The sequence below is a fragment of the Vulpes vulpes genome, chromosome 8, assembly GCF_048418805.1.
Source record: "Vulpes vulpes isolate BD-2025 chromosome 8, VulVul3, whole genome shotgun sequence".
Classification (NCBI taxonomy): Eukaryota; Metazoa; Chordata; class Mammalia; order Carnivora; family Canidae; genus Vulpes; species Vulpes vulpes.
Genome location: NC_132787.1, coordinates 111,416,845 through 111,486,102, shown reverse-complemented (window position 1 = coordinate 111,486,102; position 69,258 = coordinate 111,416,845). Strand labels below are relative to the sequence as shown.

The following is a 69,258-nucleotide window of genomic DNA, read 5'->3' as shown; positions in this document are numbered from 1 at the left end:
GCCCAGGAAAGCTGCAGGTTTATGGGGCGCGGTCTCTGGTGTCTTGAGCTTCGGGGTGGTCCCCACCGAGGCTGGGGGCAGGCCCGTGTCCCCTCTGCCGTCACTGCTGTCGCCGGTGGGCAGGCCGCCCCTGCAGGAAGGGTAACCGGGGGCGGCCAGCTTCCTTCACATCGGTGGTTTCTCAAGAATCTCCGGCCGCCGGGGGCCCAGCGACACCCGCGTCTGTCACGAGTCCCATCGGGGGGACATGCAGCGGCCTCTGCTTCCTTGCCGCCCGGTCACAGCCCCTGTCACAGCCGCTGTGGGCACCTGTGACCACCTGTTTCTGAGCCTGTGTTCACATGAGCTACTCTGACGACCGATCCGTTTGAATTTGCTTATTCCACACGAAAATAGTCGTGTCCCAGGTAGAGTCAGGGTCAACCTAACTCCGGGATTCTTCAATGTAGAGTTAACTGACCCCGATCAGGTGCAGAGCAAGGAGGGGTCGCTGGTTGTGTGCATTTCCTCAGGGGTCCCGCGGACCTCGGTGGGGTCGCGCGGCGCCTCTTCTATCCTGGTCTTACGGGGACGTCAAGCAGCGCCCCCGGCGCGGCATCCAGGGCAACGATCACAGTTTAGGCGACGTGGTTTGGTGTGGGAGCAGGAAAGTGGGAGCACCTTTTTACGGGTGTGACCCACACAGGCTTTTTGCTTCCTTGACCCAGTTTTCGTGTGTATGACCTGGAGCAGAGGACTTTGATAAAATATCACAGAAGAAACGGAATTCCAACATTGTTCAACCAAAATTCTACTCTTGCAGGTAAGGAAACAGGCTCACAAGGAAAAGTGACCTCTCAGGGAAAGAGTCGTATAGAACACCCTTGACCCGAAGCAAGACATTCGGCCTCCCAAACGCCATCGAAGCGGCCTCTAAAAATCTCATAACTGTGAGGATGTGAAATCACATACGTGAAAGCATTTCGTGACTTCTCGACTGTTCCTCGCGGACGAGGCGCTTTGTTATCCCGCTCTTCCCACTCTGGCAGGGGCGGCAGGCGTTGTACTCCCGGGATCCACTCTTTTTCCGATCTTGCTGTGATAAAGAACATTATTTTTTTGGCTTTCAGCCTGACATAAAGGAAGAGACCAGTCCCGGCAGGCGGCTGTCCTGTCCCTGGTGCCTGTCCCCGCGTTGTCAGCGCAGGGACCGCCCGAGCCAGGACCCGAGCCAGGAAGGCAATATCAGCCGCCGGGTGCTGGGGGCAGGAGAAGCGGCCCTGTGAGGTGCACATTCCCAGCGGCCCGGTTTCTCCCTCTGGTACGTGGCTCACATTTCCAATTTTGCCCATTTATGTTAATTCTGCTTTACTGACTCTGGCAGAGTGTTGGTATCGAGCTCAGAAATAGAACAGTAAAGATTGTAAAATGAAGCAAATGTTTTTGTATTTTCTAGGCATGCCTGGGGTGTGGAGATGTTATGATTCCAACTGGATTGTCCGCTGAGATACCGGAGGTCGTATTCCAAGTCGCAAATTCCCGGTTGAGGAGCCCTGTGACATCTCAGAGTCCTGTGGAGGCCAGGAGCACGGAGGAGGTGACCGCCGTCAGCACCACGTCACACAAGCTGCCAGAGACCACACACGGCCCTGGACGATCCCGCCTTGAGCTCTGACTCCGAAACACCGGTGTGATGGACACGGTTCCCGGCATTGGTGTTTGCGAGTTTATCTCGCTTACTTCCCCCCGTCTCAGCAGATTCGCCGCCGTGGGCCGGGCGTGGGTCTGCTGAGGATGGCCGGGCCTAGTCGCATGCGTCTTTCCTGGAAAGTCGTCTAGCAGAACGGGGTACGCAGCACAGACAACGATGGTGCAGAGCAAATGTCCAAAAGGACCCTCACGCCGGGTGATTTAACCGTATGTTTTGTTTTGAATCCCGGTTGCAGGAATTCCATTATTGATCCTGTTGGTATTGATCGTGGATTACTCCCGACAATCCTGTTAGATACAAGGATTTACTAAAAAGTTAATGAACTAACAGAAGTTGGTATCTATTACGTGTAAAGATACTCTGCAAATTATTAAGGAAACAACATAATGGAAAGATGCAGATTATGATGTGGTGATTCTCAGGGGGAGAGTTGAGTCTCGAAGATAATGGTCAGCAAGTGGCGGTGGGCCGCGAGCCTGGGGTGCTCATTAACGGCTGGGTCAGAGGAAGAACGGTCCACGGCCGCCAAGGGGGACGGGCGCTGACTGTGAGCTCTGGCTCCGCGAGCCCGGGACTTGCATCCGTGGTGACCTCTGTGGGCCATTCTGATGTATGGGCAGGACTGGGACTGGCGACTGTCACCTCATGTAGCTGGACACGGGCAAGTTTGGAAATGCCAATAAAACGGATTACTTTATGAAAAAGTACGGTTGGCCAAAACTCATTTAAGTTAAAAAGAAATGTGACTCTCTAGTCAATACGGAAATGTTTAAAATAATGAACGCTCCCCGTCGTGGTTCTGGAATCGGAAGGTTAGGCCCACGAGTTCTCTCTGGCAGCTTGTGTGAATTGGTGTTGAGTCTGTCCCAGAGTCTGTTCTGGGCTGGAGAACTACCCAGTTCATCCTAAGAACTGACCAAAGCTTGCACAGAAGGACGGTGCGGGCCCGGCCCACCTGCAGCACCCGCGGGAACCCCGAGCAGCGAGACGTCTCCCGTGTCTAAGACGCACTTGCTCAGATGAGGAGGCTTGATATCCGGAGGCTGAGTATTGTGCTTTATTATGTTGTTCAGGCGAGTGGGGGAATGTATTTGATTGAGTCCAAAAAAGAAATAAAAATAAAGTCTTGTACCCATTCTGGATAAAAAGGTATCAAAACAACCGTAGAAATCATATTAATGGGTAATCCCGTTAATAAATATAAGCAGGACAAGGATTCCAACAACCTCAGTTACCTTTAAAACATGATTCTGGGGGTTCTCATCAGTCTAATTAAGATTAAAATAGACTTTTAAAAAAATACAACTCTTTCAAAATTATTTCTATGCAATAGACATTCAATAAATACGTGAAGTAAGTGAGCAATTGAGTAGATGAAAGCGTGCGTCATTTTAAATGAGATTCTCTGCGTCCAGCAGGTGATCCAGCCGCACTTTGTGCCTGGAGCTTGGGAACCCGGGCAGCCGCGGTGGGCCACATGGTGGTGGCCCCTCCTGAGACGATGGCCCTGCTGGGACCCCCGTCTGTCCTCCCCCCCCCGGTGAGGCACCCAGAGTCCCTGCAGTTGGAGAACCCCGGGGACCTGGGGACCAGATCCCGCCAGGGCGCAACCATGGAGCTGTGACTGGGCACAGCAGCTCGTGACCACCCCACTCACCTCCGGGACCGCAAGAGCCCGACCCCGAGGCCGCAGCGGGGACAGGGATGAGGGAACGGGCAGGGGCCTCACCACGGCCACGCTTCAGAGCAGGTCACGTTCCTCCGTTGGGCAGCGCGGCGCCCACGGCACCACCGTGCTTCCCCGAGAGGCGCGTCGCTGCACCGAGGCAGCAGGAGTCAGAATAGATGCTCGAAGGGCTCTTGAAGCCGCAGGGCAATGATGGGGGCGTCGTTCAAGTGAACCAACCCTGAGATGGAAAGACGCAAATACACTCTTAAATTACATTAAAATGGGGCAGCCCGGGTGGCTCAGCGGTTTAGCGCCGCCTTCAGCCCAGGGGGTGATCCTGGGGCCCTGGGATCGAGTCCCGTCCCACGTCGGGCTCCCTGCATGGAGCCTGCTTCTCCCTCTGCCTGTGTCTCTGCCTCTCTCTCTGTTTCTCATGAACAAATAAATTTAAAAAAAAAATCTTTAAAATAAATTACATTAAAATGTAATTTATGTGCAAATTTTCAAAAAATTCTAATCTCCCAAGGTGACAAAAACCGTGTAATTTCAAAGCTGTTGGAATTTGCATATTGCGAACAATTTCACGTATCAGAAAATATATATCCTGTGGTCCACATCTTAATTACTGCAAAGCAGAGGACGGGGAGAGCGTCTAATACTTCATAGCGTGGCGTTCCCGGCGAGACCCTCAGGGTGATGTGAAACATGAGGTTATATATGAAGGGTGTCTTTTAGCGAAATATTTACCAATTATTTCATGCCTTAAATAAAGTAAAATATATTAAAGCTGTAATAATTATTAATGCTTCAGTTTGTAGCTAACTTGAAAATTCCGTGAACTATGCCACACGGTGTATCTTCATCTATCATGCATGTTCCCTGTGTGTGCTTTTCCTGCATATGGTCATGTCTCGATCATATTTTGACGCAGCCACAATCCAACCTCTCCATTCCCCTTAGCAATGAACTTCCCTAAAAAGTGCTTACCTCCCACTTATGCTTTTAAAACACTCTTATGAACAATTTACGACTTGCAGAGTTGGCACGAAGCAACACCCAGTTCCTCTCCACCAGTGGCACCGTGTCCGCTTGACAAAAAGCAGATGGTTTTCAACATACCTCTATTAAAAAAAAAAGTCTCCATTAGAGTCAGGAAATAAATAATAATAATAATAATAATAATAATAATAACCAGAAAAGAAATGAAAGCAGTGAAAAGTTCCTTTCTCTGAATGTCGTATGTTTAACTAAGACACTACAATCATTTTTAATTAAGAAATAATACGGGGCATCTGAGGGAGGAGGTAACACGGGAACTGTTTTGCTCTGAGGTCGCGCTGGCCGCCGCCAGGGCGAGCCGCTGGCCTGCAGGTTCTGCTTTGGAGGGCGGATGCCGTGGACGCTCGGTCACAGCTGCCCGTGGTCGCAGCGTGTGGCCGTGTAGCCGACAGCTGCCAGTCTTTCCACGGAGATGGAAAAGCACATTTCAGACATTTTCATCTGGAATTTTTTGTGTGAAGCAACAGATACATGTGCTCATAGGAAACCTCTCAGGCCTTAAGATAATTTTGGTCATTGGGACGCCCGGGGGCTCAGCGGCTGAGCGTCTGCCGTGGGCTCAGGGCGTGATCCCGGGTGGAGCCTGCTTCTCCCTCTGCCTGGGTCTCTGCCTCTCTCTGTGTGTGTTTCTCATGGATAAATAAGTAAAATCTTTTAAAAAAAGATAATTTTGGTCACGACTTATAAGCATCCTGTTCCACAGCAAACCCCAGAAACGGCAATGCCATCCGTGTCCGTGATTCTTCACGGTCAAGTCAAGATGCTCTCCAGCGTCCCCCGCGTCCATATGCTCCTGCGAGGACACCTCCAACAGAGAACGCCGGAATTTCCTGACACGTCCAGTAACGCTGCCCGGTTCTCGCCTCCTCCTAAATCGAGACCATGTCTGGGTGACGCTGCCTGAGCCAGTGCCTGGAGGGGCGCCCACCCCAGGGGTCTGCGGGGGCCCTGCCCTCGGCACCTTCCCCTGGGCTCTCGCCGCCTGTCCCCTCGCTCAGAGCTGGACTCAGCCTTTCCCTCGGCCCGCCGTCCGCCGTCACGTCCTGTCGCAAATGCGCCCCTGAAATGCAGTCACCTCGTAACTCCGGAGACGCGGTGGCAGGAGTCCCTGGAGCCCCGGGCGCCGAGATCCATGAAACATTAGTACCGGGCACAGCTTATTAGCACCTGGGTCGTGTCGAATTGCAGGCTGGAGAAAAGCAGCCGCTTATGGTGACTCGTATCATTGTTTCGCTTTTTTTAAGACTTACTTTTTAAGTAATGTCTACACCATCGTGGGTCTGGAACCCACCGGAGATCGAGAGCCACACGCTCCGCCCGCTGAGCCGGCTGGCCACCCCTTACTACAGTTTTTAAACTCTGGACAGACCTCCCCGTGGCCCTGCACGCTCCCAGCTCTGTACCCACCACAGGGATCCGATAGCGCAGGAGAGACGACCGTGAGCCCCCCTGTCGGCCCTCGGCGGGCTCGGACCCCCGTAGCACCGGGACTACTCACGCCGCCTCTGGGAGTCTCATATCTTGGTTCAGGGCTGCTCGTGCGATGCTCCCGTGCTAACGTGGTAGTAGGGGGTCCGTTCCGTCACGAGCGCGTACTTCCCTGCCGTGGGCCCGCACAGTCAGCGGCGGGCAGAGTGCTTGCACCCCTGAACTTGCAGGCTCCTAGGACGACAGACCGTCAATGATCCAACACAACGTGTCCAGGTGCCACCACACAAAATAATATTTATACGGATAATTAAAACCATATTTATCATCAGCCCATTCGGGATGCTCCCACTAAAAGCAGGTACGTAAAAAAAAAAAAAAAAGGTGTTTGTTTGTTTTTTTTTAAAGATGCCGTATAATTGGAACAGCACTACATCGACTCTAAGATGTGGAGAAATGCTAGCTAGAGAATGAGCACAAACCATATCGGTACAAATCAGTAAAACCTGACAAAAGAGAAAAACATGCGATGCTTAGGAGAAAAGTGCAGGAGGGGAACCACCTGGGTGTGGAAGCTGGCGAGGGGACTCAGGGCGAGGCGCAGGGGGTTTGCCTGAAGGGTTTTTACATCTTTTGTTTTCCCGACTAGGGAGTGGAGAAAGCCCTTTATTGTGGAAGAAGACGTGACCCATGAAGATGGGAATCACACAGTTTAATGTCGAGGGGACGTCGCTTGGATGTCCAGGCTCCTTCCATGAAGAATTTATGCCAACAAACCTGTTGAACCAGCAGGTCCAGGATCACGAACACCGATTTGCAAATCCCCTGATATTATCTCCAAGTAGGCAGCCTGCATTTTAAGGGGCTAACATTTTCTCTCTTCTTCATTTTATAAGGATAGAATGTGTGTGTGTGTGTGAGAGAGAGAGAGAGAGACGGGGCTGGGGAGGAGGGGAGAGAACAGAAAGTCCCTTTATTTAAGAGGAAAAAGCTTGAAACAAATAGTTTTATTAGGAACAGAATTCGAAATTATGATAATTCGATATCTTGAAATCATGAGGAATCCAATTAAGATAACTTCGTTTCTTTAAGAAAGGGCACCACCTAACTGGAAATCAGATATTACGACTTTCTGCAATGATCTAATGCGATGTAGTTTTCCATTATCCTGTAACGGTCACTGACATTTCCAGTGTTTCTCTCTTACAAATAAAGTGGCCGTAAAGATGGTTGTAGGTCTCCTTGGGACACGGGTGATGGATCCCCAGGGTGCAGAGGCAGGAGGAGAATCACTACACGTACAAATCTCCCCCTGAACTCAGTTTTTAAGGGGCCACTGCAGGGGGATGAGCCCCTGGCACGTCGCACATCCAGGCTTGGGGTCTCACGTGACCTCAGATGTGGTATTTTGGGACCTGCACGTTGTTAACCACCTGATGAGCGTCTGATGGCATCTCACTGGACTTTCATTTGTACCACCCGGATTACTGGCATGGTTTCCCGTATTTTTCAATATACTTATGATGATCATTGAGGATTTCTCTTCTGTGAACAGACTTCTTGTGTGTTTTGCCCACTATATTGGGTTTCAGCATTTTTGTATTATTTTATCGACATTACCCATTCTGTAGAAGCTAATTCTTTCTTTTTTCTTTTTTTTCAGAAGTGTGTTCTGAAACAGATAGGGGCAGGCGTTTATCCAGTCCCCACAACAAGCCTCTGAGGCAGGGGTCACTAGGGCATGATGACCCTTTATAAAGGTTCTGTAACAAGTAGCCTATTGGAGCAGAACAGAGAAATAGTAACAGGAATCCCATGTTTCAAACCAGGGGGGAATTCTGAATCTGTCTTGCCTTTGTTTTGATTAAGTTCTCTGAGCCTTATCTTCGTTGAAGATCTCTACTATAATTCTATCAAGATCTCCACTATAATTCTTCTATCAAGAATAAAGACTGTATCAAAATAAAGTCTCTTGCTTTGCCAAAAAGCAAAATGAGTCCCAGCAAGTACCACTTATAAATAGGGATCCCAGGGGAGGAAGGATATCAAGGGCCAGGGGACGCAGGTGGGGAGACACTGGGGCTGACCCAGCCCCGGGCTCTGCTGGCATTCTGGGGCTTTTGGGGTCTGAATGTGGTAAAAGGTAGCTCAGGAGATGGAGGGCTGGTATCCTTTGAAGGCTGGGCCAAGCCCAAGAAGGCTAAGCGTTGGGCAGGAGGAGGAGAAAAGTAGGCCTCTGCTCTTCCGAGTAGCGCTCCTGTGGAGTCACGGCTTCCCGGTATGTCCAATCACGCCCATGGAAAGTAAAGCCTTCAAGGAGGGTGATTCAATCAGCAATTAGGTACACAGTCCAGGGGCTTCGTGGGTGGCAGATCTGGCACCTCTATTCCCGGCAGCAGCATCACTCCTCTGGTGGCACACCAGCCCCCATATCTGGGGTGTATGCACACTCCTGGGTCCCCCAGGGGTCAGCCTCCACATCCTCTCGTTGGTAGTAGTCAGCAGCTCCTGCCACATGGGCTGCAGTCTGGGCCAGAATCTTGGGGTGCCGATTAGGGCGTACCCCGTAGTCAGCGATGACTCCTATTTCAACTCCGGGAGGTTCTCTCTAGCGCGGCCCAGGTGGTAGGCCACGCACTGGTCCACGGGTCAGTCAGTTGTCGGAGGTGGCAGCTCTGAAGGAAGGGTGTGAAGGCTCGGCCAAACGTGGCAGGTGTGCCGAGCACCAGAAAGGCCAGGGTAGGTCCTGGCAGGGGTAGGTGGAAGGCTGGAGGCAAGAGTGCATTATACCATGCCACCCGAAAGGGGGAAACCTCGAAGCCAAAAGGGCACAACGTGTCCTCGATCTTCTGCTTCAGTTCTGCGACTTGTGGCTCCATAGCACACGCACGCTAATTCTTTTTAGACCACGTGAGCTCCCTACACCTTTTTTTTTTTTAATTAATTAATTTAATTTTTTACCTTTCTAATATATATACATACACATTTTTGGAAAAGTCATCATGCCATTTTTTTTCCAAAATTGCCTGTTTACATAAATTTTGAAATAACATTTTCAAGATCCATGTAAGAACCTGTTGAGATTTTCACTAGAACTACCGAGAATTTATAGAGTCATCAGGGAGTGGGTGACATCTTTCTGATAATGAGTGTGCCTGTCCATGAATATGGTATGTAGGTTCATTGATTATTCTTTAATTTTGTTTAATAAAAAGTGATAGTTTTCCTCATTATATTCTCTTGGTTTTGCTAAATAAGCAATCATCCTCAAATAAAAATAGAGCTTTTTCCTTTTTTTTTTTTTTTTTTTTTAGTCTTTATAGCTTTTTGTTATCTTTTAGTTTACAGAATGATGGATTATCACTCAAAGTGTGATGTTGAGTAGAAGTGCTATTAGTGGCCATCTCTATCTCTGGCTGTCTTCAAACCAAGTATGATGCTTACTCCATTTTCTGGTAAATAGCCTTCACGACTTTTATAAAATGTTTAGTTCTTTTGGTTTCCTAAGAGTTATTTTTTTAAAAAATCATAAATGGGTGTTTAATTTGCTCAAATGCTGTTTTTTCTATATCTAGTAGGAAGCCCATGTGGTTTTTATGTTTAGCTTGATAGCAATTTCTCATCACATTAATATATTTGTAATATTAAAACCATCTAGTCCTTTCTGGGATATCCTAAATTTGTCTTGATACGTTGTTTTTGCTTTGTTGTGTACGTAGTGTCTATGGTTTGCTACAGATGCCTTGAGCAACAAAATTAACAATCTTAACTCAACAGATATAAAAATCCACACCCAAGACTTGAGTATATTTTCCTCAAGCACATGCAGAACATTTAAGAACTGACCACGTACCAGCCGTAAACAAGCTGAGGTCATTACAATAATTCAGTGTAAGAAATAGAACTTTCCTGACCATGGCACCGTTGTTAGAAATAAGAAGTCGAATGTCATTTTAACATACAATGGCATAGGTTTATAAAGTAAATTAAATACATATATCACTCACGGATGAAAGAAATACCAAAGAAAGTTAGGAAATATGTGCAGATGACTAACAAAAATACTACGTATTAAACTTTTTGAGACAGGGAAACCAGTGTACAGAGGACAATTTATGGCCATTGGTGCTCACAGCACAGATACTTTTTTTAAAGGCTGAAAAATAATGATTTAAGAATATAATGAAATGCATATGCCATTAAACTAATTAAAGAACTGGTTTAAAGCCTCCTTACAAAAATACTAACAGGCTCAAAGGTTTTATATGAATCACATCAATGCATTGAAGTAGGGATAATCCTAAACTTTTACAAACTATTTAGAGAATAAATATGAGGGAATATTTTTTAAATGCCTTAAAAAATGTTTTTTGATGAGTCTCTTATAGGTGAATTTGACTATCTGTATCCTTTTTGTTTTTTTGGGGGGAAGGTTTGTTTTATTTTGTTTTTTTGTATATATTTTATCTTTATCTTTTTTGTATTTGGCTGAACAACCACTTGAATCTGACCTTGCACGTTTCATCTGTGTGCACGTACTTTGATGGGAGATGTATTTGCACGTACAACCACCTTGTCTCGTGGCTATGTGACCCAGGTATTGATAGTTTTCTATTTCCTACTCTCCTAACTGCTTTTGAATCGATTGATTCATTTCATATTTTTCGCTCTTTGTAATTACAAAGCTATTTGTTGATTTCCTATTCTCTTTTTAGTGACCATTTTTGAAATGTTGACATGTATCCAAACATTCTCCAAAGGTAATAAGTCCCAAAGTGCTGTTTTGATGGGAAATTGGTAGGTCCATTTTAGTAAGTCATACTTGTCTAAGAAATATTAATTTATTGCAACACTTTGTTAATAGTATTATTTTATTAGATTTTGTTTAATCTGCAGTTTATATAATTAGATGTCCTTTTTATTCTTGATATTGGCAACTCTGAATTGGCTTCTGTAGGCTCTGTAGAGACTTGTCAATATTAATAGTGTTTTTATAGATCTATTCTTTGGCTTTAGGCTTTCTATCGCATGAGGTTTCTATTTCACTAATTACCCCTCTTATCTGGTTGATATTTTTCTAACTTCTTGAGATGATGACTTAATGTTCAGCCTTCCTCCTTTTCTTTTTTTTCCCTCCTTTTCTAACATATCCGGTGACTCTGCAGCTCCTACGTGGCCCCCACGTTTGGCAGGTGGTGCTACGAGCGCTCTGCGCCGGCGGCTCCGGGTCTGGTGCTGCCCCACAGTCTGCTCTGGATGCAGTGACCCTTGGCAACAGAGGTTGCCTTGTGAGGTCCCTGCTCCCCGTGGGCCCCCTCCAATGCACCCCAATCCACTTCCTGGGGGCCCCGGACCACCCTTCGCCCTCCTCTCCAGCTTCATCGAAAGCCGTGCAGCCTGGTGACTACGGTTCTGCCCGGGGTCGCCTGCGGGGCACACCTTCCGCGTGGCCCTCCCGCTCCGGGCTTCCTCATCGTCCCTGCTCCCACCCTGTCTCGGGAGCCTCTGCATCGAGGCCGGGCTGTTTTCCACGCTGTTGTCAGCATCAGAAGTGTCCGGCTTCGTCGTCTGTTTCTTCCTTTAGGTCCTTCATTGAGCAGGTCTGCTCAGGGGGCAGGAAACCTATTTTCTCACCCATCTCTCTGTCAAGTACTTGCTGCTTGAGAGGTGTCCAGCCGGTGTTTGCTGACTGACTAAACGCATGAATGCAAAGGTGAGCACAGTGTGGGTGCAGACAAGGTCCCTGAGCCGTTTGTGAGGGGCGGGAGCCAAGGACCCTCAGCCCACGTCCTGATGCAGCCCTTGCACCCTTCACAGCTCCCATTTCCCGCCTGCCAATGTGACCTTTAAAAGGGTGTTTGCCAATCACATCACCAGACAGAGAAGAACTCCACCTGGGCCGTCACCAGGACTGGAGGTGTGCTCACCGGGCGCCCGGGTCTTCAGGGATTTCGGGGGCCTGTCTCTGAGCCTCAGGAGCTTCCAGACTCGTGTGCCCCCAGGAAGCCGCACGCAGTGCTGCGGGCATGTCAGATGTGGGAAAGGCCTGCGGGGCCTGGGGCCTCGGGTGGGATGTAAGGCTGCATCTCCAGGACCACTTGGCTGGGTACACGGAGCCGTATCTACGCAGTCACTGATGTGTGTATTTCTGTATTTCTTCATTATCTGCTTTAAAGGCCAAAAAATCTGAACGTGAAGGTTTCCTGGCCAAGAGGTCCCACCAGCCTCCCTAACCACCCGGTCCTCGCGTGGCTGACCATGGCTGACCGTGTCAGTGGGTAAAACTCCTCAGGGAGAGAGGAGGGAGCGAGCCGAGGGCAGGCGAGGGGAGGACGGAGGGCAGCACGGGAGGGAGTCCGGGCAGGGAGCCGCACCCAGGCCTTGGCCCGTCACCCGTCCTTCCGTCCACGTCCTCTGCTCCCTCCGTGCTGACCTGGGGCCAGCTGTAGGACCTCAGTGTCCTGCTCGCATTGTCTCCCGCATCGTAGTTCACACTGACAGCCTCAAAATATCTTAATTCTGTTCACTTATTTTGATTCTTTTCTGCTGAGTGTGGTTCAGCTCAAGATCGTATTTCCCCCCACTTCCCAGTTTGGAGCCTTTCCGTTTGTTTCCAGCAGCATCTTTAGAACCTACTGGATTAGATGCCGAGCTCTTGCCTCTGTCTCGCTCAGGCTTGCGGGAAGGAAGAGCGAGGCGAGGGCTCCGTCCCGGCTTAATTAACGGTGACGACAGCCTGTGGCCGAGGGCCCATGCGAGCCGCGCTCCTCGTAGCGTTTGCGCTTTCCGCCACCTCCCGGGAAGGGCCTCCCCTGGCGGAACACAGGAGGTGGGACGATAAATAAGGTTTCACTGCAACGAGAGCGAAGCACACATTATACGCCCCATTCTTTACAGCAACTGCCGGGGACTGAGGTCGCCTGTTTAAAAGTACAGCAAAACGCTAAAATTCAGGGGATTGTGTCTGTTTCGCTAAGACTTTAAATCCGCTGTCTTTGAAAACATCACTTTGCATTTCATATATTATTTTCCAATGACCACAATTCCTTTTATACTAGGACTTTATTTCATGAACAAAAGGAGCTTTAAGATCCCATTCTTGGATGGTGTGTTTCTCTTACTATTTAAAGCGAGAATTCCAGCTGTAGGGGAGCATCTGGAGGAGCTTGGAGAGCACACCTGGTCCCTGCACCTGTGTGGCCTGGGTCACTCCTCTGCGCCGTCTGTCCAGCGCGGTGTGCACGGTGTCGTACGCGCACGTGGGTCAGCAGCGGACCCGAAGAAACATGGCACTTTCTTTAGCAGCCGGCACCACTTTTCAAGCCTTCCAGCCTCGTGGGTCATGTTTCAGTCACCGTCACAGGGTCTCCCTGGTTCACGGACCGTCTTCCCAGGACGGAGAGTCTGAGGCTCCCAGAAGCGGGTCAAAGGCAAGGTCATGCCAGCGCTGGTGTTCCCGGGGAGCGCTGCGAGACGGAGCTGCCCCTGGACCGCGGGGCTTGGGGCGTCACCCGCCCCAGGGAATGGCCATTCCCGCTGAGTGAGGACAGGAGACACTGGGGGCTTGGGGAAGCGAGGGCAGCGACACGGCAGGGAGGCTGGAGTCCCAACATGAATGCGGGTTGGTGGCTCCTGTGACCCGGGAGGCCCGGCCGGGTCTGAACCTGCGCTTTCCCAGGCTCCCGGGTGACGCGGGTGCTGCCGCTGGGACCCCAAGGATGAGGCCTCCAGACCTGGGTCCCCACCCTCACACTGGCTGGTGGCAGCCGTGGCCCCTCGGGAAACACGGTCACTCACGTGTCACGGGGTCACAGGGTCACAGTCACGGGGGTCACAGAGCCAGCGGGGTCACGGAGCCAGCGGAGTCATGGGGTCACGGAGTCACAGGGGTCATGGAGCCAGCAGGGTCACAGAGTCACAGGGGTCACAGTCATGAGGTCACAGAGCCAGCGGGGTCACGGAGTCGCGGGGAAGGGCGCGGCCAGGGCCTAGGACGGGGTGGGGAGAGGGTTCCCCCAACAAACGGACGCTCAGGTCAGGCCTAGTATCCAGAGGACGCTCAGGGAGGAGCCCGGCACGGCTCCGGCGTGCGCCACCAGGACACGGCACGAGGTTTGCCCCGTGGGACTAGACTGTGGCAGGACAGCCCCCGGCCCCCGGCCTTCCACGGAGGGGTCACGGCCCGGCCCTGCCAGGCTACCTGCGTCCCCGGGGCCCCGCCCAGGCTGGAGCCCCACTGCTCGGGCCCCTCTTCCCCAAGGGTGGTGGGTGCTCGTGCCCTCCCGGCCCCCATCTGGGGCGTCCCGCCCACCTGGGCCCCCCCAGCTCAGGGCGCCACCCACGAGGGGGGCGGACACAGGCAAGGGAGGCCTCGGAGGTCACCAGACGGGGACGATATGCTGGACAAACCACATCCCCAACATCAAATACAGGAATTTTAGGGGAACCTTGGACTCCTAGAGAGGAGGTACATTAGGGATGAACAGAGGAAAGGCCGTTCCACACGGTGGACGGCAAGTCTGCAGAAGGCGCCCGTAGGAGCCGTTCGAAATGGGGCCTGCTCTCCCGCGGGGCCTGTGCTCCCCCGGGCGACTCTGGCCTGGAACAGCTGCTGAGACCAGGGCTGGTGTGGACGCCGAGCGGGCTCGTCAGGCCCCGGGAGCCCCGCTGACCGGCCGCCCGGGACGTCCCCAGAGCCTCAGACTCCTGTGAGGAGTTTGTTAAAAGGAGCAGCTCTGGTGCCACCTGCTGCTTTCAGCGGGCAGCTGGCTCCTTGTGGCCGTCACGGGGACAGGCTGGAGGCCAGGCTCCACCCAGCGACCAGAGGGAGGAAGCTCAGGCCCCCACGAGGCGGCCCCCCCAGAGCCCAGGGGACGAGCAGGGACCTATCGCAGCGCCAAATGGCGAATCCAGCCCCGACTCCAACAGGGACAGACGCTACTCAAAGTGTTCTGGCGGCAGGTGGGGGGGGGGGCGGAGATGGGGGTGCTGAGCTGGGGGGAGGGGGCTGAGCTGGGGGCAGGGGGCCGAGCTGCAGGGGGGCTGACCTGGGGGGGACCGAGCTGGGGGGGAGGACGGGGGTGGGCAGAGCTGGGGGGGCCAAGCTGGGGGCAGGGGGCCGGGCTGGGGGGAAGGGCTGACCTGGGAGGAGGGGGGCCAAGCTCAGAGGTGTGGGGGTGCCGAGCTAGGGGGGTGGGGACCCGACCATGAGGAGTAAAGGGTGTAAACGGGAGGAAGCAGGTGTGGACGTGGATGAGCCCGACGGGCGGGCAGGAGCCCGGCTCTGAGGAAATGCCTGCCTGCAGCAGGGTGTCCTGAGTGGGGCGGCCCTGCGGATCCCCAGACCCCTGAGCTGCTGTAAACATCATGTCTTGTCACAGGTGGAACCGGCCCCATCGTCCCCCAGGACTCACCCTTAATTCATCACAAAAAGAGCAACTTCAGGACGGGGTATCAGTGCTCCCTGGAGAGCTCCTGGGGCCTCCTCGCATTGCCCTGCATCTGCCCTGCCCGGAGGGTGGAGCGTCCTGAAGAAGGTTCCAGAAGCAAGGCCAGCTACCCCGCCGCCCCGCGGCTGCACTGTCTGAGCCCGCCTGAACCACCGAGGTCACTGCTGCAGGAGCCGATGTCCTGGACTCGACGGGCCACCCTGCCCCTCACCGCCCCCCCTCCCAGGGTTGACCCGGAACCAGGAGCTGCTTCCCCAGGCACAGGGGGAGCCTCTGCAGGAGGCTGAGCCCCCCCCCCCGCCCCGTCTCCCGGGTGCACAAAGCCACGTGGCATTTTCACGTTATGCCTTTATTTCTGGAGCCGGCGGGGGTGGGGGGGCACCCCGGGGGCCCAGACCCAGCTCAGAGCCACCAACAGCGGGGCAGCCGCCTCAAACCCGCGAGCAGACGCACACTCCCACGCGGGAAAGTCATCCGTTTTACCCAAATAGACGGACCCACGTCCACCGAACCCAACCTGCGAACCACTGAGACGACGAGCACGTGGATCCGGGCAGTGAGGTCAGAGGTCACCACGCGGTCGCAATCACGTCTGGAGACACGTGTTGTGGGGACCCCTCGGCAGAGGCCGGCCCGGGCCTGGGGTCACCCCACGATCGGAGGTTGTGGCCCAGATGCACCTGGGGCCCTGCGGGGCTCACATGAAGCCGCGGTGGCGTCTGTTCCGGGGAGAGCCCCCACTGCCAGGTGGGGGACCCCGCCCCACCACCCGCCAGCCCCTTGCCACCCCTCGGCTCGGCCTCTGCAGACGGGCAGGAAACCCCGAGGCGAGGGCAGTGTGCGCAGGGCGGTGTGCGCAGGGCCAGAGGTTGACCCGGGCCCGGCCGGCTGCTGGGGTTGCACACGAGCCAACCGCAGGCCCGTCAGGAGCCTCCGACTGCGGAGCATCGGCACCGTCCAGGACCTGGCTGTGGGCGCCGTCTGGGGGTGCCCCTGGCCCCCGCCCCCGCAGACCCCCTCGGCGGCCTGTGGCCCTCACTCCAATCCCGGGTGGCCACCTGACTTCCCAGGGTATTGGCCCGGCCGCACACTAGTGGGGGGTCACTGTGAGCCCCAGGGTGACCCCCGCCCGGTAAACCTGCCCCCCCCAGGTGCCACTTCCCCTGCGGTGTGGTCCGACGCAGCTGTGTGAACACCGAGCTCTGCTCTGTGCGGAACCCGCCATTGCATGTCCGCGTCACCGGGCCTGAGCCCTGAAAACTGCCCTTTTGCCTTTTTCTGGACTAAAGTGAGTCCACACCCGTGGCCCCCATCAGCTGGTGCTGGACACCGGGAAGCAGGGCGAGCTCCCGGGGCGGTCGCTGGGGGCGGGGGTGGACGGCGCTGTGCCCCGGGGGGGGCCGCCCTGTCAGGCCCAGCTCCTCCTGTCGCCTCCCCTCATCCGCCCCGAGGGGTTTTATTTTCTCGGGACTGTTGGACCAACGTGCGTCTCAACTGTCACCTCCCAACCTGCTCTTGGAGCAGGAGGAGGGGATGCACATGGATGGTTCAGCGGGTTGAGCAGGTTTCAGGTCGGGCTGAAGTGGGCGGGAGAGGCCGATGCGCTCCCCTCCCCGCCCAACATCTTTCCGTAAATTCCTCATAAACTGGCTCTTTCCTCCCCGGAAATGCTGCCTCCTCCCTGCGTCCAGCAGACTGGCCGCCGAGGGGGGGGACTGGCCCTAGGTCGCAACCCACGTCACGATCGAGAGCAACGGGCTGCGGAGGGAAGGCGGCCGGGGATGCGCCTGCCCAGGGTGCGAGGGAGGGCAGCGCTCCGAGGCGCGGTGCGTCCCGATGGGACGTGCATTTTATCCACAAACCTCAAGGACATGAAGACGGTTGTGCTCACGGGTCCGGTTCGAGCCGCAGCCTCTTACGTGCAGGAGACACAACTTTTGTCACGGGCCATCTCCCGGGCCTCAGGGGTCACGTGAAAGGAGTTGAGTCTGGGAACGGTGAGGCCGCCCGGGCTGCCCACCAGACACCAAGTAAAATGCCAAGTGTAATGAGACTCAAGCCCGTGGGGTGTCTCCTCGCCCCGTGCGCTGACAGATGCGACTCGGTAGCCAGAATCCGGGTTTTCTTTGCAAATACAGATTTGGCGAAAAGGACCTTGAGCAAAGGCGATGGGGGCCGAGCGGGGGGCCGGGCACGCCAGCGAGGAGGTGGCTGCGGACGCTCTTCCCCGAAATACCAATCCACCCGCGTCCCCGGGGACACCCCCGGAAACCACAGGCGGTCGGGATCCTGCTGTCCAGCGGCTGCGGGTCCGCGGGTGCACACTTCCTGGCAGCCCCTTGCCGCATCGGGGAGGTAATATTTTCAAAATGACTCTGAAATGCATCTTTACTGAAGTAAGAACCGCGCACCTGCAGCGAGCGAAGCTGCTCGGCCCCTCAGGTGGGCTCGCGAGCTCCCAGGAGCCGCAGGCCCTTACGGCAACCCAGGCGGGCGCCGCGTTTCCCGGAGCTCGGGCTTTGCGCCGAGCACGTCTGTCTTGATGGGGGGGACGCTCCTTGCCGCCGCGCCTGCCGCCCGGTCTCCCGCCCGGTGGACAGCTCGGGCCAAACCTCCTCACTGTTTTTTTTTTTTTTTCCCTGTAGAATCATCCCGAGCACGCGCGGAAGGTCGCCGAGTTCCCTGGTCGGTGCCCCGCGTGCCCGGGGACGACGTGGAAGCCAGGCAGGCCTCCGACCTCAAAATAACTGGCGGTGTCCTGTGCGGCGCTTTGTCTTGCGTGAGACCTGGTTCCTGTGCTTCGTGGAAATTATCATCCGGGTGGATGGACGATAAGGCGGCGTTTAGAGACGCCCGAAACCAGGACACGCGTGGTTTTCAGCGAGGTCCGTAGGCCAGACTTCAAGTAGAACGGGGGCGCCCTACGATTCTCTCTGGTTTTTCCAGAACGCGGTGGGAGGTATTGGCCACGGCTTTTTCCAACGGAAATTCAGGGTCGGGGATCCCTGGGTGGCTCAGTGGTTGAGCACCTGCCTTTGGCCCAGGGCGTGACCCAGGGTCCTGGGATCGAGTCCCGCGTCGGGCTCCCTGCATGGAGCCTGCTGCTCCCTCTGCCTGCGTCTCTGCCTCTCTCTCTCTCTCTTTCTCTCTCTCTGTGTGTGTTTCTCATGAATCAATAAAATCTTAAAAAAAAAAAAAGAAAGCCAGGGTTGGAGCGGCTGAGCATTTTCCCAAAGGTCAAGAAAGCCAACAGAGCCAAGATATAGATTTAGGTTAAGGACGCACGGACTTTCACTCCAATTCCAGGACAGGAAGTTTTTTTTAAAAAAACTGTAAGCAAAAAAAATAAATATAAATATAAAAATAAAATTAAAAAACTGGAAGCACAGAGCCGAGGGCCGCCTGGTGTTCCGAGAGCCGGTAAGGAGCGAGGGAGGGAGTGTGGGCAGGTCGGGGGGGTCCCAGGCCCCTCGCTGGGCTCCCCACCCCGCCGGCCGGGCTTCGGGCTCTGGGACGTCCTGGGAATCCCGCTCAGCACCTCACTGCTCGCTGCTCCCCAGCCCACAGGCTCCCGTCATTGTGTCGTGGGGGTAAATACCCGTGGGTGCCCGGTGTGGTGGGGGGGAGGGGCAGGCACCCAGGGGAGCTGCTCCTCTACCCAAATATGGGGGATGAGCGGTGGCGAGGGCCTGGGGCGACGCGGGGTCTGCACGGCCGCGCTGAGGGGCCCGCAAGGCCGGCCTCCTGGGTCAGGGGGAGTCATGGACACGCCGGCCCCCACCCCCGGGCTCTCCCGAGCACCTGCCTTCCTGGGGAGGGAGAGCAGGAGAGAGCCAGGCGGGTGGGCGGGGTCGAGGGAGGGTGGGACGAAGCCAGCTGGGGGGCGACCGGGTGGCCGCTGTCAAGTGCGATCCCAGCTTCCGGTTTAAGCTGTGGCTGGAGTTTGGGGCCGTGAAGATGTAAGGCCCTGGGGATCCCGGGGGCTCAGCAGTTAGCGCCGCCTGCAGCCCAGGGCGTGACCCCGGGGTCCCGGGATCGAGTCCCGCATCGGGCTCCCCGCAGGGGGCCTGCTTCTCCCTCGGCCTGTGTCTCTGCCTCTCTCTCTGGGTCTCTCATGAATAAATAAATAAAATCTTAAAAAAAAAAAAAAGATGTAAAGCTCTGGGACGACAGGAAGTTTGGGAGAGGGGTGTTGGCTCAGGCCAGCTTTGCCCTGACGGCCGCCTGGTGGGGGTGAGGACGCGTCCAGGGAGGGCCTGGAGCCCGGTGCCCCGGCATGACCCCGGCCCCTGTGTGATCACACGCGGCACCAGGGCAGGGCCTGAAGGCCGAGCGGGGTCAGGCAGCTGCGCGTGGATCCCGGGGACCACGATCCGATCCCGCATGTCGCACAGGACGAGGGAGCCTGGAGGCCTCCCGCCGAGTGCAGGGGCCCCGGTCGCGGCCCGGCTGACCTCCCGGGGCTCCCCCGTGTGCAGAGCAGCCGTGCAGAGGGCACCATCCCCGCCGCGCGCTCCAGGAAATCTGCGTCATCGGGTGGCCCGTCCGTGGGGCCGGCGCCGAGCACGTTCCCTGCACCGAGTCCCTTGTGCCCCAAGCGTCCACTGCCGGGGTCACGTAGCCCCAAGTCCTGGGAAGCTGCAGTGTCTACGATACTCCGTTTATTGGGAGACACAACAAAATCAATACCGGTTGTACCCAGAGAGCCGGGAAGTGATTTTTCTGGAATGGATCCTAAACTGTTTGCGAGTCGGGGGCGGATGTAGGGGGGCTGCCGCTATCTGGTGAGCCCCACACCAGGACGCTGCCACTGGAAAGGAGCCTGACGCACCGAGCCCGCGGTCCACTTCCCTCTCTGGGGCCCGGCCCTGACACGGCCCCAAGCGGCCCTGGGAACCGGGTGGGAGGGGGCTTCCCAGGGTCCCCACCCCCCACCCCCCCGGGCTCCCCCGCTGAGACCCCCTTCCCCCCCCCCCCGCCCTCCAGCCCGCTCTCCACCACCAACCCGCTGTCTGGCGTCTACCCAAAGCTGGAGACTTGAACAAACGGCTTTCCCGACTCAAGGAGGCCTCGGGTGCGCCCTGGTGCAGACCCAGCGCAGACCCACTGCGGGCGCCGAGCCGACCCCCGCCCCCGTCTCCAGGGGACGCCTGGGCCCCATGGAGGGATGCCCCGCAGCACCAGGACAGGGCGGGCAGTGAGGAGATGCTGCTCTGGGCACCACCGAGTCTCCTGGGGACATGGCCATGGCCCGGTGGCCCCTGCCCGGGCGCAGCCGTCCCCCCACAGGGTGGGGTCCCCTCCGGCAGGGAAGGGGCTCCGCGGGCTTCACGAAGGCCCCTGGTCGGGAGGCTTTGAGCCACCGGTGGTCCAGGCCTCATCAGGTGAGGGCGGGGAGACTGGGGTCCCCGCAGCTGAGGGCTCTGTCCTCGCTCCACGGCCAAGGCCCACGGGTGCCAGCGCGGCCTGTCGCTCCCTCCGGCCGGACCGCAGACCCTGAGCTCGTGCGCCGTGTGTTTTGCAGAATAGAAAACGGATACAGGGGATCCCTGGGTGGCGCAGCGGTTTGGCGCCTGCCTTTGGCCCAGGGCGTGATCCTGGAGACCCGGGATCGAATCCCACGTCGGGTTCCCGGTGCATGGAGCCTGCTTCTCCCTCTGCCTCTGCCTATGCCTCTGCCCCTCTCTCTGTGACTATCATAAATAAATAAATTAAAAAAAAAAAAAACGGATACAGGCGCTCGCAACAGGTATTCCCTGTGATTCCCCGCAAAGTGCCCGACAGCTGTTGCTGCTCCCGAGTCGCGGGTGGGCAGCTGCGCCGCCTCAGGAGTGGCACCTGTCGGGAGGCCCCTTGGATCTCAGGCGGCGTGAGCCCGTCGGTGCATTTCTCGGCTGCGGCTTAGAGATCCGGGCACGTTAGCGACTCGGTTGCAGCAGCCGGGGGCCTGGCGAGGCCGCAGGAGCCGGCGTGTTGCCGCGTGTGGCCGAGGCTGGGCCGCCGGTGACGGCCGTGGGGAAGCGCGGCGGGTGCGGCAGGGCCCGGACCCAGCTCAGCCCAGGTTCTTTTTTTTTTTTTTTTTTAATTTTTATTTATTTATTTATTTATGATAGTGACACAGAGAGAGAGAGAGAGAGAGAGAGAGAGAGGAAAAGACACAGGCAGAGGGAGAAGCAGGCTCCATGCACCGGGAGCCCGACGTGGGATTCGATCCCGGGTCTCCAGGATCGCGCCCTGGCCAAAGGCAGGCGCCAAACCGCTGCGCCACCCAGGGATCCCCAGCCCGGGTTCTCGGCGTCGCACACACTGGCGGAGTCGGGGCCCAGGGTGAGATCCCGGCTTGGATTATGGATCGTCCCAGCGAGGAAGGCATCTCCGGAGGCGGGGCCGGGGTGGGAGCCCCTCGGTTCCTCAGCCCTCGGGGCAGACCCGCAGGCAGACGGAGGGGCCCACCTGCGCTGCCTGTGACCCTGTGACCCGGGGCCTCCCTCACGAGGAATTTACGGTCTGGGGGGGCAATCTCACCTGCGATCAAGCCCGTCACTAAACATCTTTTTTTCTGTGAAGTTTTGTAATTATTTTTCTTTTAAGGAGCGAACAGGTGAGTAGACAAAGTGATTATCAGAAAACCTAACCAAGGGATCCAACCCGGAAGCGCTCCGCGAGGGCAGCTGCGGGGGAGCAGGACGAGGAGGAGACTGAGGGTCCCGGGGGCCCCCGGCGAGGAGGGGCTGGGGCCGCAGGTGGGACATGTGCGTCCAGCAGAGGTGCTCCTCAGTGGACAAGGGGAAGCGGAGCCAGGACGTGCGTGCGGGTGGCCGTGGCTGTGGGGTCGGTGATGAGGACAGAGCCAGGCTTCCCCAGGTGAGGCTCTCCCAGGTGAGGTCCCCCCCAGGTGAGGCTCCCCCAGGTGAGGCTCTCCCAGGTGAGGTCCCCCTCAGGTGAGACTCCCCAAGGTGAGGCTCCTCCAGGTGAGGTCCCTCCCAGGTGAGGCTCTCCCAGGTGAGGTCCCCCCCAGGTGAGGTTCCCCCAGGTGAGGCTCTCCCAGGTGAGGTTCCCCCCAGGTGAGACTCCCCAAGGTGAGGCTCCCCAAGGTGAGGCTCCTCCAGGTGAGGCTCCCCCAGGTGAGGTTCCCCCCCATGCCGCTGGCACTCAGCTCAGAGTTTGGTAGACAGTAACCCCCACCTGTGTGTCCCTGCCGTGCACAGAGCCCCTGGGCGGGCCCACCAGGCAGCTCGCTGGCCTGTTTCCCTGTTTCCCCTCCTCCCTCCCACCTACTAGGTGACCCACTGGATACAGGAGCAAATGTTCATCAACAGTATAAACATAAACATTAGATGCATTTAGACTTTGTAATTTCTAAAATTATTATCATATATTAATAAAATTATTATTATTTTACGACTATTTTACTTCCTGTTAGAATACATCTTATTAATGACTAAAAAGCAGAGCACACTTGGGGCTGTGGTGATAAACCGGGACCCTTGTAGCTTGTGCCCCCGAGGACAGAGGACGCCATCAACACACCTGCTCCCCAGCCCCTGGCCTCACCCCTTCCCTGCACCCCCCGGCCCCTGGCCTCACCCCTTCCCTGCACCCCCTGGACCCGTGGCCTCCAGCCCTGCCTGCATCCAGAAACAAGTGACATCCTCAACCTGCCCTTCCCGTGTCCTTGGGTTCCGCAATTGTACAGGCGCGTGCACCGTGTCACGTACGGCCCCAGCTCACGTGCGTTCGACTTTCTGTGAGTCAACACACGTGCATCAAGTTTCCCTGCGACTTTTCTTCGCTCACACTTTGGTTCTGAGACATTAAGGACGTTCAGGCTCAGAGTGAGTGGTGGTGTCCTGGGCGAAGGAGCGTCCCCGCGTCGCACTGGGGGCCTCAGGCATAGTGGGCAGGATGGGCCGACGGTGCTCCTCCGGGTCTCTCTGATTTCACAGCCTAATTGGCCGTGGACATCGTGTGCCGTCGTCCCCAGCGAGCCACCCCAGGAAGCGCCTGTCCACGCTTGGCCTGATTCTGTACCGGTGGACGTGCGAGCCCTGCGTGTGCTCCCACCGGGACCGCGTGCTCCCCGTGCTCCTCGCGCGTAGCCCGCTTCTCCCAACGCTGCCTGTTCACGGTCTTCGAGGCATCTCTGAGAAAGAAAAATTCATAACATGAACGTAGTCACTGTTTTACATTTTCCCTTCGCTGTTAATAGATTTTTTTTAAAAAATAAATTTTTTAAGAATCTTGTCTAAGTATAAAGTTTCTTTCTCCGCCGAGATGAGAACACTGTTCTGTGGTATTTTCCCTAGATCGTAGGGTGTTCTTGGCGTGCTGGAGAGGAGGTAGGCCCGTGGGGTGACGGTCGGCTGCGGGCGGATTCCTGCGTGGACTGTCCGTGGAGACCGGGCCTCGGGAGACACGACTGGGCTCACGCGGGGGCCTGCGTCGGCATGGGGGGGCGGGTGGACGCTGACACACCGCGGAATCGTTGGTGCCTGTGGAGCCCGTCCTGCTGCGCACGCTGAGCACCTGGCAAGGGCCTGCCCCTAATTCTGTCCTCAGCTTGTAGCACAGCGTCCGCACGGTCGTGTCGACCACAATGGATCGCTGTTAGCCTCCTGCTGGAGCGCTCCCGAGGCTGCCCCGGCCTGACCATCCGACAGCCCGAAGGGCAGACGGCAGCAGGGGGGCGGACAGCGAGCGCGCGGGCACCACAACCCAACGCTGCCGGAAGCTTCCAGAATTTACAGACTGTCCTTTGAGGCCTGGGAACGGGCGAGCCTCCTACATAGTAAACAAGGACCACAGAAGTCTTCTTAAAAGCAGAGGTGTTCCCAACAAAGAGTCTGAAACAAGAAAAGGAAAAATGTGCTGAATGGAAAAGAATTTCTTTTTTTTTTTTTTAAAGATTTTATTTATTTATTCATGAGAGACCCAGATTGAGAGGCAGAGACACAGGCAGAGGGAGAAGCAGGCTCCATGGAGGGAGCCCGATGCGGGACTCGATCCCGGGACCCCGGGGTCATGCCCTGGGCCCAAGGCAGACGCTCCACCGCTGAGTCCCCCGGGGACCCCCTGAAAAGCATTATTTTCTGTTGGAAGCGCAGCCTGAGTCGCCACCTCCAGCTTCCTCTGCGTGCAAGTCCTTGCCGCCGGCCTTCACCGTGTCTTAGTGACCTTATGGTGACGACAACCAAATCAAATTTTGTTTTTTCAGGTTGAATCTTGGGCAAACTCCAGGATACATTCCTCTAAGCTCTCTGGTCGTGAATCACGTCGCCGTCACCGCGGGGAGCCATGAAGCTCCGGGCCTGCAAGGCTCAGGGCTGGGCACGCGCGGCCCCGGAGACCCGGCCTCACACCACCTTGTTTCCTTCATCTGGTGGGACGGGAGCGGGAGCCTGTCGTCCGGGGCCTCCCTGTCGGGCCCACGTGGCCACGACTCAGCCACGTGTGACGAATGGAGCCCACGGATCACGCGCCCTGTCCTGCACCGTCTCCCCTGCGTGACTGTCCTGCCTCCACCCCACCAGCGGAGACTACTTATGTCCTTCTCCTGGTTTATTCCACGTCAGAAAATCTTCTGAGGGACCAGAAGGAAATAGCGGCAGCCCCAGAACACCGGCCACACGTCGACGCAAACCTGCACGCGGGCCTTAGAGGGGAAGCTCCCCCTGCTCTAACGTGTGTAGAAGAAACGCGTGGGCTCGGGCGGGCGAGGCAGGGCCATCCTGAGAGCACCCGCCCGCCCGCCCGCCAACACCCCTCCTGACCCTGCCCTGCCCACGCCGGGACGCTCATCACCCCCCCCTCCCCTCCCCTCCCCTCCCCTTGTTTGCTGACGCCCCCCGGCAGCCAGGGTGGGGCCTCTTCTCAAGTCAAGTCTACGTTTTCAGATTCTCGGTGCCTCGTCACCTTTTCGCTCTGGGCCCGAGGCTGCGGTCAGAGGGGAGAAGAGGCGGGCAACCCAGGGGCCGGCGTCTCAGATGCAGTCGCGGTAGGACCGTCTGCGGAAGCGACAGGGCCAGGATGGACTCCCCAGAACTGAAGGCTTCTCGCTGAGACGCCGTCGAGAGGTGAGAAGGCAGCACGGGCTGCGAGGGGCCAGGTGCACAGCGCACCTGAGGAAGGGGGTCATCCACGACACAGGAGTCCTCGGGAAGCAGAACGGGGCAAAAGACCTGAGCGCACAGGTAACCGGAGGAGGAAGGGCGGCAAGAAGCACGTGACACGATGCTGCACGTCACACGGCTTCGAGCTGAAGCAACAATGCGATGCCGCTGCACACCTGGGCGACAGGACACCTGTGGGACCCAGGCTGCGTCGGGGGGGCGGGCCGGGCCGCAGGAGGGGAGGCAGCTGGTGTGGCCGCGGTGGAGGACGGCTGGCGGCTTCCTGCATCACGGGACACGCTCTCGCGCCCCAGCCTCGCAGCCCTCGGGGTCCACCGGGGGGCCCAAGCCTGCGGGCACTCGAGACCCGCACACGGAGGCTGGCGGCAGCTGTACCCCTAACTGGCCAGACTGGGAGCTGCAGGACGACCTTCAGGAGGTGACGGGAAATACCCCGTGGTGCACGCACCCCCCGGGGGGTTCATACTCCGTGGTGCACGCACCCCCGGGTGACGTATAAATACTCTGTGCTCCACGCAGACAATGGAATGTCATTCTGCCCTAAAAATAAACGAACTACGAGCCATGGAAGCCATGGAGGACGAGGACCTAGGTGCTCATGACCGAGTGAACGACGCCGACGTGAAAAGGTCACACCCCCGGTGGTTCCTACTATAGAGTAATCTGGAAAAAGCAAAACTCCTAAGAACAGTGAAAACATCAGTAGTTGCTGGGAGCGGGGTGGGGCGAGGACGTCTGGAGCTCGGGTAACATCTCGGGCAGGGAGAAGATATAAACGCAATAGCGTCTAACTGCGGCGCGGAGTGAGGCGGTGGCCGTGTCGGGGCCCGGGGAAGCGGACCGGGGGCCCGGAGGCTGCTGCCGACCTTCCGCAGCTGCTGGCCCGGGAGCACGTCCACACCAGAGCCCCGGGGCCCGGGGCACAGCAGGAAGCACTGCTTGCGTGTGCGCTGCTGTGTGTGGGTCTGTGGGGACGCGCCCCCGACAGAGCAGGAACGCGGGTGCGGGGGGCAGGGGGTCCGTGTGCCCAGGGGCCCCCACAGGCCGCTCGTCCGTCTCCGGAGCCGCGAGGCCCTCTGAGCTCAGACGTGGCGCGGGGGACCAAGATGCTCCCTGCAGCTTCCAACTTAAATTAATCATTAAAAGGCCCTCCTGAGAGGAAACTGCAGGGCCAGGCCCGGGCCTTTGATCCGCACGCCTCGGGGCCCCGCGCGCCGGGCCGGTAATGAGCTCCCTGTGCACCGCAGCAGCCGACGGCACAGCCTCGTTATCCCCTCCGCGTTCAATCGCCTTTACTTAAGCTTCATCTTTAAAAAGTGTTCCAGAAACTAGCAAATACATTATAATTAAATGTGTGCACTAATTCCAGCGGCGTCCAGGGTCTGGGCACAGGTGCCTCCTGGGGGTTCCCAGGCGCATGCACGGGACCCCGCTGTTCGTCTTCCTCTGGCGGCGCGTGTCCTCGGTCGGCTTCCGGCAAACCAGAAACTAACCTGACAGCATAACCAGGACCCGGTGAGCTTGCGGCCCGACGGCGGGAGAGCAACGCACGGTGACCCGGGCTGCTGCCTTCCATCAGACGGCGGCCGGGTCCTCGCGCCAGGCTTCCGACGGCGCCTCCCTCAGCCCGCGGCGCCCTGTGCGGGTGTCCGTGAAGACACGCCTCCTCGCCGAGAACGAGGGTTCTGCAGCCCGGAGAGCCCCAGTAAGCGAGTGCCCAGGTGAGCGGCCTCGCGGGCGTGTGCCCCCCGCGCCCCCCGTGTGCCCTCCGGGCGCCGGCTGCGGCTCTCAGGGCTCGGCCCGGCCTGTCTGCGGCCAGACCCCCAGGAGCCCCACCTGCGCTCCACGGAAACCTGCTGCTCCTCGCATCCTTCGCTCCTCACCGAGGCCTCGCTAGGGGGCTGTGCAGCCATTCACACGCACTTCTTTCTCGAGGGGAAACTGAAATTCAGGAAAAAACTCAGCGGTTTGGCTGACGCGGCATCTCTAACAAGTTCCAAGAGCTGGAAGTGCCAACCAACCCACCCCCTCCCAAGACGCCCTCCTCCAGGCCTCATGTCCTGTAAGACGCTATTTCCGTCCGTGCCGGCTTGTGAGCGAGCCCCTGGGACCCGCATTTACACCCCGTCTGCTGTGCCGGAGCTGGGAGTGGGCGCACCCGCGGCATGGGTCAGGGCCAGGGCCAACGCGGCCGTCTTCACCGGGGCCTCTGTCCGACGTGCTAACCGCTCTCGAAACACACTTTGTTTTCGCAGCACCTTTTTAGAGTCGCCAGGAGTGAGTGTCCCACGCTGCCCGCACCCGGGACCTCAGGCCAGGGCCGTGCATGACCTGCTGCCGGCACGAAGCCACTGTGCGGGTGGGACGGGCCGCGGAAGGCCCAGGGCCTCGGCGCCTCTCCCGGGGGCGGACGTGAGGCACCAAGGCGAACCTCTGCTGCCCTGAGCGCCGCAGCTACTCTGCTCGGCAGAGGGTCCGATGCTGCTTGGCACCCCAACGGCCGGACGAACACGCACCCCCTTCCTCCCGCGGCACCAGAGCCGACGGCAGCTACGAGGTGAGGGACTCAGGCCGAAGGTCAGGCTGAAAAAAGACAAACCCCATAGGTGCCCCCAAATGGATTTCAAAAATGTGAATCTTTATAATAGGATATTATCATACAGCAAGAGCGTCCTCGGAGATCCTGGGGGTAGACTTTTACATGGAAAAGGAAATGGTTTGAATTTATTTATTTATTTTTTATTTTTCATTTTTTTTTTACCATCACCAGTTTCACCATAAAATGCACGTACCTTCACCTGCAGCGACAGCTTGGCTCCCGACACTCTGGTTCCACTAACCCCTCACAGGACAGGACGTGAAGAGTGAGGAGCCGAGGAGCTGCTCCCAGGAACCTTCGTGGTGGCACAAGTCTGGGTAAGAAAATGAAACAAACCACGGAGGCATTTAACGTCGGCCAAAACCTACGTAAAGTAAGCACCGGCCGTGAGGTGACCTCGTCATCACCGGGAGTCACCCTCCTGCCCGGACGCACGCGATGGTGGCAGACTCGCTTGGTGGGCTGCGGCGGCGCGGACCCTGCGCCCTCCGAGGCGGGGGCAGAAATACAGAAAACAGGGATTTCCCAGAGTTCTAAACTCTTCAGACAACGGCCGAAATCCAACCCCAAACTGGAAAGACAGCTTGGCCTTACGTGTGTTACTGACGTTAATACATAAAACCAGAATCACGTATTTTAACCACGTATTTCCACGATATTGCGGAAGAACCAAGTGCGTGGGTAAGTTACTCCCAAAACACACAGACTGTCAGGCGGCGCTTGAAGACCGTCAGCCTCACTGGTCCCCGACGGAAGGCGAGTCACAACGGGGGGCTAACGTCTGTGCCTGTTCACCAGCCGGGTATGTTCGTGCCGCCGCCGACAGCGCACGGGGCCGGGGAAACGGGGGCCAAGGTGCCGCTTTCGGTGTCCTGAGCCGGATTCGCGGTTCGTTGATGGACGGTCCTAAAGCGTCCGCCCGTATCTGGCTTCGTCTCCCTTGCAGGATTCGTTCCACGTCGGTGACCAACGTGCAGACGTCTGCCTCTGAAGCCACACGTCAGTGTGTCGCTCGCGTCAGGAAAACACGTAGAGAAACTGAATCTCCAGGACCCGGAGGTCCTTGAGCAAATGGAGTTTACGTGGTTTGGCTACTACGTCGCCACTGAAAATGGTGCCACGTATTGAGACGTGACTGTGCCCAAAGGGCTCAGGAAATGCTTTATAAGGAATGGACCGGGCAGCCGGGGGCTCAGCGGCTTGGCGCCGCCTTCAGCCCAGGACGTGACCCCGGGGTCCCGGGACCGAGTCCCGCATCAGGCTCCCTGCATGGAGCCTGCTTCTCCCTCTGCCTGTGTCTCTGCCTCTGTCTCTCATAAATAAATAAAACTTAAAAAAAAAAAAAAAGAAATGGACTTTCAGGAAAGACGTGGAGGCAGCAAACGGACATTGGACAATTTCCTTCCGCGGCGAACACACCGGCGATTATGTACGAGCCACGTGGACACGGCTGGCGGGAGCCCCCACAGCCCACGTTCAGGACCACGTGCAAACCACTGGCGGTGGCGGGCAGGCCCCGGCCCAGGAGGACACGCTCAGGCCCCAGGGCGGACAAAGTCCACGCAGACCACGGCCAGACCCAAACATGGGGACAGGGAGAGGAAATAAAACAGACGTTCCAGGGTCAGCCTGCTGCCCGCAGGTGGACACAGCAAGTCCCCCTCTGTGTCTGCGGATGACCCGCCCCCAGGCTCACGATGGAACCGGAGCCCCAAATGCCATCACCAGGTCCTTCTGAACCAGGTCTGGAGGCTGAGGACACGGGAAGGAAGATCAGCACAAACGGGAGCCACGACCCTGGACAAGAAGGCACCACCCCAGGCAGTGTCAACAGTCGGGGCTCACGGGTCCTCGGGGCTCACAGGTCCTCGTGTGCATGGGATCGCGCTAGCTCGGGCCTCGAGGATGCACCAGGAAGGGAGCCGACGAGGAGGCTGGATGCAGCGGGCTGCACCCAGGTCTCCGTGGCGATGCCAAAGCGCAGGGCGGGCAGAGGCAGCACAGGGAGGGCGCAGGTCCTCGGGGCCCCACTGGCTCGCAGCTTGGCCGGCCCATGGCACTTGGGAGCTGCTCCCCGGCACCCGGTCCCCACAGTGTGCACCCAGGCCCCAGCCCGGACTTGGCAGTGGAGCCCCGAGCTTCCCAAGGACGCCACAGGGAGCAGAGCAGGCACGTCCCCAGGGTGGAGCGTGGCCCACCCGAGAGCCAGCGGGAGGCAGCCCAACGCGTCACGAGGGAATCTGAGCATCGGGTGCTCCGGGCCTCATGGCCATCAGGCCCTGGCCGTGCCACCGGAGGACGCAGGGAAGGGCTCCTACATCCCACCAGAGCACCCCGCGGCTCACCCCCCAGCCCTCTCCCCTGCAGCCCACCCTGCGCCCACACCCCTGCGGCCCATCACCCTGAGGCCCACCGTGCAGCCCACCCCCAGCCCTCCCTGTGGCCCACCACCCTCCCCCTGCCCCCTGCAGCCCTCCCTGCAGCCTGGGTGAGCAGCCCAGTGAGCATCCAGCTCAGGTCATGGTCTCAGGATCGTGAGATCAAGCCCCACATCAGGCGGGGAACCTGCTTGGGATTCTAATAAATAAATCTTTAAAAAGGCCATTTGAAAAAAAATAAAAAAATAAAAATAAAATAAAATAAAAATAAAAAGGCCATTTGTCCTTCCTGTTTTGATGATTAGTAAGGCTTCTCATCCTCTCGATACAGAGTAATGCAGGATGCAGTGAAAACGTGTTCTCTAAAACGGGGTAAAAGAAGTGTGTTTGGAACAGAAGGTCCTTTCCCCAACGGGTCACCTGGGTCACCACAGCTCCCTGTTTAAGTGTCAGCTGCACTGAAATTCCTTATTCCGAATCCCTACTCAATAAATATTCCAACTTAAAACTTTTTGACTGTGACTTTTTGGGACGGGTGAGCCCGTGTAGCACGTCCTCACCGCGGTCACCGTCGGCCCACGCGGGTGCCGTGCTGCTCGTGCTCCACGCGGACCGTCTGACTTTCTGGGTTTGTAGTGCTCGGTCCCAGGGGCTGGATGCGGAGCCACGTCCTGGGAGCCCCCGCTTCCTGCACAGAAACGTCAAAGCAAACATTTCAGGAGGAAAAGCCACGTATTATTAAACATACATTTTATTTCACAACAATCAAAAAACTGAAGGTGTCAGATTTGGAATACGCAAAACATATTCTCGTCACAAATCTCCTCTTCTCGTCTTTGTTCGTGAACGTGTCCTTGAACGCCTGCTTCACGCGAGAGCGAGGGGGACCCGTCACGGCACACAGGCCTCAACCCCGCAGCGCCCGCCCAGCTGACGTGCCGGACCTTCCTGGGCACAGAAGACCCGTGCTAACGCCGCAATTCAAGCCACCAAGCAGGCACATACTAGATAATCAAAAAAAGAGTTTTTCCGTGTGAAGACGAAGTACAAGTGTCCCCTCAACATCCCACACACACGTGGAGGCCGAAGAGGCCACGCTCACGGAGCTGCCACGCGGGGGAGCTCACACCCGGACGCAGGCCGCCGTGTCCTGGCCTGCCCTCTGCCCACCTGCCAGGCCGCGGGAGCCCGGGGCCCACGGGCATGTCCATGCCCCGCAGACTGGAAACCTGGCCCAACGCAGGACGCTGCTTCCGCATCATTTTTACGTTCGATACAAAGACAAGACGTCAGGCAGGAACCGGCACGGGTCAGGGTAAAGCGCGCAGGATCCACCTGGAAGGTCCCCTGGGCTCGGGGGAGTGAGGTCAGAACTCCGGAGACAGTTCCTCGGCTCAAACCCGGGGGTCCACGGAAACATCACCTGCATCTCGGGACCGAACTGCAACGTCTTCCAGAGCGCCGCCTGCAGGGGCTTCACGCCGTCGGTTTATTTGAAATCTGAAGAATAGGTCTCACTTAGGAGGAAACATCTTTGACATTTAGACGGTTGTTCCCAAAGGCTGTCGTCAAACCCCCCGAGCGCGGCAGATGCTGTTCGGGACAGTGCACTTCCAGCCCCTGGATCTACTCCCGGGGCCCCAGCGGGTCCCATGCCGGGCGGGAGCCTGGAAGCGGCACCGCAGAGTCACAGCAGATCCGCGTGGAAGGAACGTAACCTGGCTACTGGGTAGAAGGATCTACCTGTTCCAACAGCCGAGCCGTCGCTGGCACCTGTACACGTGGCTGCGCATCCTCACTAGCTCCACGGGCCACCCACGCGCTCTCCGGGGAACCCTGACCTCGAGGCCTTCCTACCGTAGCTCCTGCAACTGCTGCGAGGGCCCGAGGGAGCCATGACCTTCCCGTCCAGGGCGGGCAGCGGGACGCTCACGAAGCCTCGTCTCCTGGGCCTGGGTCCCCTGTGCTCAGAAGCGCGCACGTCCTCAGGACCCGACTCCCGGCATCTCGAGTAGGGTCCTCTGGCCCGGGCTTCCCCATCGCGGCTCGGAGCAGGTTCTGGGCCACGTCACCCCAGCACGGGGGCTGCCTGGCACCCCCTGGGCTCCGGCCCCCAGGATGGCCCAGAACGTCACCGACTTTGCCATGTGCCGCGTGCAGGCCACACGGGTGACGGTGCCTACGCACGACAGCGCGGCCCGTCACCTGTTGAAGGTTTTACGCTGCAGACGCTTCATAGTTACTCCGCTCACACAGAGGACACGAACGACGAGGGACTCGGAAGCGCTCCGCAGACACCACGGGTTCATACACTTGGAAAGTCCCAACAGACCCAGGTTCGACAGACACCCACATGGACGTCAGCGTTTATTTTCAGGATGATTTCCGCGTGTGCTGGGTGAGGCGGCACCACGATGAGGGGCAGGGGTGGGCCCGACGAGGCGGCCCCAGGACGCACACGCGAGCTCCAAGGACAACGCCGAGGAGGGAGGCCCCTAGGAACACCCACACCCGCGTCCCAGCGTCACTCTTCTTTCCTTTTCCTTTCTCTTCTCTTCTCCTGCAGGGTTTTCAGGTCAGTCATCACGTTCAAAGTCTTGCGGACCCACAGAATCTGAAAACAATCATTTTGAGACGTGTTTAGAAGCAGCAAACACACAGAACGGAGCTAGAGGCCGGAAGGCTGCAAAACACGTACCACGATGATCATGGCGTTGAGCAGCAGCGGTGCTGAGAACACGATAGAGATGAACATTCCCCGCGAATCAAAATACTGGTATTTTGAAAATAACCTGTTTCAGGAAAAAATGAAAAATTACTTGGCATGAGAACCGGTGTTGGTAGGACACCCTGCGACGTGCGGCTCCTGGAGCGCTCCTGCCTGCCCCCAAATGACCCGCCCACGGCTCCCCCTGGCTCTGCGCTGCTGCCCCATGACCCCCTCGGGACACGGGCTGGTGGCCCCACAGGGAACAGGGCAGGACGCCGGGGGCACCGGGAGCACCACAATCAACCCAAGGGCGTGCTGGGCAAGGGACACACTCGTGCACCCTGGGTAACGGCGAACTGACCCCCGGAACGCGCTACTCCCGTCACAGCTCTGTGGGCCCCTGCGGGCCACAGACAGGACCAGGCCGAGCCGGGCACAGGGTGGGCACCCCGCCTGCGGAACACTCGCCCACACGTCGTTTTCACACCCGGGGAGGCTCAGGGCACCGGGGAATTCGACCCGCCACAGGCAGGCCCGGCTGCACCCAGGGTCCCCCTGCGGCCACACGGTAACACGCAGAACCGTCACTCAGGAAGGGACAGCGGCAGAGGGGCCAGGCGTCAGGGAAGGGCCGGATCATGACGGTCAGGGCACACGTGTCGGGATCGACCGGAAAGAAAGGAAGCAGGGACGGCGTGGACTCAGGCATGGACTCGGGCGTGGACTCGGGCGTGGACTCGGGTGTGGACTTGGGCGTGGACTCGGGCATGGACTCGGGTGTGGACTCGGGCGTGGACTTGGGCGTGGACTGCACAAAGGCCCCTGCACTTCGTGAGTGCCTGAAAGGGGCCGCCCGGGCTCAGGACGTGGCTCACGGTGGCCTGCACGTGGAGAGACTGCTGTGGCCATGCTGAGCCGCTCGCCACTGGTAGAGCACGAGGAGAGCACTGCTCGGGAGGTGGCTGCTGTCACGGGTGCTAGGGCAAACCCTGGCGGGATGGAGAAAGCCTCACTCACGCTGTGTCAAAGGCCACGACCTCCCGAGGAACCTCAGGGTGGCGAGTGAGGCCCATGGTCCAAGCGGTCAAAGCTGCCGCGAGCACAGAGACTGGGCACAGCGCCATGGGGACAGCCCTGCCCGGGGTGACTCCGGATGTGTACCACCATCCTAGCGGCTGGCCCGGAGGTGGTGCACAGGGAAGGCTGGTGCCCCGGCTCACGGGGGGAACTGCGGAGGGCTGAGAAGCGGGGTGGCCCTGAGAAGGGCGGAGACTGGCATGTGGGGCCCTGGAAACCCATGAGCCAGTGGTTTCAGGACAGAAGGAGGTGGGGGTCGGCGGCCACCGACGGACCACGCACCCCACGCAGGCCAGGCTGTCATGGACGTAGCATTTCTGCTACCAGGTGGGCGCGGGCCCAAGGGAGAGCGAAGGATCCTCGGGGGGACGCCAGGGGCCCCACCGACCACGAAGTGGTTCCTTGCTGACGCATGGGCTGAGGACAGGGGTTTAGGGGGGACTGTTGGGCTGCGGGGCAGGAGGTGCTGGGCCACAGGCAGCCCCGAAAGTGCAGGGCAGGATGGTGGGTGGCAGGGGAGGAAGTGTTCGTCCATCTGGCTTCTACGGGTCCCCAGGACCCACGTGGGCAGGTGGGCAGGGGGTGGACAGAGCAGGTGCTCTCCATGCGGTTGGGACACGCACAGCATCGCATGCAGCGAGCCGCAACCTCCTGGACTGGCCAGACGTCTAGGTGTCACCTGCTTCCTGTTTAGTACAGAACTAGTCTTTCTTCTTTCTTTACATTTAAGAGCGTTAAACGTTTCAGGGCTTAGAAACGCCAAAACCCTTTCCAGCTCACAGGCCACATAAAAGCCACTGTGGCCCAGATACGGCCTGTGGACCTCGGTTTGAAAACCGCGTGTAGATGCAGCGGGAGGGTCGCGGGTGAAGCCCTCCCGGTGGGCACAGCATGTCCTGCACGGGCACAGCCGTAGGCACAGGCCTGACCCTCCACAGGATGCAGCGAGAGCTGAACACGGGGGTGAAGGACAAGCAGAGGGCGGGGATGCCGGCGCCCGCAGTGACCTGCTGCAGGTCCTGGGCAGCCCCCACCTCTCAGGAGGGCGTCCCAGGGTTTCCGAGGCCTCGAGAGGACGTGGGGTCTCGCGGGCACCACCGCCGCCCTGCCCACATGCACACCCAGCTCTCTCCAAGGTCCTGCCTTCTTTATTCTGCAGCTAGAGCCACTGTACAGAGGCCCCGGGAACCCTGTCCCACAGCCACCAACTGTGTGAGCCGATCTGCAAACCCCGGAACAGCTGACAAGCCGGCCCTCGAACCTACGCCTGTCCATGCAGAGGCCCTTGGCGGGGCTCCGGCGGCCTGGCTTCCCGCGCTTCTCTGACCCCCATGCTCTGCACGCTGTGACCCGTCGCACACGCCTCCCCACAGGGTGGTCCCTCACCACAGTCACGACGGGGGGGAGGGGCCTACCTCCAGTTCATCGCCGCTACTTCGTTGATATATTCAGCACAATAAACTAAAATCACTAGAAGAGAGAGAAACTACACGTCAGGATTGGGATGACCGAAGCTGACGTTACAGAAGCACACGTTCTTTCTGTGATGATATATTTAACGTAAATATAAAAGCAGGAATTCGATGAGAAACATAACTTCTATTTTACAGAAAGCATGAGATCAAAATTGTAAGATTTTAAAATTATGGACCCCAACCATTTAACAGAAGAAAACCGAGAAAGGTCAAGACCCGTTAAAGCCTCAGTGGTCTGAGTCCAAAGCTGCGGAGCAGGTGCAGAGGGCGGCATCCAGGTCCTGTGCCCGAACACCCAGCGCTCACGCGTGTGCAACTCCGCCTGCGCCCCTACCTGCCCCGACAGGGCTCCCTTGTCGGGAGACGCTGGCAGCAGGATGCCCAGAGCTCCAAGCAACCCGTTCCCGCCCGCACAGCCCCCGAGGCCACGCTCCTGGGCTCCTGAGCCCTGCCCAGCGGGATGGCGGCCACGGCACAACCCGTGATGCTCCCGAGCCTCCCTGGCAGGGCCTCCCGAGCCCGGCAGGCGGCCCCAGAGCTGCTGCTAACACACCGGCACAGGGCAACCTGCTTTCAACGCCGATGCTTTCATTCCTCGGTAAGTTACGTGTGAGCCTTGCTGCCCTTGACCCAAATCACAGAACAGATCACACCAGGTTTGCAATCTCCACTCCTGCCTCCATGAACAGACCCAACGGGGCCCATGAGGAAAGCCCAAGAGCCAGGTGAGGGGAGGCAGGCAGGACTCAGAAGGTGTGGGGCGGGGGACGGCGCCATCTCTGCCAAGCGCTGCGCCCCCAATGCCGCCCCGAGTCTCCGCCGTGTCACCCAGGCACTGAGGAACCCAGGGGTTAGGGAACTTCTCTGCTTCATCTGCAAAACTGTAGCAAGCTATGCTGCACCAAGTAAAGTTAATCTTGTGCTGGTTTGAGAGTGAAACGACCAGAGTGTGTGCACGTGGAGAACAGCGTCTATTTATTACTGTGAGTGTGCAAAGCACCCCCTCCCCTGCCTGGACAGTAACAGACCCACAGAGTTCTGAAGTTTGCAGGCTGTTGCTAGCCCGTCAGCTGCTCTGATCAGGCCATCGCGCTGCTTGAGGGGCCTGCCTCCAGGCCCTGCACGGATCATGCTCGCGGCCCACCTCAGCTACCTGTAGCAATGTGGACAGGGCGCCCCACGGTACCTGGGGTGCTCTTCCTTCACTGCACTCATCGCAGTTGATGGCAACGCAGGGAGACTGGAAACAACTTCATCAGCGCTGGCAGGGGAGGTGCACACCTGCCGACAGCCCTCAGGTGTCCCACCCGCACCTGGCCACATCACACAGCGATTGGCATCGCACAGCTGTTTGTCGTACTCACCTAAGCACAGGAAATGCCCGACCTGCAGCTTGTACCTCTGGGACGAGAGACACGTGAGCAGCAGGCACAGCACGTGGAAGACCACCAGCCCCAGGAGCCACGGCTCCGTCCAGTCCGTCTGCTGTAAGACACACGTCATCTCATCGTCAGCTCAGGTGGGGGCCGGGCTCCGGGTCTGTGGGTCAGGGAGGGCAGTGGTCCCTTGCTACTCGGCGTTCCCTGGGCTAAGGGGTCCAGAGCCCTCCCCACAGGCCTCGCAGACACGGGGGCCGGAGAAGGGAAGGGCAGGACGCAGCAGGAACCCTCTGCCCTGGCTTTAAAGAGGAACACCGCCGGCGTGATGTCTGTGCCCGTGGACCTGCCCCGTCAGCGTAGGGAACAGGATGGTGTTTTTAAGGTTTCTAAGGATCATCCCGTGACTTGAGGACGACGGTAAGTGACTCGGTCAGGAGATGCACTTGGTGACTCTGAGGCTTACCAAGAACTACCTTGAATCCTTTACACAAGTACTTAAGGCTTTGGGAATCCGAGGCATCCCAGTCTGCCAGATTTTCTTTTCTCCAAACTTTCTGTGAGCCTTCCAAATAGCACCAAGATGCCGGGTCTCCTCAACTCTGTGGGGGCATGTCCACACCCCCAGATGCCCACCTGCCCTCCACGTGCTGATTCACCCTCTAGATGCCCAAATCCCCCCTGTGCCCAGCTCCCCCCCAGGTGCTTAGCTTTCCCCCCCAAGTGCTCAGATTTCCCCCCCAGGTGCCCAGCTCCCCCCTGGTGCTCAGATCCCCCTCAGGTGCCCAAATCCCCCCCCAGGTGCCCAGATCCCCCCACAGGTGCCCAGATTTCTCCCCAGGTGCCCAGATCCCCCCACAGGTGCCCAGATTCCTCCCCAGGTGTTCAGACTCCCCCAGGTGCCCAGCTCCCCCCTACAGGAGCTCAGATTCCTCCACAGGTGCCCAGATCCCCCCACAGGTGCCCAGATTCCCCCACAGGTGCTCAGACCCCCCCCCCAGGTGCCCAGCTCCCCCCCACGTGCTCAGGGCCCCCCCAGTCTCAGACGTCCTGATGCAGGCTCACACCCAAGGCCTGCCCTACCCAGGCCGGCCCTGCCTCCGCGTCCTGCAGAGCGCTGGGGACTCTCGGAGGCCCCCGCCGCTCCCGCGCGCCTCCGCAGGGCCAACTGGCCACGCTCCCTGCCCCACTAGGTGCGGAGGGCACCCGCGGGACGGGCGGAGGACGGGCGTGCAGGACCCCCAGGGCCGCTCCGGAGCTCACGCCGCCCCGCCCAGCAACTCCCCCGCGGGGCTGCCCACTGCCTCCAGCATCCCGGGGGCCCGCCCCCTGCGCGCAAACCCGCCTCGGGACGCCCCGCCCACCGCCCACAAGCCCCGCCCCACCAAGCCCCGCCCATCGCGCAAAACCCCGCCCCTAGACGCACCGCCCACCAGGCCCCGCCCACCGCACATAAGACCACGCCCCTGGGCGCCCCCGCCCACCGAGCCCCGCCCCCACGCGCCGTCCGGTGCGGTTGGCGCCCACGGCGGAAGCGGGCAAACCCTGAGTGGCCCCAACTGCCGCCGCCCGAGGCGCCGCCAGGGAGGCGCGAGTTACCGTGAGCACGGCAGGAATGCTGACGGGGAAGGAGCCGACGGAGAAGGCGGACGGCATCGTTCCGGGAGGGCCCACCCTCGCCACCTCCGCCTCGCTGTCCCCGCCCAGACCGCTCGCACGGGGAACGCCTCCGGCGTCGCCTCTCGCGGGATTTCCACTTGTCGCGACGCTTGCGCGGATCCAGCCGTCTCGCGATATCCGCTTGTGGGACCAGATTCAGGTCTCGCGGTATTCCGCGGCCTTAGGGGGCGTCTGGGGCTGGCACCGGAAGTAGGTCGCGGGTGGGCTCCCTCCCGGCGGGACGAGGGGGCACGTCGGTGTCCACAGTTCCCCCGTCCTGACCCGGGGCGGGTGCGCGTCCTGCCTGCACCCCGGAGGGACGGAGGGCCCAGGGACCGTGACCGCGCCCGGGGGGCCGGGGGGGGGGGTGGGCGGGGACCGAGGGGCAGTGACGTCACCCGGGGGACCGAGGGGGCGGTGACCTCACCCCCGGGGGACCGAGGGGGCAGTGACGTCTCCCCCGGGGGGACCGAGGGGGACAGTGACGTCACCCCGGGGGGGACCGAGGGAGTAGTGACGTCACTCCCGGGGGGACCGAGGGGATAGTGATGTCACCCCCCAGAGATCGAGGGGGACAGTGACCTCACCCCGGGGACCGAGGGGCAATGACGTCACCCGGGGGACCGAGGGGCAGTGATTGTGTCCGTGCCCCTGGGGGTTATTGGGGAACTCTCCACCCCCTGGAGGCAGAGGGATCGGGGGACAGTGTCCCGGCTCCTAGGGCCACAGGGGGCCTGCAGGGACCCCCTTATTCTGGCACATGCCCTGGGGGTGGGTGCACGTCACCTGGGTGTTAGGTACCTGTGGTCGCCGTACACCTGGGCCGTCCGAGTGCTGCCCAGGGAGCACAGGTGCCGTGCGGAGGGTCCTGCCCCAGGGGGTTCCGGTGAGAGCAGGCTGGGGGGCGGCAGGGGACGGGGGCGGGCTGGGGGGCTCCCAGGATGCTGCCCTGGCCTAGAGGTGTGGGCTGGGACGCCTGGTCCAGGGCGTGGGAGCCGGGCCCTCAGGTCGCGGGTCAGGGCCCAGGGTTCCAGGAGCAGGTGAGGGCGGGTGAGCGTGGCCACCTGTAGACTCAGTGGCGGGGTCCCCCGGGCACAGCCCACCCTCTGGGTCCAGGCAGAGGACCGGGCAGAGGAGGCCCCCAGGGCGGAGGGTCGGCGTTTGGGCAGGTGGGGTTCCTGAACTGCAGGATCAAGCCCGAACTCAACCCCAAGGCCCGTGCCCTGGGTGGACCAGCCTGTGGGGCTGCCCCAGGAGTGGGGTCCCGCCCGCTCTGCCGCCCCCACCCCCGCCCCGTGGGGATCTCCAGAAACCCCCATGGTGGCCCGGCCCGCCTGCTGCGCACCTCCTGCCTCCTTCCGGGGGCCTCCCCTGCTCCCCGCCGCCCCGCGCCCTCCATCCCTTCAGTGTGCACGTGTCCCCCGCGTCCTAACTGAAGCCCGGGCTCCCGTGTGTCCAGCGTCCCCTGCACCGGGGCCCCCGGAGGTGGGACGGGGCAGCCTGTTGGGCCCAGGGCCGCTCTCCTGTCCCGCCCATGTCCCCAGGGGGAGGGCGGTGGGGGAGCCGGTGTGGACGGGTCCAGTCGCGGTCTCACCGGGCGGCAGCAGGTGGCAGCACGCGCCCGGCCTGGGGACTGTGGGCAACAGTGTTCCCCGTGTTCGCGGCTGTTGCACTGGCAGGTCTCACGGGCGTCCTTTAATTTTAGATGGAGAAATGTTTTCTGAGCATCGTGGGATCGTCCAGACCCGTTATTTTTGAGTTCGTGGATCGCTGTTGCAGAATGCCGGTCGTTTAGAGACAAGCTTGTGAAAACTGTGATTATGGATGATAAAAGTTTACGGGTTAAATCCAAGAACTTTAATATCTTATTTTCACTTCACATATTCTTTTTTTTTTTTTTGACAATTTACTTATTTGAGAGCGAGAGAGCAGCCCGGAGCAGGGGAGGGGCGGAGGGAGGGGCAGGTGCCCCCTGAGCGCGGGGCCCCATCTCGGGACCCGGACGTCCTGACCTGACCCGACCCAGGAGCCCAGCGCTGCACCCCGGAGCCCCAGGCGCCCCTTGACGCGACACCTTCCGCTCTCCAGGAGGGTGTGCAGCTGGGCGCTCGCAGGACTGGAGACCGTGGGTCACGGCTCAGGTCGCGTGTGGGCTTCGGCGGGTTTGTCCCCGTGCCTGGGCCTGGGCCTCCCGGGGCACGAGCCCTGTGCCCGCGTGTCCTACTCTCAGCCCCACGAGTGCTCAGCAGCTGCCGGTGAAAAGGTCTGTGACGGGAGCCGTCGAGGGAGCCCGAGGGGAGCACCCCTGGAGATCTTGGCCTCCCTTTCATCCGTGGACGAAGCAGTTATGTCTTTTGGGAAAATTGAGTCACTACCGACACGTTCGTGGAGGGCGTCCCCTCCGCTTCGTTCCCGGGCCATCGGGTGCTGGAGGCCGCAGAGTTCCCGGGAGCGCGCCTGGGAGGGTTGGAGGGGCTCGTGGTCCGCAAGGCCCCGGGGTTCTGCGGAGCTTCCTGGCTCCTGGCCACCCCGTGAGAGCAGCGTTTGCATCTGGGGCTCTCGCGCCTCTTGCTCGTTTTGATTGTGTCCTTGCCCCCAGGTGGGTCACACCCCGAAGCAAGGTTGAGAGCTGGGCCACGGCCTCACACGTTCGGGTGTTCGCCGCGCTCTGGGAGAGCTCGGGCCGGAGCACGCCCCGGTGATGTCCTGGGCACAGAGCCCGTGGGGCCGCAGACATTGGGATGAACGTCCCTGCGGCATGGCCTGAGGCCTCAGGTCGGGCTCTGTGCCCTGCCATCCTGTGTCACAGCCGTGGAGGCCCGTCCACACCGGCCTCTGGCACGAACTGGGCGCCTGGGAAACGTCCGTCTGGTCATTGCGCCCTGGCCACCGGCTAGCGTGGCCGGCCTCACACTGGGCGCTGGGCCGCCGCCAGGCCGGAGGGGCTGACCCGGTGTGTCCGCGTGACGGGCTGGGGGACACCCAGGATCGCGGGAACAGGAACAGTGACCTGAGGGGTGGAGGCGGAGTCGTGTCCGTGCTTTGGAAACACACCTAACGGTTTATGAAAATTCGGGGTTCAGTTGACTTATCTGGTCGTCCTGGAGACGGAGGTCGTCGGACCCTGTCCCCGCGCCCAGTGAGGCGAGGAGGAGCTGGTGTGCGCCCGTCCCCGCACCGCGGGCCAGGAGGTGCCGGGGTTAGGGTGACACCCGCTCGGGGCCCGCGCACCCCTGGGGGGAACGCCGCCTCTCGTTTCTTGGCTGCGGAGTGTGACCGTGCAAAGGCCTGACGGCCACCTCCGTCCCAGGCACCGACAGGCCTGCGAGTCAGGCGGCCGCCGCCCCCTGGGGGGTTCCTGGGAAAGGCCGTCCCGCCTGTGCTGGCGGATGCTGCGTGTGCTTGGGCCGGGGGACGCCAGGTCCCGGCCACACGGGGGGCTGCGGCAAGGCTGAGGACACTGGCGTTTGACGCCGTCCCTGAGTGGGGCGGCTGTGGGATGCCACCTGTGGGATGGCTGGGGGGACGCGCGGGGCCAGCCGTCCGCCTCGCCTCGCCAGCCCCGGCGGCAGTTCCTTAGGGAGCCTCGTCCTTTCCCTCCAGAAGTGCTCAGCTGTACCGTCTCTCGCCCTCGCCCTCGCCCTCGCCCTCGCCCTCGCCCTCGCCCTCCGCCGTGATCGTGCGGAGCACACGCACAAGGCGCTGAGAAGATCAAGTGTGTCTCTGGCCCGGAGCCGAGGCCGGACCTCCGGTGTCTGCCGCGGCGGGGAGTGCTCAGGGCCAGCTCGCCTGTGTTATGCACGCGGTTGTATAGACTCTTCCTAAAGACGCAGCTGCCGCTGGGACCTGCCCGTGCAGGCCGCAGTGCCCAGAGCCCCGGGGCCACAGCGAAATACAAGACGGCCCGGGGAGGTCCACCAAGTGACTGAGGTAAATAAAGTATGACTTACGAGTGATCTCTTTTAGGAGAAATATCCCTGCAAACACTCAGAAGGGACAGGAAAAATAAAGAAAATAAAATAGACCTAACAAGGTTTTCGGAGTCTCCTGAGAACCTTAATTTCATTCTTTGCTCCTGCTTCTAGCCGGGCAGAGCCATTCTTAAAGTTGAGGCTTCTTAACATGTTTGAAATACGACGATCCACGTAGACAATCCTACAGCTTTATGGAGCTTGCACACCACGTCAGTTCACCCGCCCGTGGATCTTTGCTCCCACGCCCCCTGCAGCGGGCACGGGGCCCATTTGAAGCTTCCCCTTTGGAAACAAGGTCAACCCCGCTGGACCCGGAGGCGCCCTGTCGCCCGGCGCGCTGGCACCCGTGGTCCGTGCCAAGCCCGTGCCAGCCTCTCCTGCAGCCGCCACTCGCAGAAACTGCGGGCCACAGCGTGAGACTGGAGGCCCCCCGGGAGCCTCGCAGATCCCCGGACGCCGGGTGGTCATTGAAGCTCTCTTCGATTATTGCTTAAAAGCGCACAATCACCAAGAAACACCCCCAAAACAGTCTTGTTTTGCTCACGGCCCCCTCTGCACACTGCCCACTCGTGGTCCTGCGGCAGCGTGTCTGCGGCCCCTTCGCGGCCCCGGTGCAGAAGCAAACATGCTGGGACTCGCGCTTCCTGTGACGGCAGCTTCCCTACGAAGCCGAGCAACGAACGGCGCGTTCAGACACGGGGTCGGTCACGGATTCGAGGGCCACCTGGAGACAAGTTTCTCTGTGACAGTCGGGGCCTCTGAGGCGGGCTCCCCGGGGCCTCGGGGGAGAGCCACGCGTTCCTCGTTCAGTCTGGTTACGGGTGGTTCTGCATCTTCACTTACGTCTTGAAGGCCAGGGCCTAGCACGGAGCCGCCGGCGCCCATTCTCCGTTCCCAGAGCTGGAGGAGTCTTGCCTCCCTCCTGCCCCGTTCTCGCTCCAGGAGCTCTCTCCGCGCGTCCCGCAGGCCCACTCCAGCCACGCACCTGTAGAAACAGCTGAAATGTGTTCGCTCCCCAGAGGCCGGCGGGCTGTCCTAGGGGCGGAGGCTGTGCACAGGTGGGAGAGGAGGACCTGCCAGCTCAAGGCAGCGGGCGCGTGTCTCGCGTCAGGATGCAGCTGAGACTCCCGGCTCTGCGCACAGGGACCCGCCCGCCCCAGGCCGTCTCCATCCCCTGCGTGTCGCTGAGGCCCTGCAGTCACCCAGGGAGCGTAACACAAACCTGACCTTTGCTTGGAGTGATCCGAGCTGGAGCAAAGGTCACAGCCGTCCACACCGCGGCCCGAGAAGCAGAAAGCACGATAGGATGTGAAGTCAGAGAGCAGGACTGCACATTGAAGAACGAGTCGACATTACTTTATTTCTTTAAGTGTACTATTTGAATTTGGGATTTTAAAAAGACCATGATATTTCCTTTTTTTTTTAAGGTTTATTTATTCATGAGAGACCCAGAGAGGGAGGCAGAGACACAGGCAGAGGGAGAAGCAGGCTTCCTGCGGGGAGCCCGATGCGGGACTCGATCCGGGGACCCTGGAGTCATGCCCCAGGCTGAAGGCAGACGCTCAACTGCTGAGCCCCCCCGGGTGCCCCAGACTATGACATTTCTCATTTGCCTTTGATTTGGATATTTGTAATTTGAAGTTCATTTCCATTACTTGTGTATTAAGATCTCCCTATTCAGCATCCCTCGATCATCTTAAAATCTTACAGTGAGGATTTGGTACTTTCTTTAGTGAAAGTCAAAAGCTACAGGCCAGCAGGACACCGGCTGTGAGCACAGAAGCGGCCGTCTCTCCGATGATGGGGGGCAGCAGGGAAGGGTGCACGTCCGCGTCCCTCCACGCAAGCCCAGAGCCCGGGCCACGGGTCAGGAAGAAACAACCCCGCACCGCCTACGGCCCAGCCTCCCGAGGCCGCCGGGCGTCCCCTCCCTTCGCAGGCAGCTGAGGTCCCGCGTTTCCATCAATGCGCGTGTCACGGCTGGGAGGCCAGGTGTTAGGAGGGACCAGGACGGCTGCATGTCCTGGCCCGCCCTGGACAATGCTGGGTTACACCCTGCCGCGGAAGTAACTACTAATAGCAGCCTCCTTTGTGTTCACACGGCCCCGTTTGGGATGATAAACTATAGGATCACTCCAGTACCACGGTACATGGTCAGACCACCGGGTCCGACATGGCTTTACTTTTTTGCTATAAGTGAGTGCTGTCCTCAGGAATGATGTTTTACACGAAATTTCAGTGACGAGTCAAGACATCACAGTGTGACTGACCCAGAGGAACCTGGTGAGGACCAGGCCTGCAGTTTCTGGCGATGCTACCAGGACGGGGTCCCTGCCAGGAGCCGACCTGTAGGGGGGCCTCCTGTGTCCACGCAGCAAGCAGCAGGCAGTGGGGGAGGAGAGCCGGGCTCACTGCGCCAACCCATGGCCCCCCCGTCCCACGCTCACCAGCACCCGCCGAGGAGGAGCTCCCTGCTGAAAGGCTTCTGTGCAGGGGACCGTCCGGCGTGTGCTCGTATGAGACTCAAATCTGCGCTCAGGCATCTCTTTCAATCGTCATCACTAGAAATCTTCCTTAAGTCCCTCTTCACTGATTCCCTGATGGATTTGGAAACGAATGTCTAGCTAATTCCGGGAGATACATGAAGATCCCTGTTCATCTCCACCGGTGCCCCTGCTCAGGCGGGATCTCCCCCGTGTGCATCTGCTCAGGTGGGATCCCCCCCGTGTGCACCTGCTCAGGTGGGATCTCCCCGTGTGCACCTGCTCAGGCGGGATCTCCCCGGGTGCACCTGCTCAGGCGGGATCTCCCCCATGTGCACCTGCTCAGGCGGGATCTCCCCGTGTGCACCTGCTCAGGCGGGATCTCCCCCATGTGCACCTGCTCAGGCGGGATCTCCCCGTGTGCACCTGCTCAGGCGGGATCTCCCCGTGTGCACCTGCTCAGGCGGGATCTCCCCGTGTGCACCTGCTCAGGCGGGATCTCCCCGTGTGCATCTGCTCAGGAAGGATCTCCCCGTGTGCACCTGCTCAGGAGGGATCTCCCCGTGTGCACCTGCTCAGGCGGGATCTCCCCGTGTGCCCCTGCTCAGGCGGGATCTCCCCGGGTGCACCTGCTCAGGCGGGATCTCCCCCGTGTGCACCTGCTCAGGCGGGATCTCCCCCGTGTGCACCTGCTCAGGCGGGATCTCCCCCGTGTGCACCTGCTCAGGCGGGATCTCCCCGGGTGCACCTGCTCAGGCGGGATCTCCCCCGTGTGCACCTGCTCAGGCGGGATCTCCCCGTGTGCATCTGCTCAGGAGGGATCTCCCCGTGTGCACCTGCTCAGGCGGGATCTCCCCGTGTGCATGTGCTCAGGCGGGATCTCCCCGTGTGCATCTGCTCAGGCAGGATCTCCCCCGGGTGCACTGCTCAGGCGGGATCTCCCCCACGTGCACCTGCTCAGGTGGGATCTTTACTGTGCACCTGGTCAGACTCCTGCACTATCCTCAGCATAAAACAGTTGGAATTTCGGGAGACAACATCCTCATTAAATAGGGAAATGTGGATCAATTCATCATAGTTCTAACAACAGAGACAGTATTCAAAAAAAAATCTACATTTAGGTGTTTTTAGGGTTTTTCTTTTTCTTTAATTACAATTGAATGACATTTTGTTGAAATTACTGTGCTCCTCCGTGAGCCCTGGCTGTGGGCGGCTCCTTAAAAGACATAAACCTGGGTCTTCCTGCTCCGGTCAGCGCTGTCTTGGTCTTTGAATGAACCAACCAAGGAGTGACGCTGCTCAGGTGAGGGGACGGGATGCAACAGGCCGGGTTCCCTTGCTCGTGCAGAAGACACTTCTTCCAAGTTTGCTCTGTCCTGGGCTGAAGGACATGGTGTCATCCTGGGACATCGCTAGAATGACACTTGTTAAAAAAAAAAAAAAAAAAAATATATATATATATATATATATATATATATATATACATATAACCATTCCCTCAAATGAAACTGTTCAAATACCTGGTCTACATTGCAAATGAGACTTTGATGTTTCAAGCAATGTTCTTGTTAAATAACCATCGGTTTGGTGTGTGATTTCTGCTGGAGAGACACAGCCTGTTTTTACTTTATTGGTTAGCATGTGACGTTCCTCACACGTCTAACGTAAGCGCGTTTTAATAATTACTTTTACCCAGAGAGACTAACGCTGAGTGACAGGGACGTGAGAAAGTCTAGAACTTCTCTTTCTCTTGATTTAGTAATTACTCTGTCCCATATCACTTTCCAGAGCATGTTTTCATTTCCTTTAACCTTCATAAATTTATACTAACTTCAATTTCATCATTTTAAGGTTCAGCCCATCCAATCGCATGTCCCCCACACACCTGGGAAGAGCTTCTACTACAGAAGAGGCCCCTGGACCGTTTTATGGACGCGCTGACCGCAGCAGCCGAAAACCACGGCCCCTCCCTGTGTGCACCTGCTGACGCTGCCCCGTGTGCACCGCCCCGGCCGCGGGCCTCTGTGTCTCGGGAGACACGCCCCACTCCCTCTACTTATTTTCAGGGAGGACCAAGCATCTCTCTCCTCTATAATCTTCTCTTAGCTCTTATGGAATCCCAATTATTTACGTGAGAGTAATATTTACTATTTCTTATTTCACCTAATTATACTTGCTCTTCATTGGGAATATAAATGGGATTGGGGTTACATATCTATTTTGAATTCTTTCTGGCGTAAAAAACAAGTTAATTCAGAATTCTGGGAGGTGCCGAGGCTCAGGCCTTCTCTCCTGCCGGGACCAGTTTCCTAGCAGAGTTCCTGTTCTTCCCACTTGGAAGCGTGTCACAGAAAGTATCTATCCCAGTTTTATAAAGGTTCTTCCTCACTTGCCGTTTTGCACACGGTCAGAAGTGAGGCCCCGCGCCAGCTGATGGGCCTGCACGCTCGCTGACCTCCTGTCTTCCTGTGCGCCGGCCCCCGCTGCACAGAAACGTCCCCGGTCGATGGGAAGCTGCGGGGACTGCGTTGTCGGTGACAGGCCGGCAGGCGGCCGTTGCCGGAGGACAGCGGGTCTGCGACGCGAGCGCAGGCCGCCTCCACGGGGGCTGTGATGCAGAGCGAGGGGCCCTCGGCTCGGCGGGGCCTCCAGGCCAGAATGAAGGGAGGCTCTCCCGTGTCCGCGGCAGACGGGGAGGGGGCGCGGGTCAGGCGGGACGGGACGCCCCGGGCAGCCTGGGGGTCCTGCACACAACGTGATTCTCGGGAAAGCTGTGCGTTCCCGTGACGTCCAAAGCAGGCAGATAATGTAGGTCATGCTGGCAGCGGGCTGTGTGCCGCGGGGTCCAGGGGGCTCGGCCCCGCTGGGACAGTTCTTCATCCTGACCATCCGGAAGGAGGAAGCAACCATCTTCACCCCAGATGGAGTTCCCAACGCAGCCAGAAGCATTTCCCTATCGTAGCTGTGATAGAGAGGACGCGTTTGGGGCGCCCGGGGGCTCAGTCCGTCAAGCGGCCAACTCTCGATTTGGCTCAGGACACGACCTCAGGGTCGTGGGTTCAAGGCCCGCCTTGGCTCCGTGCTCGGCAGAGTCTGCTGGAGATCCTCTCTCCCTCTCTCTCTGCCCCCCACCTGCTTTCTCTCAAATAAATCTTAAAATAAATAAATAAATAAATAAATAAATAAATAAATAAATAATCCCATTTGCCATAGCCCTCACGTCGGAAGTCCTCACGCGCAGACAGCGTGTGCAGATACGCACAAGGCCCCCGCCAGCAGCGCCACACACATCGTGGAGGCCAAGCTGCACGGACGACACGCTGCTTCCTGGATTGCAGGAAGCGATGCACGGAGAGGAGAAATCCTCCCTAAACCGAGCAGGTGCTTGTTGCTTGGTGACAGGGTACCCACTGACGTAAAGTTCATGTGGAAGCGGAGGGGACCGGGGGCAGCAGAATGTCTCGAAGAAGAGTGAGGTTGAGGGGAGACGCCGCCCAACATGAAGATTTGCTGGGAAGTGGGGCTGATGCAGCAGCGCGGCCGTGGGGTGGGAGGCAGGCCGGTGGCGGCCGTCCAGCCCGGAGGGGCCGTGGGCACAGGGACCTGGGTGAAGACGAGAGTGGCGTGACCTAACCTGACCGTGGGAACGTCGTTCTAGGGAACGGCGGGGGATGGACGGGGAATACTTGGGGCAAACCTCAGCTCTAGATGCACCCTAATGTGAGCGGACGTGCTCCTGCAGACTCGGCCTGTCACCTCTGTTGGACCCTGGATGGGTTCTGTGAACTCGGGGCCTCAGCTGTTCACACCTGGGAAGTGGGAGAGTCAATTCCTCGTGGCAGCACGTGCTAGAAGGGGACACGGACCCGGCGATTCCGAGGCCATCGGCGGGATGAGGTGTGCGTGTCCCCGGGGACCAAGCAGGGGGCAGGGGGCCGACGGAACAGAGCGCGTGTCCTCACGGCCCCTCAGGAGCGCGGGACACACGGAGGACGGAGACCCACAGGCCTTGCTGGCTCGTCCCCACGCACCTGCCCAGGCCACGTCCAGCGCCCCTCCCGGAGCACGTCCCCCATCTGACGCTCCCGGGCGGTCGGGGGCAGGTGAGGAGCTCCTCCAGCATCTGTGGGCTTCAGCGGCTTGTCAACGGCACGTCGTCTTCGTGCCGCGTGGCCCCCACCGCGGAGGTCTTCAGAAGTCCCGGGTCCTGAAGACACCGCGTCGCTGCGGTCGGCGACAGAGCGGCTGTGCACGTGCTGGACCCGGACTCCCCCGCGGCTCCGTGACTCGAGGCCAGCGCCCTCCCCTGCCCGGGCTTCGGCGGCCACCTGTGAGCGGACTGGCCGCACGACAGTCGCCCACTCCCCGTGAGGCTCTCGCCACACGGCATTTCCTGCGGCCTTTAGTCTCAAACTAAAGGACCACGACGTAATTACTCACGATTCATACTATTTCCCTTTAATCTGCGTGCAGACCCGCTGTCCGGGTGCCTTAGATCAGCGGGCGCCCGAGAAGCGGCACCTGTGCCCGCGTCCGCCCCGGGCCCGGTCCCCAGGGGGCGGGTGGCCTCTTCCCGCGGTCCTCCCTGCGATCGCTGGTTCTCTCCCTCCTCCGTCCTTAAACGATGGATATTCACGACATTCCTCCATTGTCCTTTTAATAATCCTTGAAACTTCCTGTGTCTCCATTATCCCCCCAAACAGGTTATTACTCCAGCGTCCCGCGTGCCAGGAGCATGCCGGGTGCCCGTCCCACGAGCCCAGCGGGTGCCGTGGCCCACGGGAGCTGCAGGGGTGACCGCGTGGGCATCTGAGCATCCGCGTCTGCTGCCGGCTGTGTCCTTTCTCCAGGGCACCCAGACCCCGGGTGGGGGACTTGACCGGTCACCCCAAGCCCTGGGCCATTCAATCGAGGTCACATTGCTCTCCGCGGCAGCTCCGCGGCCGTCCGGGGCCAGGATCCATCCTTACCTGGAGAAACCGTTTAACGACGGCAAGTGCTCGAGCAAGGCGGCCCGCGCCCCTGTGCACCCGGAACAGCCTGGACGGGCTTCCCCCCCCCGCCCCCCCCAGCGCAGGGCAACCCGGGGCTCAGCTGTCCAGGGCCTCCTCTTCGTCTTTTCTCTTTTAAATTTAACAAAGCAGTTAGCCACGTTTATGCCTGTCCCAGGATCCCGGTGACACGCCGTGTGACTATGAAGGGAAGGGAAGTTCTACAGTCACGTCTTTATCATTTAAGTGCCACATAATACCATGTTGGAAATCTGGAAATACAGTCCTAAAGCCACAAATTCTCGGTCTTTAATGAGTTAAGTATTTGGAAAAATATGTCCCTGGGGCCTGATGTTTAAGCCACATAACTGCACACACGCAGGTTTGGGGACACATCGCTCTGGCCTGGCTTCTTCCAAAGCATTGTTTTCGTCGGAATGAGATCTGTGCTCCCCCTGCACCTGCGGGGGGTGTCTGCGCTCCCCCTGCACCTGCGGGGGGTGGGTGTCTGTGCTCCCCCTGCACCTGTGGGGGGTGGGTGTCTGTGCTCCCCCTGCACCTGCGGGGGGGGGTGTCTGTGCTCCCCCTGCACCTGTGGGGGGTGGGTGTCTGTGCTCCCCCTGCACCTGCGGGGGGTGGGTGTCTGTGCTCCCCCTGCACCTGTGGGGGGGGTGTCTACGCTCCCCCTGCACCAGCGGGGGGGTGTCTGTGCTCCTCCTGCACCTGCGGGGGGTGGGTGTCTGTGCTCCTCCTGCACCTGCAGGGGGTGGGTGTCTGTGCTCCCCCTGCACCTGCGGGGGGGGTGTCTGTGCTCCCCCTGCACCTGCGGGGGGGTGTCTGTGCTCCTCCTGCACCTGCGGGGGGTGGGTGTCTGTGCTCCCCCTGCACCTGCGGGGGGTGTCTGTGCTCCTCCTGCACCTGCGGGAGGTGGGTGTCTGTGCTCCCCCTGCACCTGCAGGGTGGGGTGTCTGTGCTCCCCCTGCACCTGCAGGGGTTGTCTGCGCTCCCCCTGCACCTGCGGGGTGGGGTGTCTGTGCTCCTCCTGCACCTGTGGGGGTTGTCTGTGCTCCCCCTGCACCTGCGGGGTGGGGTGTCTGTGCTCCCCCTGCACCTGTGGGGGGGGTGTCTGCGCTCCCCCTGCACCAGCGGGGGGGTGTCTGTGCTCCTCCTGCACCTGCAGGGGTTGTCTGTGCTCCCCCTGCACCTGCGGGAGGGGTGTCTGTGCTCCCCCTGCACCTGTGGGGGGGTGTCTGCGCTCCCCCCTGCACCTGAGGGGGGGTGTCTGTGCTCCCCCTGCACCTGCGGGGGGGGGTGTCTGTGCTCCCCCTGCACCTGCGGGGGGGGGGGAGTTTCTGTGCTCCTCCTGCACCTGCGGGGGGGGGGTTTCTGTGCTCCTCCTGCACCTGCGGGGGGGGTGTCTGTGCTCCCCCTGCACCTGTGGGGGGGGTGTCTGCGCTCCCCCTGCACCTGCGGGGGGGGTGTCTGTGCTCCTCCTGCACCTGCGGGGGTTGTCTGTGCTCCCCCTGCACCTGCGGGGGGGGGGTGTCTGTGCTCCTCCTGCACCTGCGGGGGTTGTCTGTGCTCCTCCTGCACCTGCGGGGGGGGGTGTCTGTGCTCCCCCTGCACCTGTGGGGGTTGTCTGTGCTCCTCATGCACCTGCGGGGTGGGGTGTCTTTGCTCCCCCTGCACCTGCAGGGGTTGTCTGTGCTCCCCCTGCACCTGCGGGGGGGTGTGTGTCTGTGCTCCCCCTGCACCTGTGGGGGGGTGTCTGTGCTCCTCCTGCACCTGCGGGGGGTGGGTGTCTGCGCTCCCCCTGCACCTGCGGGAGGGGTGTCTGTGCTCCTCCTGCACCTGCGGGGGTTGTCTGTGCTCCACCTGCACCTGCGGGGTGGGGTGTCTGTGCTCCCCCTGCACCTGTGGGGGGGGTGTCTGCGCTCCCCCTGCACCTGCGGGAGGGGTGTCTGTGCTCCTCCTGCACCTGCGAGGGTTGTCTGTGCTCCCCCTGCACCTGCGGGGGGGGGGGGTGTCTGTGCTCCACCTGCACCTGCGGGGGTTGTCTGTGCTCCTCATGCACCTGCGGGGTGGGGTGTCTTTGCTCCCCCTGCACCTGCAGGGGTTGTCTGTGCTCCCCCTGCACCTGCGGGGGGGGGGTGTCTGTGGTCCCCCTGCACCTGCGGGGGGTGGGTGTCTGTGCTCCCCCTGCACCTGCGGGGGGGTGTCTGTGCTCCTCCTGCACCTGCCGGGTGGGGTGTCTGTGCTCCCCCTGCACCTGCGGGGGGGTGTCTGTGCTCCTCCTGCACCTGCGGGGGGGGGGTTTCTGTGCTCCTCCTGCACCTGCGGGGGGGGGGGGTGTCTACGCTCCCCCTGCACCTGCGGGAGGGGTGTCTGTGCTCCTCCTGCACCTGCGGGGGGGGGGTTTCTGTGCTCCCCCTGCACCTGCGGGGGGGGTGTCTGCGCTCCCCCTGCACCTGCGGGAGGGGTGTCTGTGCTCCCCCTGCACCTGCGGGGGGGTGTGTGTCTGTGCTCCCCCTGCACCTGCGGGGTGGGGTGTCTGTGCTCCCCCTGCACCTGTGGGGGGGGGTGTCTGCGCTCCCCCTGCACCTGCGGGGGGGGTGTCTGTGCTCCTCCTGCACCTGCGGGGGTTGTCTGTGCTCCCCCTGCACCTGCGGGGGGGGGGTGTCTGTGCTCCTCCTGCACCTGCGGGGGTTGTCTGTGCTCCTCCTGCACCTGCGGGGGGGTGTGTCTGTGCTCCCCCTGCACCTGTGGGGGTTGTCTGTGCTCCTCATGCACCTGCGGGGTGGGGTGTCTTTGCTCCCCCTGCACCTGCAGGGGTTGTCTGTGCTCCCCCTGCACCTGCGGGGGGGTGTGTGTCTGTGCTCCCCCTGCACCTGTGGGGGGGTGTCTGTGCTCCTCCTGCACCTGCGGGGGGTGGGTGTCTGCGCTCCCCCTGCACCTGCGGGAGGGGTGTCTGTGCTCCTCCTGCACCTGCGGGGGTTGTCTGTGCTCCTCCTGCACCTGCGGGGGGGGTGTCTGTGCTCCCCCTGCACCTGTGGGGGGGGTGTCTGCGCTCCCCCTGCACCTGCGGGGGGGGTGTCTGTGCTCCTCCTGCACCTGCGGGGGTTGTCTGTGCTCCCCCTGCACCTGCGGGGGGGGGGTGTCTGTGCTCCTCCTGCACCTGCGGGGGTTGTCTGTGCTCCTCCTGCACCTGCGGGGGGGGGTGTCTGTGCTCCCCCTGCACCTGTGGGGGTTGTCTGTGCTCCTCATGCACCTGCGGGGTGGGGTGTCTTTGCTCCCCCTGCACCTGCAGGGGTTGTCTGTGCTCCCCCTGCACCTGCGGGGGGGTGTGTGTCTGTGCTCCCCCTGCACCTGTGGGGGGGTGTCTGTGCTCCTCCTGCACCTGCGGGGGGTGGGTGTCTGCGCTCCCCCTGCACCTGCGGGAGGGGTGTCTGTGCTCCTCCTGCACCTGCGGGGGTTGTCTGTGCTCCACCTGCACCTGCGGGGTGGGGTGTCTGTGCTCCCCCTGCACCTGTGGGGGGGGTGTCTGCGCTCCCCCTGCACCTGCGGGAGGGGTGTCTGTGCTCCTCCTGCACCTGCGAGGGTTGTCTGTGCTCCCCCTGCACCTGCGGGGGGGGGGGTGTCTGTGCTCCACCTGCACCTGCGGGGGTTGTCTGTGCTCCTCATGCACCTGCGGGGTGGGGTGTCTTTGCTCCCCCTGCACCTGCAGGGGTTGTCTGTGCTCCCCCTGCACCTGCGGGGGGGGGGTGTCTGTGGTCCCCCTGCACCTGCGGGGGGTGGGTGTCTGTGCTCCCCCTGCACCTGCGGGGGGGTGTCTGTGCTCCTCCTGCACCTGCCGGGTGGGGTGTCTGTGCTCCCCCTGCACCTGCGGGGGGGTGTCTGTGCTCCTCCTGCACCTGCGGGGGGGGGGTTTCTGTGCTCCTCCTGCACCTGCGGGGGGGGGGTGTCTACGCTCCCCCTGCACCTGCGGGAGGGGTGTCTGTGCTCCTCCTGCACCTGCGGGGGGGGGGGTTTCTGTGCTCCCCCTGCACCTGCGGGGGGGGTGTCTGCGCTCCCCCTGCACCTGCGGGAGGGGTGTCTGTGCTCCTCCTGCACCTGCGGGGGTTGTCTGTGCTCCACCTGCACCTGCGGGGTGGGGTGTCTGTGCTCCCCCTGCACCTGTGGGGGGGGTGTCTGCGCTCCCCCTGCACCTGCGGGAGGGGTGTCTGTGCTCCTCCTGCACCTGCGAGGGTTGTCTGTGCTCCCCCTGCACCTGCGGGGGGGGGGGGGGTGTCTGTGCTCCACCTGCACCTGCGGGGGTTGTCTGTGCTCCTCATGCACCTGCGGGGTGGGGTGTCTTTGCTCCCCCTGCACCTGCAGGGGTTGTCTGTGCTCCCCCTGCACCTGCGGGGGGGGGGTGTCTGTGGTCCCCCGGCAACTGCGGGGGGTGGGTGTCTGTGCTCCCCCTGCACCTGCGGGGGGGTGTCTGTGCTCCTCCTGCACCTGCCGGGTGGGGTGTCTGTGCTCCCCCTGCACCTGCGGGGGGGTGTCTGTGCTCCTCCTGCACCTGCGGGGGGGGGGTTTCTGTGCTCCTCCTGCACCTGCGGGGGGGGGGTGTCTACGCTCCCCCTGCACCTGCGGGAGGGGTGTCTGTGCTCCTCCTGCACCTGCGGGGGGGGGGTTTCTGTGCTCCCCCTGCACCTGCGGGGGGGGTGTCTGCGCTCCCCCTGCACCTGCGGGAGGGGTGTCTGTGCTCCCCCTGCACCTGCGGGGGGGTGTGTGTCTGTGCTCCCCCTGCACCTGCGGGGTGGGGTGTCTGTGCTCCCCCTGCACCTGTGGGGGGGGGTGTCTGCGCTCCCCCTGCACCTGCGGGGGGGGTGTCTGTGCTCCTCCTGCACCTGCGGGGGTTGTCTGTGCTCCCCCTGCACCTGCGGGGGGGGGGTGTCTGCTCCTCCTGCACCTGCGGGGGTTGTCTGTGCTCCTCCTGCACCTGCGGGGGGGTGTGTCTGTGCTCCCCCTGCACCTGTGGGGGTTGTCTGTGCTCCTCATGCACCTGCGGGGTGGGGTGTCTTTGCTCCCCCTGCACCTGCAGGGGTTGTCTGTGCTCCCCCTGCACCTGCGGGGGGGTGTGTGTCTGTGCTCCCCCTGCACCTGCGGGGGGGTGTCTGTGCTCCTCCTGCACCTGCGGGGGGTGGGTGTCTGCGCTCCCCCTGCACCTGCGGGAGGGGTGTCTGTGCTCCTCCTGCACCTGCGGGGGTTGTCTGTGCTCCCCCTGCACCTGCGGGGTGGGGTGTCTGTGCTCCCCCTGCACCTGTGGGGGGGGGTGTCTGCGCTCCCCCTGCACCTGCGGGGGGGGGGTGTCTGTGCTCCTCCTGCACCTGCGAGGGTTGTCTGTGCTCCCCCTGCACCTGCGGGGGGGTGTCTGTGCTCCTCCTGCACCTGCGGGGGGGGGGTTTCTGTGCTCCTCCTGCACCTGCGGGGGGGGGGTGTCTACGCTCCCCCTGCACCTGCGGGAGGGGTGTCTGTGCTCCTCCTGCACTTGCGGGGGGGGGGTTTCTGTGCTCCCCCTGCACCTGCGGGGGGGGTGTCTGCGCTCCCCCTGCACCTGCGGGAGGGGTGTCTGTGCTCCCCCTGCACCTGCGGGGGGGTGTGTGTCTGTGCTCCCCCTGCACCTGCGGGGTGGGGTGTCTGTGCTCCCCCTGCACCTGTGGGGGGGGGTGTCTGCGCTCCCCCTGCACCTGCGGGGGGGGTGTCTGTGCTCCTCCTGCACCTGCGGGGGTTGTCTGTGCTCCCCCTGCACCTGCGGGGGGGGGGGTGTCTGTGCTCCTCCTGCACCTGCGGGGGTTGTCTGTGCTCCTCCTGCACCTGCGGGGGGGTGTGTCTGTGCTCCCCCTGCACCTGTGGGGGTTGTCTGTGCTCCTCATGCACCTGCGGGGTGGGGTGTCTTTGCTCCCCCTGCACCTGCAGGGGTTGTCTGTGCTCCCCCTGCACCTGCGGGGGGGTGTGTGTCTGTGCTCCCCCTGCACCTGCGGGGGGGTGTCTGTGCTCCTCCTGCACCTGCGGGGGGTGGGTGTCTGCGCTCCCCCTGCACCTGCGGGAGGGGTGTCTGTGCTCCTCCTGCACCTGCGGGGGTTGTCTGTGCTCCCCCTGCACCTGCGGGGTGGGGTGTCTGTGCTCCCCCTGCACCTGTGGGGGGGGGTGTCTGCGCTCCCCCTGCACCTGCGGGGGGGGGGTGTCTGTGCTCCTCCTGCACCTGCGAGGGTTGTCTGTGCTCCCCCTGCACCTGCGGGGGGGGGGGTGTCTGTGCTCCACCTGCACCTGCGGGGGTTGTCTGTGCTCCTCATGCACCTGCGGGGTGGGGTGTCTTTGCTCCCCCTGCACCTGCAGGGGTTGTCTGTGCTCCCCCTGCACCTGCGGGGGGGGGGTGTCTGTGGTCCCCCTGCACCTGCGGGGGGTGGGTGTCTGTGCTCCCCCTGCACCTGCGGGGGGGTGTCTGTGCTCCTCCTGCACCTGCCGGGTGGGGTGTCTGTGCTCCCCCTGCACCTGCGGGGGGGTGTCTGTGCTCCTCCTGCACCTGCGGGGGGGGGGGTTTCTGTGCTCCTCCTGCACCTGCGGGGGGGGGGTGTCTACGCTCCCCCTGCACCTGCGGGAGGGGTGTCTGTGCTCCTCCTGCACCTGCGGAGGTTGTCTGCGCTCCCCCTGCACCTGCGGGAGGGGTGTCTGTGCTCCCCCTGCACCTGTGGGGGGGGGTGTCTGCGCTCCCCCTGCACCTGCGGGGGGGTGTCTGTGCTCCTCCTGCACCTGCGGGGGGGGGGTTTCTGTGCTCCTCCTGCACCTGCGGGGGGGGGGTGTCTACGCTCCCCCTGCACCTGCGGGAGGGGTGTCTGTGCTCCTCCTGCACCTGCGAGGGTTGTCTGTGCTCCCCCTGCACCTGCGGGGGGGGGGTGTCTGTGCTCCCCCTGCACCTGCGGGGTGGGTGTCTGTGCTCCTCCTGCACCTGCGGGGGGGGGGTGTCTCTGTGCCTCGGGGCGCCCGGAGGGTGAAGGTGAGCCCCCGATCCCACTCAGCCCTGGGGCCCTCAGGCTGTGCCTGTGAGGCTCGTCCTGGCTGAAGCTCCTTCCCGCTGAGTTTTCTCAGGTGCGTGTGAGGGGTCCCGGCTACTCACCCGGCCCCAGGCTCCACAGAGGGCAGCGACACACTAACTCCGTGGGCAGGATCAGGAAAGTCTCCCTCTGGTGGTCTTTAGCTGCCTTTTCCGCAGAAGGCGCCGGCTGGCATTCCCGCGGGTGACCAGTCTGACTTCCCAGCGGCTCTCACCCCTCCGCGCCCTCGCTGAGTCCACCGATGTCTCCATCCGCCTCTTACTATTCGAGTTTCCTCCCTTTCCCCTCCCGTGTTTGTACAGCCCCCCCCCCCCCGAGGCCAGGAGCGCGGCCCACCCAGGGGGTTCCCACGGCAGGTGCTGCAGTGTAGACAGTGCCGGAAAGCTCTGGATTGTTCTGAATACGAGCTGTGAACCTGTGTTCTTCACCTTCATCCGGATCAAAACTGACTTGGCTCCATCAGTGCCGTTTCTTCCTCAGCAGTGCTTCCCCCTGAAGAGTGGCCGACAGTGTCGTTGTGCCCTTTGTTTAAAGGTCGGCTGGTGTAGGGGCGCCCGGGGGCTCAGCGGCTGAGCGTCTGCCTCCGGCCCAGGGCGCGACCCCGGGGTCCCAGGATCGAGTCCTGCATTGGGCTCCTGGCGTGGAGCCTGCTTCTCCCTCTGCCTGGGTCTCTCTCTCTCTCTCTCATGAATAAATAAATAAAATCTTTTTTTAAAAAAAGGTTGGATGGTTTATTATTTACACGGATAAAGAATGTGAAAACAGAAACCGGGGTGAGGCACAGCCAGGATCAGTGCGTCCCCACAAGCTGTCTGCTCCACAGTCCCCAGGGCTCCCGCTGGCTGTCGCCGCGGACGATGCTGTGGATCTTCCCTGTGATGAGCAAGGGGCCCGTCTCGCCCGCCAGCCCCACCATCACAGGGACACTCGTTGGCATCTGGGGAGTCCGCGCGCCCGACACCTGGGCTCACTTGTACCTGGTCGCATACGGTGTGGGGATCTGCTTCTGGTTAGTGGTTGGGGCCAGAGGGGCGGCTCTCAGCGTCCTCCGCACCCTCCTCCTCCACACCACCAGGGCTGTCACCACCAGAGTTGTCCTCGTCTGACGGGACTCCCGCACCGCAGTGACCCGGCCCCAGAAGGAATCTGAGTTGCATCCAGGGGAAGGTGCCAACACCACCCGCGGGGCTGCTTCACGTCACTGGCTCTCCTTGCGTGAAACATGCTACGGAAACAAAAATCATTGACATTGTTTTCAGGATAAAGAAATGGAGCACGTCTGCTGTGAAGACTGAATAGTTTACAGAAGACCGCGGAGCCTCAAAGAAATTTCAATCTAACGTATTTTATCTTTACTCTTCTGAGACACTGTTGAAGTTCTAGGTGGATTAATATCAGTACTTGAGATCAGTTATTTTGAAGATGAATCCCCGAAACTATATCCAAGGCGAAATGAAGGAGAGGATGAATCTGGCATATTCTGTTGTGCTGAATCCCGCACAGCGCTTCCATCTCCAGCACATGCACCAACCCAAGGGTATAACACACGTGCGCCTTGTGCCCACCGACTTCCCTTTCAAGCGTCCCATTTCTCCAGCGGACTAAGGGATTCTCCTCTCAGGGGGGTCTAGCTCTGCATTTCCCTCATGGCAGGGTATGGGGAACTGGCAGGAGAAGCTCTGGCTTACCCGGATGCGTTGCTGTGCACATGCTCAGTGCCTCTCACTGGCTCTTATACGTGAGCACGAGAAGATCGTTGCTTGGTCAGGGTGATGGGTGGAGTCTCCTGAGGAGCTGCCAGGCCGGTGGAGCGTGGGAAGAGGTCACCAAGCAAGTACCTCCCCTCGCTGCTCCTCACTCCGCCTCGCAGGCACTGGTGGTCGGTGGCGGTGCTCCGCCTGAGGATGCACCAAAATAGTTTTTGAAAATGCTGCTTTGGTCACTTCAAGGAACCCACCCACTAGACATGGCCCTCGAGGATAAAACCCTTATTTTTCATATTAAATCTTAGCGTGTTCTATCGTTTAGGAGTTTGTGGACTTGCCAGGATGCTTATTCCTAACTGAGGATGGACTCAAGGGTACACCGGTGAGAAGTGTTTCCCCCAGAAAATATAGCAATGTGACAGCTACTGGACTTTTTTCTTTTTTAAAGAAAAAAGAGTTATTTATTCAATTGAGAGATAGAGCAAGGGAGGGAGTGGGAGAGGGAGAGAGAATCCCAAGCAGACTCCACGCCGAGCACAAAGCCCAGGGCAGGGCTGGATCTCACGACCCCAGAATCACCACCTGAGCTGAAACCAAGGGTTGGATGCTTAAGCAACTACGCCACTCAGGAGCCCCCAGTTGTCAGATTTTTGTCCAAAAAACCTCCGCTTTTCTCATTGAGTAAAGTTATAAATGTTTGCTTGAAAAATAAACATACCGATTGGTCGGGTCATAAATTAGATTATATTTCCCAGCCTGTCTATTCATTAGAATGACTCCAGGTAAAAAGAATCTCTCAGTGTGGAGTAGAATGGAGGGAGCAGCCACACCGGTTACTTCCCAAGGCTGCAGGTCACCAGCTGGCACTTTCTGGTGGCAAATGCAGAGATGCAAGGGGAGGAGAGAGGGTGGCCTGTCACCCACAGGTGGGGCGACAGCTGGAGAAACTCCTCAGGTGGTTGGGAGTCAACTAATAGCCAACTGGGAGAAGTAGGTAACATCACCGGTATCAACCTGGGTAGAGTGAGTACGTGACGTTACCGGTGGCACCTGAAACCCACAGAGAGGAAGTTGAGAGTTAGGGACACAGGACGGAAGCAGAGGCAGAGGCGGACAGTGTCTCCAGGAGCAGAAGGGATTCTGGCGAGGCCTCTGTGCCAGAGCACAAATTAGCACGAAGTTTCACGAGAGGACATTCAAAAGGCACTAGAACGACATTATTGTGCTTCGTACCATTTACCCAGAGATTTCACATAAACAGGAAGTTCACCAAAAGGATGAGCATAAATTCCAAAACTTCTTAACAACGGCTGACACTCGATCAGCTGCTTATCTAGAGAAAACATGGAAACAAAATATTGGAAGTCGCCTAAATATCTAGGAATTGTTAAAATAAGTGGTGGCATATGCATGAGATGAAATGCTCCGAAGGAATTGTATATTATGATGTAGAGAAATACAAAAATGTAATGAATTGTAAGAATTGTGCTCCCCTTGCCCTGTATATCTCCACTTTATATCTCCATTTTATGGCGACACAATAAAGCCACGTTTCCTTTTTGGTTTTTCTATTCGCTTTATATCGAAGCTTGATTCACACAAAGTGATGACCGCAGATCTCGAGTGTAGAGTTTAATTACTTGTTTCTTGTAAACAGCACCCGAGGAGCCACCGTGCGCTCCTTCACGGGCAGGCACCTGGGGGTCCCCACCAGTGGGACCAGCTCACGAGGGGTGTGTGTGCGTGCATGTGCGCGTGTGCACGTGTCTGTGCATGTGCCTGGGTGTGTGTTCGTGTCCTTCGTAGATAACGACCACTTTTCCGCAGACGCTGCACCAGCTTACACGCCCCCGGCAGCACGTGGCAGCTCCAGCTCTGCGTGCTCCTCACATGTGCCATCCGCGGTCGCCCGGCCCCCTGCCGCGACGGCCGGACAACACTGTGCTTGTCCCGAGCGATTCCCGGATGAGATCGGCAGGCAAAGCCGTTCTTCTATTTACGGGGCGCGCAGGCATCGCCGCACACGCACACCTTGCACACATGCACGCACACCCACCCCGCGGTCTCGGTTCCTGTTCCCCCCCCCCCAGGCTGGGCGCTGTGCGTGGGGCGCGGGCTGCTCCCCGTGGCTCCGGTTTCCGTGTACTCCCCGCCAGGCGGGCCGCCTCTGTCGCTGGGTGGGCCTGCTCTGACTCACATCCCCGGCAAGTGGCTTTCCGCGCTTCAGCCGGGAAAGCTCGTCGCGCAAACAGGGACTCGGAGGCTACGTCTGCGCTCCCGGCCGGGTGTCGGCAAGCGGAGCCTCCGGGTGGGCCCGTCCGGGCAGCGCCCCGTGGCAGGTGCGCGGTCAGGGTGGGTGCCGGTGGCGCCGCGGCCCAGGCCCAGAGGGCGCAGTGGGGGCCGAGCCACGGAGGCCCCGGGCTCCTGACCGCGTCCACAGCCGCAGGGGCACTGCTTGGGGTGGGCCACCCACCACGGCCCCAGGACGCCAGGCTCGGATGCGGCGGTGACGGTGGCCAGGCCAGGCCCGGGGACTGCGGCGCCGCCTCCTGCTCGGTCTAGGCCGCGCTTTTCTGTTCCTGTTTCACTTGCTTTGGTTCGAGACCTTCTCTCGGAGGGACTGGGTCTGTGTGTCCACTGCGCCTCACCCTGAGCCCGTCCTGCGTCCTCCCAGAGCCGCCTCGGGGCCCATGAAGCCGGAGCAGACGGACGTGCACCTCTATCAGGTGAGCACGAGGACGGAAGTTGTCCTAGGCCCCCCTCCGCCCCCCCCGCCCCTGTCCCCAAGAGGGGGTGATGGCGTGGAGGGCACCGAGAGCTTCGGCTTAGGTCTCGGAGTCGGGAAAACGGCCCCTGCAAACACGGAGGACAGACGCCCAGACCAACCGCGGAATTTCACCGGAATAAAGACGTGAGAGCACAAGGCTGGCCTCACGGGTCCTAACAGACACCATGGCCTGGGCACGGCTGTGACCCTCACGTGCAGTCCATAATGCAAATAAATGCGACCAGGTATGGTTTTCAAGAATCAGGCCCAGATAGAACAAGTGGTAGGCCGTGGGGTCAGGCCAGCATCTTCCAACTTCAGTTTTATGCTTTTTATTGTGAACTATCATTTTTAGAATGTGTCAAGGACATGGGTGTCGGGTTCATGCGTTCACCTGGCTGGCCGCCTTATCAATTATGTTCCTTTGCATAGGTCATAGGTAACCTTATCATCCTGAACCTCAGTTTGTCCATTTAGAAAATGGGGATGAAAATGCATGTATCTCCTGAGGTGCCAGGAAGAGTAGATGACATCAGGTGCTCAGCGTGGGGCACCCGGTGGCTCAGCGGTCGAGCGTCTGCCTGGGGCTCAGGGCGTGACCCCGGGGTCCTGGGATCGAGTCCGGCATCGGGCTCCCTGCATGGAGCCTGCTTCTCCCTCTGCCTGTGTCTCTGCCTCTCTCTGTGTGTCTCATGAATAAATAAATAAAATCTTTAAAATATAAAAAAGTGCTCAGCGTGATTTGCTCACAGTACAACTGCAGATTAAACATTGACTCTCCTTCTTATGAATGAAAATGCTGTTCGTCGATTTTAAGGAACACAAAAGTCCTTATTTTGTGCTTTAGAGCCGGTCACAGGTCGACATTGTCCCGTCCTTGCTGGAGGCCTCGAGACGGAGGGCAGGAAGCCAGGGTTCAGGCCTCCCGGGCCCGCCCAGCCGTCACGTCAGACCCTGGCCCTGCTCCACCGGCTCTGCGATGCCGCAAACCCCCCGGACAGTCTGTATCTGCTCGTCACCATCTTATCTTAGTGGCGAGGACGTGGCTGGGTCTTTACCACATTTGCTTCAAAATGTGAAAGAAAACATCTAAATTTGTTTAAGCACAGGACGTGTCGTGCTTGGCAGGCTCGCTCCTCTCAAGGCATTCCTGTTCCTCTGAAAACTGAAAATAGATGATGATCCTGCTAGTGGTATTTTTAAACAAACTCTTCCCTGAAATATCTCTGGGTTTCCCTCTCTCTCTCTCTCTCTCTCTCTCTCTCTTTCTCACACACACACACACACACACACACACACACGCAGGCTTGGGTCAACCACACTGGCTGAGCAACCAAGTGGCCTTGTTGACCTCTGGTGACTCAGCGTCTCTGCCTCAGTTTCCCCTGCAGCGTGCACGGAGGCCGTGGTCGTGTTTGATGACAGATGTTGAGAAAATGATTTTACTACGTGGAGATAACATCCCCCGAAGCTGCCATGTCTTAGCATTTCGCACGTGACGGGCTGCAGTAGCTGACCCCTGGTGGCTCCGGGGTGGACCAGGTCCCGTCTCCGCGGATGCCCCTCTGGCTTCGCCCAGTGACCGTCTGCGCAGCCACTCGCCCTCCCCGTGCGTCTCAGCCCGCGGGTCTTCGGGGCAGGTTGGTGCCTGGGCAGGGCGTCCCCTGTCAGCCACAGGCCAGAGGCAGAAGTTCAAAGGGAGAAGCCAAGGTAAATGAGATATTTCTTATCTTGCACAGAAATGCAAGCATCCTCCCAATTTCATGCATTATGGGTGTTTTGTTGTTGTTGTTTTTTTTTGAAATTTCTACTTAAAAATTTCTGAGGACTCATGAATCGAACTAAAACTCACAGTGAAAACTGAAGACTGCTGACATTTGCAGACATGCTGACCTCGCGGCCGGCGGCGTAAAGCAAGGGCAGCCGGGGACGCGGGCTGGCCGTGGCCCGAGCTGCTCTGGTCCGAATCTGAGATGAAGCACAGGTCTCTGTCAACGAACACCTGGCAGGTTTGCACCAGACGCTTACGAGGGGATGAGCTAACGGGCAAAACCGTCCTAAGTGACGGAGTGAGGAGGGTCAATGTGAGGTTTATTGTGTCCACAAGAAGGGGGCGTAATCGGGTTTTCAGACGTGGGGTGTCCTGCAAACACGCCAGTGGGCGCAGACCTGGGCGTCGTGGCCCAGGCACACCCGCGGGAGTCCGCCGTCGTCTCGGGGGACCCCGGCGGGCCCTTCCGACCTGTGACTCCACAACGTGGGACTAACACAGTCGGCGGGAAACCGCGCTCGAGCGATGGCGACCTCACCTTTCTCTGTTGCCTCTGCAGATGCCCCGTCCCTCTCGTGCAGGAGAGACAAAGCACAGGTGCCCCGGTCGGTGGTGCGTGGACGTGGCCGTTTGGAGGACGTGAACAAGGGCCTTGGCTGCCCGCGGAGGTGGAATACCCCTGGCTGCGGAAGCCCACTCTTCCTAGAAATTAAACTAAGTTGTCAAACGTGTAGGAGCATCTGCTCCGTGCGTGCCCCGCTCCACCGCGTCCCCGGTCGTGTTCCACTTCAAATGCATCTCGGACATTTGGGGACGGTGGTGGGCTCAGGGCTCTCAGGCAGGACCTTCTGGGCCTTTGCACCCGGAGGGGGGGGCGAGCGCCTGCCAGGCTTCCCCGCGGACAGAGGCCACGCATGCCCCACGTTCCCGTGAGCCCCAAGCCCTCCGCTGACACCCCTCTGCTGCCCAGTGATGCGGGCAGTACGGAGGCGCAGTCGAGTCCGCATGTAAAGATTCGTATTATTCAGTATTTATTATTCCAACGGCATAAAAGGCTCTCAAAGATGAAGGGACATGCAGAGTGTTGGCTCCAGGGGTGCCCCGTCGTCACCCCGTGCCCATGTCACAGCCACGCAGCACAGAGGGTCATGCTGGGCCTCCCGGGGCCCAAGCCAGGTACTGGGCTCCCCAGACATGCAAGAGGAGGGGAAGAGCAGAACCAGAGATCCCGCACGTGGGGAGGCCTTGGCCGGTGCCGCTGGCTCTGCAGACGGGGAGACCCGGGAGCCAGGAAGGGGCGCAGACGCGGGTCTGGTGTTTGGTGTCACCCAGCGTGTGGGGATCCATCACTAAGCTATAAGCCACCAACAGCCCAACGCCGGGAGGGGCTTGCTCAGGGCTGCAGTCGGCTGGGGGCACTGCACCCCCGCACACCTGCCGCAGGTGAACCCGGCGGGGGACGCTCAAGTGGACAAAACGGCAAAGAAAAGTGACATGTTGTCTCCATGTTAAGAATTCGAAACTCTCCAAAGAACAGTTATTGGATCTAATTTCTGGACATAACACCGTGCACACACGCATACGGAACCTTGGCGCTTAGGCCGCCTACGGGCGCGTGTGTGCACCGTGACGGTAGGGTCGGAGCCGCACACGCGGCCTTTGGTATCTGGAACTGTACAAGTTCCAAATCTTTCTCTGAATAACCAACATGTTCTGGGAATTCTGAGATCAAGAAGTGCCCAAAATTCTGTTGGAAACGCCCCATATCTCGCTCACGGAGCGTGCTCACCGCATCTGCGGGACGTAAGTGCTCGAGGAGGCGCAGCTATTCTCCGGCTGAAAGAGCAACGTGAGTGTGTGACGTCACGCGGGCCCGGGGACCGGGCGACACTTCCCACCCCCAGGTCGTGTGGGACTGGACCTTCTGGTTCTCGTTTGTTCGCTGGCTTTTCCCAAAGGAGAAGTGGTTGCTGGTTGGCACGTTGGCGTTTTGTGGCATTTCCTGTTCAAGCTCCTGGCAGATTTGGCAAACGGTTGGCGAGCTGGGGAAACACGGATTTGCCGGAGGCACCGAAATGACGGAGGCGTATGGAGGCGTGAGAGCAGGTCAGCCACCTGCCCGGGGACGCACCCGCCGTCCCGGCCCACCCCAAAATTCTGCAGAGCGAACAGCTTCGGAAACCACCAACAGGACTACCGGACCGGACCAGTGCTCCGAGCTGTGTCTGGCCAAGTGGGCAGCGGAGCCTCGTGCCTCTCCTGGGCTGGGGAGTCCCAGCTGGGGGTCCTGGGGTCCAGGGTCGGGGGTCTGGGGTCAGGGGCGCCGCTCCCGCTGCGGAGCAAAGGGGCCGCTGCCTCCCGGGTGGGGGAGGGGCGCGCTGTCCTTTCGGGCTCTCACACTCGGTCTGCAGGTCAGGCCAGCCCCTCCCGGGGCACGACTGTCCCTGGGGAGTCTGCACAAAGGGCAGCCCGGCCGCCGGGGACCCCACTCAGTCCGCAGCCCGGCGGTGCTGCAGCATCGCAGTCGGGCCAGCGCCAGCCTGAACACAGGCCTGCAGGGGAGCTGGGTGCGCGCCCCCAAGCGGAGGGCGTGCGCTGCGGGGGTGGGTGCTTCACGGGTTCTGGAGTGAGAGCCTGTGCTGCATGGGGGCCCCCGGGGAGCAGGTGGACTGCGTGGTTCTCCCCCAGCAGGTGCGCTGTGTGGGCTTCCCCCCCCCACCAGGGAGCAGGTGCGCTGCGTGGGGCCCCCCGGGGAGCAGGTGCGCTCCTTGGCCCGGAGGCGCAGTGGCTGCTTCGAGGCGTGGAGAGGAGGGTTTTCGAAGGAAGATGTTTGCGGGGAGACCTGCAGCTTTGTCTGGAGCCGGGAAATGGGAAGACAGAGGGACGGCTGTGCGCAGGTGTGACGCGCACCTGGGCCAGGAGGCCAGGCGAGGACCCCGCGGCCCTTTCCCGGCAGATGCGCGGCACCTGGCAGCACCTGAGCGGCGTCATCAGGTGGTCTGTTTCTAGGCCTTGAGGACTTCTCACCTGGGGGGGCGTCCCGGAAGGGCGTGCTCCTGCCTCCAGCACCTGGTAGAGGAGGAGGAGGGCAGGGGGCGCAGCGGCGCTGGGAGGCCCGCCCCAGGTGACCCCCACCCCACCCCTCGACCCTGTGCGGTCCAGCCGCTGGGCAGTTGGACTCGCAGGGCGCCTCCCTCCAGAGCCCAGAGGGCAGGTGCCGCACACGCGGGTGATGTCTGGGCCCAGAGCCCCGCCAGGATTGAAGCCGCAGTTGAGCTCTGGAGGCTGCAGGGAAGCGGACCAGGAAGGGCAGTGGCACTGCGCAGTCGGCACCTGCGGTGCTGCGGGGTCTGGGGTGCAGGGCAGGAGCCTCACTGTGCACGGGCACCTGTGGGTCCGCGGCCCTTCCCCGAGCCCCTCAGGGACCGTAGCTCCGGGTGGGCTGTGGACGTGGAGGTGGTAATGACGCTCCAGCTGTGGACCCCAGAGGCCTGGCCCCGGGGAGCAGGTGGGCCTGTCCTAGGGCAGCGACCTCAGGCGGGCTCGCGGGAAGCATGTCGAGGCGGCCGGGGCCGTGCGGGGGCAAGGTGTGGGGTTGGGGGGTGCAGGGTTGGGGTTCTGGGATCAGCCAGTGCCAGGTCGGGGGGTGAGGGTTGGGAGTATGGGGTCGGTGGGTGTGGGGTCAGGGATGCGGGGTCAGTGGGTGCGAGGTCCGGAGTGCGGGTCGGCGGGCAGGGCTCCAGCCCCCTGGTCCCCACAGGTCCCCCCAGGAGCTCGTGACGTCAGGACACACCCTGCGCTCTCCAGGAAGCCTTCCTCCATCCTCTTCCTCCTCCTAAGAGAATCGCTTTAAACATCGCCCCATGACTCCTCCGATGGAAGGAGCCGCTCTCCTATCATTACGGGTTTCCACGGCCTGTCTGAACCGCGACATCACGCACCTTCCAGAGCCTGAGCTGTGTCTGAGGGGCCTGCTTCAGCTCTTCGGGTTTGGTTTACTGATGATCCAAAAATAAAATCTACTAGTTTAAAAAAAAAATCAATAAAGTAAAAAATCAACTGAAACTCATGATTTTAAAACTGGTTTCGAGTTAGAAAATAGCATTTAAAAAAAAGATTTTATGTATTTATTCCTGAGAGATACAGAGAGAGGCAGAGGGAGAAGCAGCTCCCTGAGGGGAGCCCGACGTGGGACTCAATCCTGGGCCTCCAGGATCACGGCCTGAGCCGAAGGCAGATGCTCAACCAACTGAGCCATTCTGGTGCCCCAGAAAATAACATTTTTAATCAAAAATTAATTTAAAAGCATGCATTTTTAACTGTTAACAAAAAAAAAACATTTTTAATCAAAAGTACTAAGCAGCAGCTATTAATTTCTACCCGTTACCAACACATAAAAGAGAAGTATCCTGCAAAAACTAGTCGTGTGCTTTATTAGATGACTGAATTAATTCCATCTGTTACCTTTTCGCAATAAAGGAAAATAGACTCAAAATCAGTTAACTTTTACTGTATGAACTATGAGAAATTTGAAAATCAAATAATATGTGTTGCAGACACTCTGCCTGGTGCCAGTGGCCCAACGTCCCCATAGGCTGTGCCCCGTCCTTCCAGACCTTATAGACCTCATACTAGGAGGGAAAGATAAATAATTAGGTAAATTCATTTTTAAAAAATATATAAACTGTAGTAAGTGGTTTGAAGGGAACAAAGAGGGAGGAGGATGGGGTTATTAGTTGTCAGCGGGGGCATGAAATATTTCGGTGGAGCTATTCCTGCCTCAGCAAGATGACTTGGGCAAATAACAGATACTTAAAAATTGGGTGTTGGAAGACTTCCAGACACTCGGAGCATTAATCCTCATTAATAAGCGAAGCGCGGCAGATGAAGGAAAAAGATGAAAAAGTGTATTTTCTGAAAAACTTGCCACTTACTTGCAGCTAAAAGAGAAAATTCAGCATTTTCCTTGTGTTTCGTCTATTTCTGCCTAAAGTGAGAAGGAAGAGGGAGAAGAACCCCCGTCTTGGAGTCTGACGCCGAGGTGGCTGCTTCCGGGCCCGCCGTCGGCTTACGTCCCAAGGACCCAAGTGGTCGGGCGCCGTAACCCCCCCTTACAGATCGAGACATTAAAAGTCAGAAAGATGAGGGTTATTCCCGGAGTCCAGGATGGGGGTTAGCGGGGTACGGGTCCCTCGGGGTCCCGTCGGTGCGGGGAGCGTCCCCGTGCATCCGCCGAGCGCCGCTGGTGGGCTTGTCGCTGCTCGCCCGCCCGCCTAACCGTGCATCTGTGCATCGCGGCGCGGTGAGTGTCCCTCCCGCAGCCCCTGCCGTGGCTCTTCCCGGGGGAGGAGGGCCCGAGGAGCCCACAGAACAGCCGCAAACACACGCCCCCGCCCCCCAACGTCTTCTAATTCATTTTAGGACGTTAGTAGGACATCTGGGTGGCTCAGGGAGCCCGCTTCTCCCTCTGCCTGTGTCTCTGTGTCTCTCATGAATAAATAAATAAAATCTTAAAAAAAATAAATAAAAAATAAAGACGTTCATAAAGGCCGGAACAAAATTCCAGCTGACACAAAAGTACGTCTTATTTTTCCTTTGCGATTCCTAACGATCGGGGTGAGTTCACCGGACGTTCGGCGAAGCTGAGGAGTTGTAGGTTTGGGTGAGGTGAGCGCAGGGTGAGGCCCGGGAGCAGGCGGCAGCCGTGTGAGCTGAGCCAACAACCCCCCCGTCGCTGTGTCCTCATAGGAAAAGTATCTTAACCTCCACT

General features: G+C 59.9%; 1 protein-coding gene, 1 long non-coding RNA gene and 1 pseudogene across 2 annotated transcripts; 1 reads left to right on the top strand and 2 right to left on the bottom strand.

Annotated features, from left to right (window-relative positions):
- Positions 1 to 7,861: 7,861 nt before the first annotated feature.
- Positions 7,862 to 8,725, bottom strand: LOC112927701 (cyanocobalamin reductase / alkylcobalamin dealkylase pseudogene; annotated as a pseudogene).
- A 22,410-nt stretch (positions 8,726 to 31,135) lies between these two features.
- On the bottom strand, positions 31,136 to 38,796 carry TMEM18 (transmembrane protein 18). Its single transcript, XM_026009196.2, has 5 exons — positions 38,640 to 38,796; positions 37,029 to 37,149; positions 35,605 to 35,659; positions 33,101 to 33,194; positions 31,136 to 33,016 (listed from the first exon to the last, which is right to left on the bottom strand). The coding sequence occupies exons 1-5, from the start codon at positions 38,694 to 38,696 to the stop codon at positions 32,927 to 32,929; spliced, it is 417 nt and encodes a 138-aa protein (XP_025864981.1). The 5' UTR covers positions 38,697 to 38,796; the 3' UTR covers positions 31,136 to 32,926.
- Positions 38,797 to 38,803: 7 nt separating this feature from the next.
- LOC140600045 (uncharacterized) lies at positions 38,804 to 47,367 on the top strand. The gene is made up of 2 exons (XR_012003267.1): positions 38,804 to 38,909; positions 47,008 to 47,367. It is a non-coding gene; the product is annotated as an uncharacterized lncRNA (long non-coding RNA).
- Positions 47,368 to 69,258: the final 21,891 nt, after the last annotated feature.

Excerpts from the sequence above, each read along its gene's own strand:
- TMEM18 (XM_026009196.2), bottom strand. The coding sequence starts at position 38,696 with ATGCCGTCCGCCTTCTCCGTCGGCTCCTTCCCCGTCAGCATTCCTGCC. Across the intron at positions 35,660-37,028 it reads CGGGCATTTCCTGTGCTTAG|TGATTTTAGTTTATTGTGCT; the intron begins GTGAGTACGACA and ends TCTCTCTTCTAG. Across the intron at positions 33,017-33,100 it reads TCAACGCCATGATCATCGTG|ATTCTGTGGGTCCGCAAGAC; the intron begins GTACGTGTTTTG and ends GATTGTTTTCAG.